The sequence below is a fragment of the Peromyscus californicus genome, unplaced genomic scaffold (genome assembly GCF_007827085.1).
Source record: "Peromyscus californicus insignis strain IS unplaced genomic scaffold, ASM782708v3 Scaffold_5__1_contigs__length_169319896, whole genome shotgun sequence".
Classification (NCBI taxonomy): Eukaryota; Metazoa; Chordata; class Mammalia; order Rodentia; family Cricetidae; genus Peromyscus; species Peromyscus californicus.
In genome coordinates, this window is record NW_026294573.1 from 129014788 (window position 1) to 129065617 (window position 50830).

The window sequence follows — 50830 nt, forward strand, 5'->3', positions numbered from 1 at the left end:
AGCCATTATGGGGCTAGGGAGAAACCTGGTGCTAGGGAAATTCCCAGGAATCCACAAGGATGGCCCCAGCTAAGACCCATAGCAACAGTGGAGAGGGTGCTTGAACTGGCCTTCCTCTGTAATCAGATTAGTGACTACCCTAATTGTCATCATAGAACCTACATCCAGTAACTGATGGAAACAGATGCAGAGACCCACCCACAGCCAAGCACTGGGCTAAGCTCCTGGAAGTATTTAAAAGGAAGTTGAAATGTTTCTAAATGAAAGTTGGTGGACAGGCCACATTTGTTAATAGAGGAAATCACCTGCAAAGGAACTTCTAAGCGTACAGAGGGTAAGAACTCAATGTTTGACTCAGGTCTTAAGGGTTCAAACACATCCATCACACAGAACCAAAGTGAAATGAGCAAGGCCAAGTCAGCTTGTACACAGATGCTTTATTTGGATGTTAATAGATTTCAACATTGTCTGCAAGATTCTCTTACAATGCAAAGTTTTCTCATATATTAAAAAACTCAATTTGGTCAGTGTAATTGCTGTATTGATGTGAAAACCTTACAACAAAATGCAGTATCATATGTGTGTACTCAGTTTCCATGCATGTATGGCTGCTACCTGTATGCCTGGCACCTTCAGAAAACTGAAGAATTCAAATGAACAGTAAAAAAGATGACGAGATGCCTGACATGTTTGATTACAAATCTTGCAGAAGAAAATAGCAACAAAGCAGTTAACTTGAGGATTCAACCAACACCAACCCAAATATGTACTACGTTCCATAAGCCCAGGATTATATACAATATATTAACATTTGTGTTAACTTAATGCTCAAGAAAAATTATGTTTTAAAATATGTAGCGTGTTTGAGATATTTTACTTTGGCAACTGGAGACTATTGTATCCAATGCAGCTAAAGGCTACATTTTTAAAAGGAATTATGTGCTATTATTACCCCCAAAGTAACTGAAATGATATGATTTTTTTCCACAATCATTGGTTTTACAAAGCAACATTTCTGTGAGAAGTTCATTAATTAGAAAAAAAATCAACATATTTAACATGCTAAGAAGATTCAAATTGTTTTACCTATTTGTTATCAAGAAGGCATAATCTTAGTACCACCACACATATTCTTTACTTCTCACTAACATATAGTATGCAAAAACTAGCAATTGGATTTAAAGCTTAAAACCCTTTTAGGTCTACTGTTGAAGAACTAGGCATTAAAATATTCAGTAGTCCCATTTCTACTAACAGATAAGTAGATTTTTAAAATCTTAAGCTGTTTGGTTTGGTTTGGTTTTGAGGCATAGTAGTGTTTTGGTCTTTGTAAGAATCTGCTTGGTAATAGTTGAATCCATTAAGTTAACTTGAGAACTTGCCATCATTTGCTTATCTTTTCACACAGTGCAAGTGGTGGTCGCTCTTTCCATCTCTCATAGCAGCAAGCCGATTCTGCTACTTTCTATAGCAGCATACTTCAGGAGTGGAGAGGGAGAGAGTGTGTCAATTATAAATAATTCAAACTACAGTGTACAATTCTATTTGCCTGTCAGTGTTTAGGTTGACAGCACACCATTATATGTCTCAAAAATTACATAAAATCTCTACCACATAAGCAAAGACATTCTTTCAAAAAGAAATAAAATAAGTGCAAACACCTAAACAGGCAACTGAAGCAACTGTTGTAACCTGGAAACACAAAACATTTATAAAAGGACAAAATATTTGTATAAATAAAAGATAATATTTTCTAATTCTGAAATATTGAGTAAATACAATAAACTTTCTAAGTGCAGACTGTTTTAGGGAGTAAGGTACCATATTGTTTTTTAAACAAAATGAAAATTTCAAACACATACACAAATCACCAGATTAATTTATATGACCTCCAATATAATTTAAAAAGAAAATATTAAATTATTATTTAGTACATTTTAGAACTACTTTATAACCAACATGATTTAAAGGATATAGTGCAATATTTAGGTAGATGTGACATACAGTATAGATATTGTATTCTTTGCAGCTATAACTTAACTATTTCATACGTGAAAGTCAAAGTTATTCTTTACTAGGTTAACTGTGATGACAAGAAACAACAATGGCTTCTAGACACCCTGTATATATATAATTATCTACATTTAAGCTTTAAAAATGAAAATAAATTATAAAAACAGACATCTTTCTAATTTACACAGTTTTCCTGCTCCTACATACTGTACAATACATTCAACAGAGTTCTCAGCTCTTCTGAGATTTATGAAGAAATACTGACTCTTTACTAGTAAGAAAAAGCCCGCTTTCAATGCTTTTATAGTACTATGCTCAAATAAATATGCTTAACACTGTAGTTAATTTCATTGTTTCTGAAAAATACCAAAAATTAGTAGTGCAACTTTCTAGCTTCCTTGAGACTCTTTCCCACTGTGTTTCTTTATAAATGGTAATCTAAATAAATCAGCACACATGCAGAAGTACTTCATAAAGCCCCTGTGCTTCCTAAATAGAGACTTTCAGAGATCACACATAACTTGTTCATAACAGACCACATACAGCGTTGAGAAAGTAGAGACATATATCCGATAAAGAAGTCATCTGAAAATTTACTTTGGAATATCTATGAACATCCTTATTTTCCCATTTTGTTCTTTAAAAACAAATTTTAAAACTCTCATTTTTTAAAATTAAGTAATGAATTTGCCTACCCCTTACTTTAAGTGGCGTTTTTGCCTGTCCAATATAGAAAAAAAATGCAAACTATTTTAGGAATGTATTAAAACCTTTAAAAGAATTGAGACAAACTTCATTGCAACCTAATTTGGCATAAAATACAGTAAGGCGGCAGGCCATTTTATCAGCTTTCGTAACAATTAGAGTATGAGAGCTCTTGAAGTGCTGCTGGCAGCTGTGTAAGTACTCAGATATCTTCTCGCTTGTTCAGTCATGATGAGCTGGTCTTCTGTCTTCCCATATACCACCGTTTCCCATTCACAATTTGACTGTGAAGGAAGTATCAATAGTGATGTAAAAATTAGTAAAGTTAACTACCCAAACCACTTCATAATTAGAGTGTGTTTGTGCTTATGTGTATGTGTGTGTGCATGCATGCGTGTGTGTAACATGCCACACAATGTACGTAGAAGTCAAAGGACAAATTTCTACCATGTGGACCGCAGAACCAAACTTAGATCATAAGGATTGGTAGTAAGCACCTTTATCCACTGAGCCATATTGCCAGTCCACATAACTAGACTTTTAAAAATCAATTATTTTGACTAGGAATTTTATAAGTAATTGTTATAAAATGTTTTGATAACAATATCATATCTTTTAAAATGAGATGCTATATTTTTAAACACATATTAAAATATATATGATCAATTTTGTGTAATTATTATAATTGTGTATATTGTTCACTTGCCTATGGTGACAGTATAATAGTTTTGCTCCCAACAACTCCCCACAAATCAAATGAATCATAAAAGGACAAGAAATATTAACCGCTTTTGTACCCAAATTTTGCAACAGTTCTAAAGAGAGGAGCTGGAGATGTAGCTCACTGGTAGAGTATTTATCTAGCATGTGGGAGGCTTGGGTTTGGTCCCCAGTATCAAGAAAAAAGAAAAGACTTAGAAGGAAGATGTAATATCAAAAAGTAAACCACAGGCACACCCTCTTTGCTTTCTTCCCTATCAAAGGATAAAGATTTCTATTATATGTAAGAGTTACCACATAATGAACTCTCCTAAGAATCTCTATGTTAATTAAACACTGGGAATGCAAAGCATTTTACATCAATTAAGGGAATGCATTATGTCACTCTCTGAAAGCCATGGCTCAAGTCAGACAGGTAGCTATATCTGATTGCCAAACATATTTTCAAAGAATCCTTGAACGTCAGGGAAACTATTCTGCAGTCAGTGTAGCATGAAGAAGAAATCTTCCTCTCCAACAATTCATATTCTTTGGGCAAACTCTTAAGATACCAAGCGAAGAATTTCACCAGCCTTCATTTGCATCTACTTACTGGACACAGAGGAATAGGGGAAAATTATTTGTTTGATAGCTTCTGATCCACAGAGTTTATTGGGAGCTATTATATCAATAAAATCATGCTGAAAATGCTTCCAACTACTTACCATTTCAGGACAACAAATGTGGCTATTCATTTTTATTTTACTGGTGAAGAAGTGCCAGAAGTGGATTTAAATATATGCACATACTGATTAAGGAATCATGAAAGGGCTGGGCATGATGGCACAAGTCTGTATCCCGGGATTTAGGAAGCGGAAGCTGCAGGACTATGATTTCAAGGTCAGCTACAAAGTGAGGTGAGATACTATCTCAAAACAACAAAACCCTAAAAATCTTTGGCTACGACTTCAATTGTATAGATGGTATGTGCACTGATGAATGAGTCTCTCTCAAACCCAAACCTGCTTTCAGTGACAAAATAATAATTTTTTATTATACTTATCAATTTAAACTTTAAAAGAAAAACTATTAACTTATGATCAGTAAGTTTAAAGTGATCATTGACTAAACAACAACAAAAATCACTAAAGAAACTTATAAATCCATACCTGAAGATTCTTTTCCAATTTGACAACTTTAGAAGTGTTAGGGTTTGGTTTCTTTTTAGTAAGTGTATATGTTTTGTTGGCTGAATTTATATCTTGTTTTTCAGGAGTCAAGTTGCACCTATTGTCATGTATTTCCAATAATGGTATCATTAATAAAGATGTTGTAAGTATATTTTCTGACTAAGAGAAAAAAGAAAGAGGAAAATAACTAATTCAAAAGTAGAGACAAGAGACTACTGGGTAAGTGGTATTGGAAGCCCTGTTAACTTTCCTCTTAGGAAGCATTTGGCTCTACGGAACTATAGCTAGTGCTATAGTAATATCTTGGTAATTACACAAAATAAATTTCTATGCTATAGTAATATTTTGGTAATTAAAATTTAAAGCTTTGTGAATCACCATTTTTTGACATCATACAAAAGACTAACTTCTCTCAAAATAAAACAAGTTTAAAAAATAATATATTCTTCATAGATAACAAACTCTCTCTGAATTAGGCAAAACAATCCTAAATTTCCTATGATACTCCTTTAAATGATCTGGCCAAGCAATGAATACAAAATGAGAACCACCATGACTTAAGACAGACATTTAAAAACATGTATGAATTCTTCACAAACCTGCATGTCTGAAATGTCTTCAGTTAGTAGCTGAGTGCCTGGTTCTTCTTTGTCCCAGCTATCTAAGGCTAGTGATTTTCTGACTTTCTTCACAGATGAAGAATGCTAAGAAAAATAATACAAGGTAACATTATATCCAGTCCCTTGGACATGATAAAGACTTTCATTAACAGTAATACTGGAAGAGCTGACATGGAAAAGCACACCCACAATCACAGCTCTCAGAAAGTACAAGAAGGAGATTCACAAGTTTGAGAGCAGCCGAAGCTACATAAAGACCCTCCTCTCACTATGGAAACAAATACATAAACAATATTCAAGATTACCTCTTGCTTGCAGCTTTTGTAAGCAGGTTCATCTTCTTCTTTGAGGAATATGTCTGTTCCAGTTTCTTCTTTTAAAACTTCTCGAATGTCTTCTTCCAAGAAGGCAAGTGGCTGGGACTAAATTATTTTTTTAAAGGTTTTAAAAGGCAATTGCCAGAAATTCCTTTTTTTCTTTTTGTATATTAAACCCTGTCTTTTGGCCTGGGAAGAAAAGAAGCCTGACAACTCAAGTTCCATCCCTAGAGCCCATGGTGGAAGGAGAGAGTTAATTCCCTAAAGCTGTCCTCTAACCTCCTCAAGAACATCACGCCATGTGCATACCCACAATAATAATAAGTGGTTGGTATTTGTTATTTCTAAACTGTCTTTTATACTTTTCTAATATTAACAAAATTATCTCCTACTTGCTATATATATATAAACTAATCAGTTTACAGCAAAATTACTTAAAATATTAATAAATATTAATTAATTTTAATGAACCCATCCCTAAGATTACTAAATATAGATCAAAACTTAAATCACCATTGAAGAAAGCAAATTTAAGTCACATTTTTCTTTCTAATAAACTTATAAAATATCTGCATACATCTAGAATGTTCTGGGCTTTTCTGAGGTATTTTAAAGATAACAATATTTATGAGAACACAAGTAACTAAAACATTTCACAGGTGTGTTAATTCATGAACTATTGTTACCACAGCTACAAAAATAATAGCAGTAACAACTCACTATATTGAAACTAGAGACAAGCCCCTTTATTTGTATTGTCTCTTTTAGCTTCACAATAAAACCTGGGGTGTACTTAATAACTTGTACATAGAAAATTGAATTTCAAAAAGGTTCTCTGACCCATTAGTTTGCTAAGCAGCATTAAGTGAGTAGCTTTTTCAAAATATTAATTCTGCTTCAGTGAAACTACTAAATATATGTTTTAACATTAATAAAAAAGCATGCCACTAACAACTGTTTTCTTCTACTTAACATGAGGACATACAAATTTAAAATGAGCCAGACAAAGGGTTATTTACAGGCCAAGGAAGATTAACACAAATTTACATTCATAAATTAAGAGATAAAATTTTGTTTCAGTTTCAATGAACACTTTTAAATGCTAAAAAATTCAAAATGGTAAAAACAAGTTTCTCTTTAACTAAAACTAGGAAAGTGCTTGAGAATAAAGAGTATTCATACCACAATTTTAAGAGGTCCATATTTCTTTTCCTGAGCAGCAAGTGCATTCTTAAATGGAGTAGGAGTTCTTGGTGTGGTACCCAATATAGATCTTCTAATAGTAGGTGTTCTAAACCTAGTCAATCATTCAGATATTTGTATTATTGTCATGATATGAGTTCATATACGTTAAGGAAGGCAAAGCCATACAAAAATCATAAACCACATTTTTATATAGACATATGTTTTTAAAGCATTACAGAGATATTTAAAATACAGTTGCCTAAAATAATTTATACTCTGATAATTTTTAAAAGGAAAAAACGACTTAGAAAAAGTATTAAGAATATTTTGCTTGAAATAAAAATTATATGCTACATTTAGCCAGTTTTCAGTATTCTACAGGAACAAAACAGAAGACTGTGACTTTAAAAACAATAACAACAAACTTCTAAGTCCTATAGACATAGAGATTATGTGATATGCCATTCACTTGAATAAAATGCTAACATACCCTTGACATTAAGCTTCCTGCTTTCCCTAACATAATTATTCAATACAGACTTACCCTACATTTTCTTTTTGATCTTTGGGAGTTGCTTCCTTCTGAAGAGGAGTTGTAATGAGAACTTTTTGCCCACAAATTGGAGTTGATGTAAACGAAGGGTTTTCTATATTAAGTTGTTCATTTCCAGGACATGTGTTAAAAAACTAAAAGGGGAAGAGAATTCACAGACAATATTTTAGAACATCAAAATTCCTATATAAATATCAAACTGATAAGACTTCTCTATTGTTTTAGGAAGAGATTTTCAACAATATTACATATACTTTCTACTTCATGGAAATTAAGCTCCATAAAGGCAACGCGTTTGTTTTGTTCACTGCTGCCTCCCAGCACCTTAACCACTTTGAACAGGTTAGCATATAAAGAACATTTAAGAAACAGTTGTCTTAAAAATGGTCAAGTTTTTATAACAGCACAAAAAAATTAAAACAAAACAGTATTCTATCAAATATAGACCTACAGAAACCATACATAGTTGTTGCAATAAATCTCCCAGTTTTGTACAAGAGTATAACTGAGAAAGTTAACTGTGAGCTGTTACTCATAAATAATGTTAAGTGTACTTTTTTTTCTTTGAGAATATCTTGAACTCAGACTAGAATAATAGAGTGGGCATGGTGTGTGCACCTGGAGTTCCAACTACTCAGGAAGAACAAGCCTTGGGAAGGGACAAATCTACCTGCCTAGAAGACAGCACAGATACTTTAAGCAGACAAAACACTTTCTAAATTACACAGCGTACTAACTGAGATTTAACTTATATACTATTATGAAACCCTAATTTACTTTTGTCGATGGCAGACTAGAAGTGGTAATATGAAAATCGACTCTCTACCACTCCTGTCTCCTAATGCTTGAATCATCAAACTCTTTCAAAGGATAAAATCCAAATGGCATGGGATATAAGCACCTTCCACTTGTATAGAATTTACTTCAGTGAAAGTTACTAATGTATAAAGCTCTGGAAATGGAAAACTTCATCTTCCTTGGAATAATTTTGAATTTTGAGAGCTAGAGGGAGAATATACTATTCACGTTGTAGTACGTATAAATTATAATACCTCAAACATTTTCAAGTCACAGTAGCTGTGTATTACCATATCCTACTCATCTTCTCAACTTAAAACACACCTCCAATAATATTCCAGCATTATTCTCCATATTTATTTGACCATTAAGCTCCCTACTTCTCTCATAAAACTTTCTAACATGTGTGATGATTAGTGCTGTCAACTTGACAAAATCTAGAATCACCTGGGAAATGGGCCTCTGCATGCTTGTAAGGGAATTAACTTAACTGGGTTAAACGAGGTGGGAAAACCCAGTCTAAATGTGAAGAGGCCATTCTCTGTGTAGCAGAAACTGAGCTAAGCAGCAGCAACATGGACTCACAGCTCTCTTCCAGCTGTGGATGTTAATGCAACCAGCTCTCTCAATTCCTACCACTGTGACTCCTCTGTACTGTCACCTTGAACTTCAGCTAAAATAAATTCTACCCTTCCTTCCTTAAGTTGCTTGTTAGGATATTTTATCACAGCAACAGAAAAAAAATTAAGATAATCAAAACACTTTCAGCAAACAGCAGCTGCTGAACTTCAAAACTGTATTCCCATTGGCTTCCACTGTCTTTAGAAAAATTAACTGATATGCTGTAAAAAAAAGTGACATAAGCCTGGAATATAACAAAATTTTTTATATTAATAAAAAATAATCCTAATGTATACATCTGCTGCTAGGAACATTACTAAAAAGTTAAGCAGATAGTCTCGAATATCCAAACATGAGATTCTTAGAATAAACTGTTGTCTAGATTTCTTCCAAAGAATGTTAAAAAGGAGCCAGGCAGTGGTGGCACACACCATTAATCCCAGCACTCAGGAGGCAGAAACAGGCGGATCTCTGTGAGTTTGAGGCCAGCTGGGCTACAGAGTGAGTTCCAGGAAAGGCTCACAAAGCTACACAGAGAAACCCTGTCTCAAAAAACAAAAACAAAAAACAAACAAAAAAAATGTCAAAAAGGAAAACTTAACATGTAAATAAAAATGTAAATTGCTATATGTAGAAAAGGTCTGTTTATGGCATGTCAGGTATATATGCTGAATAGTCAAGGATCAAAGAGTCATACTGTATCTTAGTCTCAGCTCTGCATTAGATACCAATGGGCAAATAAATCACTTTACTTTTAGGGGTCAGTTTCCTGAAGAGTCTTATAAAGAAATAGGACTATATGACAAAGAAAACTTCCCTTTGAGCTCCTGAAAGTCTAGGGTGCTACAATGAAGATACTACCCTTTGTGAGGCACTTCCTGAGTTCACCATTCTCATGGATACATTTAAACATATCTGTATTTGTGTTAACAAACCCACCAACTGCCAGGCAGTGGTGGCGCACGCCTTTAATCCCAGCACTCGGGAGGCAGAGCCAGGTGGATCTCTGTGAGTTCGAGGCCAGCCTGGGCTACAGAGCAAGTTCCAGGACAGGCACCAAAACTACACAGAGAAGCCCTGTCTCAAAAAACCAATAAAGAAAAAAGAAAAAAAAAAGCCACCAACTGCTATTAAAGACACTAAAGGTCCAGTTCAATTCATCTACATTTACGAACATAAAAACATCAGTACCTGTGAAGGAGAAAATGGTAGTGTTTTCACTGGTGTGTGTTTTAATGCTGTGGTACTGCCTTCATTGAACGAGCCATCCCCGAGCTCATTGCCTAAAGACTGACCCACTCGTATTCTTTTCTTCTTTCTGAGGATGGTGGGTGGAGTGCTAAACTTGACCACATTTGGGGATGTTAGAGGAATAGCTTCACTGTCTCCACCATTACAACTGTTCTTTTTCCCTTCAAGTACAAGACTGACATTAAATTGACATTCCATGGCTCCTTCATTATGTTGAATCCGCATTAGTTTAACTGGAGTAGACTTGACAGGAGAAGCAGCAGCATCAGAAAGATCGAAACTGGTAACATCACTCCATGCTACAGGATCCTACAAAAAATTGAATTCTTAACTCGTTAAGCTGTAACCTAGTTAAATATTATCTGAACACAGAATGATAATTTCTAACAAGTTATTTACTTATTTTTACCAGCAAAAACAAACTTTGTCTAAACATCTTTGTTTAACTAAGTGGGACCACCTTAGAAGAAAATATTACAATTTTTTATAATACCAATTTGGAATATTCCAAGATAATGGTTCATCTAATGCAGTAGCTGAAATTTTCTGTCAGAATATTTTACATAAAAATAAAATATTATTTTAGGCTATTATTAAAAAGAATTAATTCATCATAAAATCATCCTATTAAACAGGAAAATACTATGAAATTCTACATAACGATTTGGTAATTTCTATGGAAAACATACTTTGATTTAGAAATTCAGTATAGTCAAGTATATAATTGTCATGATTCGACAACAAAGCCTTCTATAAATACTACTTTTTATTGGTGATACTGAAAATCTAGAGGCCCTCTAAATGCACGGTAACAGCAATGCATTCAGTAAATAAACTGTCTTATAGTCATATGATGGAATACTACAAAGCCTCAAAATTCAAGTTTAAAAAATATATTTAAGATCCAGGCATGGTGACACACGCCTTTAATCCCAGCATTCAGGAGACAAGAGGTAGAAAGATCTCTGCAAGTTTAAGGCCAACCTGGTCTACATATGGAGTTCCAGGTCAGCCAAGGATATATAGTGAGACCTTGTTCAAAAATTATATATATGTTAAGAAACCAAAGACAAGCTCATAATATAAGAAGAAGACAAAAATATAACATTACATGAAATGATCAAATCTAAATATACAGATTTAAATTTTCCTCTTTATAGCTTCTCTAGTTTCCAACATTCTAATGTACTTAAGTAATTCATCTAATAAATAACTAAGTTTTTAATTCTAAAACATCTTTTTAAGATACATACTTGAAGAGGACTTAAACCTTTAATTTTTTTTTCTAGAAATCTCTACAAAAGAGATCAAAACTAGGCAATGCTTAATATTTAAGTTGGTATTTTAAGTATTAAATGTTAAGTATTAAACTAAGCTTCTAAACATGCAATTATTTCATAATTTCAAACTTACAGATTCAATAAGTTCTAGAGTCTCTGCAAATTCTGGGATGGTCTGTAGAGAAGACAGTACAGCATTTGCTTCTACAGCTAGAAACTTTGTGGGTGAATTCTGCTGAGCAGAAACAGTCTGATTTTCATCCATGCTATAAAACTCAGTTGTCTGTTCCTCAAGGTTATTCAGTGTGTTAGACATGCTATCATCCATGAGGAAACTGCCAGACCAGCTAGAAAAGCTTCCAGGTTGCTAAAAGTACAAAAGAAATTTGAATATTATTTGCAATTCTCAATATAGGTATGAATTTAATTTTAAATAAAAATTTCAGTAACATACTTTATCTCATTTTAGCTAAAAAGCTAAAAAGTACCCAATACAGCTTTTCTTCAATATCAGTATACAATTTGTTTCCACAGTCTCATTCCTTGACCAGATTTCCTCTTGCTAAATAGATTTTAACTATAAAGTCACTGTCGATAAAATTAGCACTTACATATAACAAAGACCTAAAACTTGACCTCATTTTCTTTTCAAACTTCATTCCACAATTCCATTCACAACCCTCCTTCAAGAATACCAAGCTTTAGTACTTTTAACTCTCTAAGAATGATATTCTTTCACTCTGGAGAGTAAAACAATAGTTTTACATACTATTGTTCTCTTTATCTAGAACATTCCCTAACCCACAATCCACACAAAGTGTTAGTCTTGATTTAAGAGATAGTTTAAATATTAAGAAGTATGCCATGTGCCTGATAATATACTTTCATTTGTTCTATTTACAATATTGCCCTAATTCATCTATCTTGCTGCTATATATAATATATAATCATCCTGGGTTTCAAGACTGAATTCAGGGCTGGAGAGATAGCTCGATGGTTAAGATCACTAGCTGCTCTTCCAGAGGACCTGGGTTTAATTCTCAGCACCCATATGGCAGCTCAAAACTGTGATGTATATTTTACTTGCTCAAACATAAAACAAAAAAATCATCTTTGGTTGACTTGTGTACAATGCACAATCTATACTTGTATTAATGTAGATATGTATGTTACCTTAAAAGTTTATGTATTTTCAGAGCAAGGGGACCAGATACCAATAAAAACAGATGGCCCAGGTGATCCAGCATTCAAAACAGCTTCAAGGCTGCTGGCTGAGATGATCCAGCCTCACAAAATACTCCAGTCAAGACTGAACAATTATCCTGATTTTCTCAAGGTTCCCCCAAAGATACCAGCACCCACCAACAACAGGAAGTAGTCTAGAGAATGACGCCCACATTCCCAAGAGATGGGGTATGGGTGGCCTTTGGTTATTCAATGGATTATAAATGTTTGTCATTGTTTAGGAAGGTTGGTTACAAGTTGTTATTGGTCATAGCCAGAAAAAAAGCTAAACAAAAGAGTCAAATTCAAAGATCTCTTTCTAAAGGAAAAAAGGGGGATATGATATAGGAATGACAGGAAAAAGGGGTAGATTATTTAATCTACTTTAATCCAAAACAACAACTATTAATCCCAAAATATTTTACATTGGTATGGATTTTGGTATAAATTTATAAATTTGATATAAATTTAAAGTTATTTTTGTTGTCTGTATGTTTCAACTCGTTTGGGGTATTGTATTTATGAAGCTCATTAAAAAAATATAATGTATAATTAAGAAATACAGATTAGTAGTCATCTATAATAGTCAAACTTACAGTCAGGTTAGGTATGCTTTCAAGGTCATACAGAGATATATTTAGATAGATAGTCTTCAAACACTTCAAAGACCTAGAGAATATGACATTTAACATGTTTAATAACCTAAGGCTTTTCATGACAGTGAGCCACATCTGCTCCTGACAGCACCAATCTACTTCATAAAAGGATGATGGGCATCAAAGAACCTCCATATGGAGTTTGCTTTCTTTATGGCAAAAGCTAGCCACTGGGCAAAGAAACTGCCCTTGCCTCAATTGCTGACAGTATACTGTCCAAACTGGACCAGCAAGATGCAAAAAAAAAGTGACTGCCAAACTTTGTCAAGACAAGGTAGGATAGTCTTTCAAAATTCCCTACTTCTCAAAAATGTCTGTCATATATACTAGGCCTGTAGGCCAACACTGTATGCTCCCAACATTACAGAAGAACTCTGGGTGACTGTCCAGACAGCCAGATGTCCCTGTCATCAGGTAACATTATACCCTTCTGGAATCTTTGATGGAGTTAAAAACTAAATAATTGGACTTAAAAGTTTTCCTTAGTTATAATAAAAAGGTAAATTAGGTATAAAACTTTAGACTCACAAGGATAAAAGAAATAGAACATTTTCTCTAAATTTGCCAAATACAAATGGATTGGATATTATAACTGTAATTCTTACTTGATAACTGTTGTTGTTGTATATGTTTACTACGTTAAAGTTAAAACTTTCCTTTTTTATTTAGACAAAAAATGCTGTGGAATAATCCTTCTGTACACTGTGAAAGTATGTTGTTCTCATTGTTAATAAAAGGTTGGTTGGCCAAGAGCTAGGTAGGATTTTCGGGGCAGAGAGAATGCTGGGAAGAAGAAGGGCAGAGTCTAAGGAGTTGTGAGCCAGATGCAGAAAAAGCAACATGGGAAGTTCATAGATGAGGTAAACAAGCCTCAGGGCAGTATATAGATTAATAGAAATGGGTTAATTTAAGTTGTAAGAGTAGGCTGGAACCAAGCCTAAGCTATCAGCCAAGCATTTATAATTAAGAATAAGTCTCTGAGTGGTTATTTGGAAGTGGCTACCAGGACACTGAGAAATTCTTCCTACACAGAGGCCTCTGGTTCAGTTCATAGCAGCCACATGTGGGCTCCAACCACCTATAACTCCATTTTCAGAGGATCTCACACGCCCTTCTGACCTCTACAATTTACCTAGCTGAGCAAAGCATAATGGAATTCAGTAAACTAGTAGTCACTATTATCACACAATTGTTTAAAAAAACAAATAAATGTGTATGAAGTCTTATCAAGTGTACAAAGTTTTAAAAAGTCAGTAATTTTCTCTCTTTTAATATAAAATGTGAATTACTTTAGCTAGCATATTTTTCTTATTAAATGAGACAGGTATGCTATAAGGTACTGTTATTATTAGTTTAAAAATATGTATTCTTCAACATTTCCACCCACAATTCCCCTCTCAATCCCCCCACACCTTCCCAACATTCCTCCAACACTATTTTTTTTAAAAAACCAAAAATTGAACTGGAGTGATGGCCCAGCAGTTAAAAGCACTGGCTCAAAGGACCTGGGTTTGATTCCTAGCACCCACATGGCAGGTCATAATCATTTGTAACTCCGTTCTAGAGAATCTGACACTTTATTCAGGCCTCCTAAGGGCTCATGTATGTGGTACACAGATATACATGCATGTAAAACACCCACACACATATAATAAAATGGAAAAATTAAAAATTTTTAAATCTAAAAGTACTTGAAATTTTTTGTAATTGTTTTGTTTTAGTTTTAGTTTGAAGCGCTGGGGACAAAGCCCAAGGCCTCAAACATAGGAAAACGCTCCTGCCACTAAGCTACATCCCATTCCAAAAATTTCCAGAATAGCTTAAACATCACATAATCATCTATAAATAAGGACTCTCTAAATGTAACTATTTTGTCACTTCTTTAGCAAAATTAAAATTAACATTAAAACAAGCACATTTCCAATCTTCCTATTTACTGATGGTTTATAGTTTCAAAACAAAAACTGCCTTTCCTATAGTAAAAATCTTACCTGCAATAATTAACATGTCATTTTAATAACCTTTTAAATAATGTAAGACAATATCACTTATTTCATGATACCAGCTGAATATTTCAGTTTATTCTATCAGAGTGATGCTGAGTTCCCAGTAACTCAACATGTTATTTGCCCCTCATTCACTCTGAAATCAGTGCTGAGACTGAACCCAAGATTCTAGTAGAATTTATATCATTTTTCTTAATTTAATACTCCTAGTTATTCTGACTAACCAAATCGAAGACATACATATCAATCTTTTTCTTTTGAAAGAGTTATTTAGAGAATATAAAATCTAAATGTTCCCGTCTGCTGCTATTATTATTATTATTATTATTATTATTATTATTATTATTATTATTATTTTGGTTTGGTTTTTCAAGACAGGGTTTCTCTGTGGAGCTCTGGCTGTCCTGGAACTTGTTTTGTAGATCAGGCTGGCCTCAAACTCACTGAGATCCACCTGCCTCTGCCTCCCTGAGTGCTGGGATTAAAGGCATGCACCACCACTGCCAAGCTTATCCTTCCTTTTTCCAATTTATTGAATTCATATCCTAAATAGACTAAAATAGAATTTTTCAAAGAAAATAAAAGTAAGTTTAGAGCTTATACTCTCTCTACATTTCTCATTTTATAAGCTTTTTCAATTTAATCCATCATCCATCATTACATGGAATGTCAAGTTTTTAAAATACACACAAAAAAATACAAATCAAAGTTTTTATTCTAAGTCTAATATTTATGATTTAATAAGAATTTTTAAAGTATCCTAATACAGAACACAAGACATAAGTCATAATCAAACCTCAAAACTGCAAATTAAAATGAGAAAAAAAGTGTACTAAAATGTGAAGTTACATTGAGAACACTCTATAGCTAAGAAAAAGCATAAAAGCATTCATATGAAGGACTCTTATAAACATAGATATATAAGCTCATTTCTTACAGATGGAAGCCTCTTTCTTCTAACTTCATTCTCAGCTGACATAAGAAGCAACTCAAGTTCCTTTATTTTTTTTTCCTTATCAGGATCTTCATCAACAAAGGGTTGCTAAAATAAGTTAAATAAGAGAGAAAAACAGGCACCATCACAACTGCTCTAAAATAGGGTTTCCCTTTTTGTTTCCTTCTGTGTAACCTATAATAAAGCTTAATGCCACTAAATCCAAATGCTACTAACATTTTAATGCTACGAAATCAATGTATCACAATATCTCTGGAATCTAAAAAGGTACTTCGTAAATATTTTCAACTTTGTAAAATAAATTGGGGGAAAAATAAAGACATTATTTCAGGCATGGTAGTGATTCCCCCACTCTGGAAACAGAAAGAAAGGAGAGTTTCAAGTTTAAAGCTATCGTGGGCTACATGGTAACACCCTATATCAACAAAGCAGAAAGAAAAGACAAGAAACAGGGGTAATGATATAGTTCAATTAGTAATTTGCCTACTGTGAGGAAGCCCTGGGCTCTATCTCCAGCACCACCTAAAACCATTCATGGTGGCCACATCTGTAATCCCAGCACTAGAAAGGTACAGATATGAAGACTACAAGTTCAAAGGCATTCTTGGGTACTTATCAAGTTCAAGGTCAGTCTGGACTACATGACAGTGTTACAAAAACAAATGAACAACAGCAAAAAAAAAAAAACAACTCCAAAACTAAAAAACATATTGCATTAACTATGTATTAAAAATATATGCCTGGAATATTTTAGATAACTACATTGTAATGTATTTTATACAATCCAGCAACTGTTTGAAAGATTTAAGCTGCAAGACTGAACAAATTACCACACTGGTGCTGCTGATCACCTCATACTGTTATGGTTTTTATTTTTCAAATTCATTTATACATTTTCCTTTAGTTTTATAATACTCAAAGTAAAAAAACAAAACAAAAACCCAACGCTTTTTATCCTACTTTAATAGGTAAGGAACTGAATACTAAACTTCTAAAACTATTTCAAAAGCTTTTTCTTTCTTTTGTTTTTTTTTGGTGGGGGGTGGGCACAGAGTCTTGCCTCAAATTCACATCTTCCTGCCCCTAACTTCCCAAGTGCTGGGATCACAGATCTTCACAGATATATCACAGAACATAGCATCAGGCTTCCTCTATTTTTGATTTCTGTTTTCATTTGTTTGATTTTTGTTGTTCTTGCTTTTAGAGACAGGTTTTATTCTGTAGCCCTGACTGACCTGAAACTTGCTATGTAGCGCTGCTTGTCTTGCACTGTGGCAGTCCTTCCTGCCTCAGCTAAAGAACTGGTATTACAGGTAAGCAATGTATAATGACTGCCTTCCTTTGTATTTTTGTTACAAATAAAACTTACCTGAATAAAGGCAGATGTCTGAACATGTTCAACACAATTGCCATCAGGTGATACATACTGATAACCAGGGATCTAAAAAATAAGTAAAGCATTGCTATTATAGGTTATACAATTTTTAAAAATTTGATGCCAAGAAAGCTTGTGATAAAAAGTAGAACACTGAGCAGGGTGGCACATGTCTTTAATGCCAGCACCCAGGAGGCAGAGGCAGACAGATCTGTGTAAGATCTCAGGACTAGATGGTAAGATCCTGTCTCAAAATAAACAACAACAAATAAATAAATAAATAAATAATAAATAGAGATTGGATATTTATTAATAACTTTGAAAATTCAAAACTACAATAGTTTTTACTTAATAATTATATCACCTGTCACCAGAGTATACTGATAAAACTGTAAGTGTAGGAAAAGAAATCTGTATTTTAGGTTTGTGTTTTTGTCTTTTGGTTTTGTTGAGTCACGGTTTTGTTATGTAGCCCAAGCATCTTGGAGTTAACTATGTAGCTGAGGCTGGTCTCAAACTTCTGATCCTCCTGCCTCAGCCTCCCCAGAGCTGAAATTACAGGTGTATATCACCACACCTGGCTTCCAAGCCTAGTTGTATCAGCCAATCAGTCCGTTTCCTACCTACCATATATTCTAAAATGTCAGCTTCTGAGGGTTGCCCTATTGCCTACAGAAGATAATAAGTTGTGTTCCTACTCCTATAAGCACCTCATGTCAGTCAATCTCTAAGTTAAAAAAAAAAACAAAAAACAAAAAAACAGGGCTTTTTCTGTTACTCATTTAAAAAACAATCAGAATCACTCATGTATTCTTTTTTTTTTTTTGGTAACTCCAATAAATTAGAAACTTATTTTTCTCAAAGTTTGCAATGAAAATATGCCACAGTATTTCAAACCAATGTATTTTTTCTTATTATATGGAAAACAACTCTTAAAATATTAAAATATATCCTTATCTTTCCAACATATTTTGGTTGAGATTATCAAACACTCCCTTAGCAATAATTAATTTTAAAATTATGTTCATATAAGTCAAAAAAACTTTAGATGGAATTTTTTCTAAGACAGAAGCAAAACCTTGTAGTTTATGTTATTGAAATCTAGGACTCAGAAAAAAATATTTAAAAAAACAAAACATTAAAATCCTTAAGGTCAAGTGTCAGCAAATAACTACACTATTGTCCCATCTTTTCCTACTAAGATCTCACTATTTTAAGTGGTTCTTTTAAAAGCATGTTTAAAAAAACTTAGTGATGCTCATAAAAAGTAAAATGATATAAAACCCAAGGCTCAGAAAACAGACTTTGTGTGTGTGTGTGTGTGTGTGTGTGTGTGTGTGTGTGTGTGTAGTTTTTGGTGCCTGTCCTGGATCTCGCTCTGCAGACCAGGCCGGCCTCGAACTCACAGAGATCCGCTTGGCTTTGCCTCTTGAGCGCTGGGATTAAAGGTGTGGAAACAGACTTTTTAATACTGGGCCTAATTTTATCTTTTGTTAGCTACTACCTGGTCCTAACAGTCTTTACATTTTATGTGAAAAGAACTAAGAATTGCTCATCACAAACTTGTAAAAAACAGACAATCGGGAAAAGAAAAAGTAAGTCTTATGAAGAGTCCTAAACAAATTTCTTACAGGTAGGTAAATGCATATTGTAAGGGACAAGACAGAGCTTGTCAGTTTGAACTTAGGTAACCTCTAATGAGTCTGTCTAAATGAAGGCTGCAATCACTCAAGTAAAGAGCAAAGGGGAACAAGATTAAATATCAACTATTTACTGTTCCCCAAAGGAATGTTTAAGTGATGTCTTACTGTTTCTCCTTTAAATGGTTCTATACACACCTGTGAGACAGGCAATGTTACAGTTACACAGAACCACATTTGAGGAGAAGCTACAGGAGTGTGAAAGCACATCTTTATGTCCACTGGAACATAAAACTACAAAGAATTAAAGAGTAGTGCTGTATGCACATACTACATTTCTTACATTACATACTACATTTCTTAATGTCAAAATCACATGTAAAAGGAAACTTTTAAATAAAATTTGTACTGAAATATTTGTCAAATTTATGGCTTACTTTTTCAATTTGGAAATTTAAATGTCTGTGTCACTGCCCAATACAAATTTTACTTATCCTAAAAAACCAAGAACCTTTCCCATATAGCAACTAAAGAAACTGTTTCTAAATAATAAAAATATTAAAAAATATGTGCCTGAACAGGTATGTAAAACTGATTCTGGGTTTGCAAATGGTCCATAGTCGCACAAGGTTTGTGCTGGAGTTTTGATGACGAGCGCTCTGATTTTATTCCATCTTGTAAGTAGCCCTCCTGCTCCACTTTTCTTCGCATCGTAGAATTCCAATGATTTTTGATAGAATTATCAGTCCTACGAAATGAAAGTGTATCGTTTTAAAAGGAAAAGGGAGTCCACAAATTTTAGCACTATTTATAATACACATTTTTACAGCTGGTGAAATTATGTACTTAAAAGGTCCCTGCTATCATAGTTTAAATTCTTACTGAAAGCACAGCAACAGGAAAGACAAAGAAATAACTAAAATAGGTCGAGAAGTGAGTAAGTGGGGTAGTTTTGGTTAGGGACCCAGGAAAAAGCTCTGGTGAGCTGACAGTGAAGCCGAGGTCTGAAAGTCGAGAATGAACTAGAAGAACAGGAAAACGTCAGGCACAGGGTCATCTGAAGCCTGTAGTCTCAGCACTTGGGAGACTGAGGAGCAGGATGGGAACTCAAGGCTAGCCTGGACAACACAGCAAGAACCTGTTCAAAAATAAAAACAGAAGAAAGCCTTCTGGATAAAAGGCATACCATGTGCAAAAGCCTTACATCAGGAAAAGGAAAAAAGAACAACAAAAAACTATCAAAAAAAAAGGTAGAGCTAGAGACACAGCTCAGGAGTGAAGTGCTTGCCTAGATGTCTATCATAAATGAGGTCCTGGGTTCAATCCTCAATTCCATTTTTTTTAAAGTAAAGAAAAATACAAATTACAGATTGCAAGTATTCTTTACCATTTCTTAGAATATTTTATTTATAGAAAATGAGTTCATCAGTTCCCTTTTTATAAAGATAAATTCCATTCTGCATAAAATAGACACTTATTAGAAACCTACTTTGCTAAGGCACTAAGCTAGGTTCTACACAAAGAAAAAGGTGCATAAAATACTGAATATATCAGAAGTTCGCAAGCCAAGATTAGTAACTTGGATTAAAGAAAATATAACACTGTGTCTTAATTTCCTATGAAACAAAGATATTGTTTCCTTTCATATATTTCCAAAGTATACAAAATTAAGAAGGAATACATATGAAAGCATAGTAAGTTACTATGAAGTACGACATAGACAATTATAAAGCATGAGGATGTATATTCTGAGTGAGATATGAAGTCTGCTGTGCTAGCGACTGCCAGAAAGTATCTGAACAGTACAATGAAGAGTGTACTTAGCACATCACAGTCTTTGAGGAAGATGTTATACTTCAGCTACATGGACTGAAGTACTGCTTTCACAGCTTAAAGTATACCATAACTAAGAACTGAATTTCCTTAATATACTTTCACAATAATTTATTTCAATCAGTGTATTTGCAATCCCCTAGCCTGGTGCACAGTACCTAATGTGAAAGAGATCTCTAATTTAGATTTCACCTCACCAGCTCGTACAAGGCTATGCCTGACTGGCAATAATACGAAAACATGACTTGTGGAGTAGATGTTGGTTACATAATTTAAAGGTCTGAATGTTTTATTGCACAAATTAATCATATTCCTTACCACAGAATTTATTATAAATGGCCCCAAATGGCTGCTTGTATATGTAGTCTGAATTATAAATAAAAGAAAGGGGTACTTGCAAATATAGTTAATAGTAAGGTAGCAAAGAACATGTTGAAGATCAGAAAAACAATGTACATTCATTTTTATAAGCACCTTCCAGGAAGTAATTTAGCAATTTCCGCCCAACGGTTTCCCAGCCGCTTATGTGCTTCATATATGATCCTGTCTTCTTCTTCTGTCCAAGAAGATTTCTTTACTTCAGGATTCAAGTGATTATGCCATCTTTCTCTACACTGCTTGCCTATTCTTCCTTTTAAATGTTTTGCAATTAAAGACCACCTTTTTGGTCCATATTTCTGAACTAATTCAATAACCTAGAAAGCAAAAACAAAGATTGAAAAGCCATTACCATGACAGAATTTTAAAATGTTTTGTTTTTTGTTTTTCGAGACAAGGTTTCTCTGTGTAGCTTTGCACCTTTCCTGGAACTCACTCTGTACACCAGACTGGCCTCGAACTCACAAAGATCCTCCTGGCTCTGCCTCCCGAGTGCTGGGATTAAAGGTGTGCACCACCACCACCTGGCAGAATTTTAAAATGTAACTCAAGCATGTCAAGGCTGGGGTAGCCACACAGAGTTTGCTGAGTGTGCACAAGGTCCTAGGTTTGATCTGAAACACCTCAACAACAACAAAAAGGGAAACAACTCCAAATTAAGAATTCCACTCAAAATAAATACATTAAATTTCAGCTATAACTGTAATTCACAAAAAGTAATTTTACTAATAGCTAATCCTCCAGCATATAGCAAGTTCAAAATCAATTCCCAATGTCAAAAAATTCAAGGGGCTAATTAAAGTAACTCATAAGCTAAACTATTTTCATATAAAATTAATTCAAAATAACTATAAATTTTCAGATTTGTCTTTTCTATTCTGACACCTTCAAAAAAACAAGAGAAAATAAGCTTCAACACAAAGTCAAATAAGTTCATTAGGAAGCAGGAAAGATCTTTAATTACTGGCTTTTCATTTCCTCCTTTACCAATCTGAAAAAATGCAGTATGTACATTTTTCCCTACATTTTAAACTTGGTTTTAGTTTACCTAAAATTAGAGTAACAGTTTATCTCCTCAGCAGCCTTCACTGCTATTCTGACCCACTGTCAAATATCATAATCATTCTACATTGGTGGATTATTTAAATTTAACATCTATCAATGTTTTTGTGATATGTGTCTACTTGTCATATTTTGAAAATAAGGTTTAAAGATTAAATGTGCAGCTCTAGTTATTGTTTCTGTGCTTGTTTTCCCAGTACTAGGTATGTTTAACAAGTGCTCTACCACTGAACTATATTCCCTTTTCTAACTTTCTACTTTGAGACAGGGTCTCAGTAAGTTGCCCAGGTATGCCTTGAACTTGCAATGCCCTATTTAGACCTACTGAGTAACTAGAATTATAGGCAACGCCACCAGGCCTAGCTATTAAATATCTTTTTAAAATATCTTTTAAAAGTTCCCACATCGTATTTTATTTATTATTATTATTTGCATCTTTATGTTTTGTAAGTATGAGTATAAGCATATACAAACCATGGTGACTGTCAGGAGGCAGTTCTCTCCTCCCACTGTGAATTCGGGGATTGCACCGAGGTTGTCAAGTTCATACAGCAAACCACAAGAGCTTGTACCAGTTGAGCCATTTCACCAGCCCCAGATCACACATTTCAAAACTTATCATTGGCCATAAAGAAAAATCAGACCAGTCCTGAGCCTAGTGATACTTTGTTTCTTTGCTCCTATGGGTACTAAGAATGCTCTAATTCCCCAAGTACATTAGCAATAGGCAAGCTTTAAAGGGCTTGAGTTAAAGAGCAATTCCTAGTATAAGGCAGATGCTTCTGTTCTTCAACAGGTTTTATTGCACAAATAATTGGGTTTTGTATCACAAACCCTCTGGAAACATGGAAACACAATGTTCTGACATTTATTTAGTCCTGGGTTCATTTAAGATCAAGAGGAAAAATTACAAATGATTTCTTTACATATCAAATTATTGTGTGAAAATAAAATTAAAATTCACTCTTAATATTAATTAAACTATGCCTTAAATGTTGCTAAACCAAACTTTAAAGCATTCTTCCTTTTTTAAAGCCCTCAGAAAGGACTGTATTCATTATATGTGGTTTCACTCATTTTTGCCACCCCCCCCCAAGGGGGCGGAGGGAGGGATGGGCAGGGGGTGGAAGGGAAGCTACATTTCAAGACATTTAACAGTCAATTCTTACGCACATAGCCCTCAAAGAATAGTACCAAGTACTTAAAGTATGAACTGGGAAAATACTCAAGTTATAAAAGTGCTTTCCTTGCAAGCATGAAGACCTGAGATCCATCCCCAGAAACTACATTTTAAAAAAGCCAGGCATACTAGCATGCACTCGCAATCTCAGGAGCAGGGAAGCAGAGGGCAGGTCCGTGATGCTCACAGGCCCACCAACTACCCCTACCTGGCAAGCCTAAGGCCAATGAGAGACCTTTTCATAAAAAATGTTGGATGACACTGTCTTGTGGAACACCACCACCAATGGTAGTCCTCGGGCCTCCACATGTACGCACACAACACATGTATGCCCACCTCCAACCCTAGCATGCATACATACACACACACACACACACACAAAAAAAAAAAAAAAAAAAAAAAAAACACACTTTATGTGTTACAACATGTCAATAAGAAAATAAATCTAGCTGGGCAGTGGTAGTGCACACCTTTAATCCTAGCACTCAGAAGGCAGAGCCTGGTGTACAGAGTGAGCTCCAGAATAGCCAGGGCTACACAGAGAAACTCTGTCTTGAAAAACAAACAAACAACAAATATATAAAAATAAAATAAAACAAAACTAATAAATAGTAAATAGTTGAATTAATCTAGTCTACCTACACAGTGACATAAAGAATATGAACTTGGGGCAAGTGAACGGCTCAACGGCACTCGTCCTTAATGACCTAAGTTTGATCCCTGAGACCCAAATGGTGGGTGGAAGGAAAGAACTAGCTCCCAAAAATTATCCTTTATCTCCATATATGAACTGTGGCATGAGCATGCGTGCACATACATGTATCCAAACATATACACACAAATAAATACTTAAATTTATTTTCAAAAGAATATGAACATGTTACCCTCTGATCTTCTTCTTTAGTCCAAGGACCCTTTATCAATTCTGGATTTAAAACCTTCTGCCATCGGTGTTGGCACTGAAAATCAGAACGGTTCTGAAAGAATTTGGACATATTTATTATTGAATAAATGTCTCCCAGGAAACAAATTAGCCCAAATTTAAATATACCCATATGAACAAAATATGAATCAATAGTATATTCAATATCAAACTTTTGCATGTAATATTTATTTTACCTGCCTAAAATCCCAATTCTGTTCTTTTAATTAATCACAAGTTTAGACTACAAATTAAAAACAATACATTTGTAATTAAGTATGTACCTCTATACTATCCTTTATAAGAAAGCAAGACATAAGCCATAAAAAATTAATCCAGAATTGAGAAATAAATGACAGTAGGCAGAAAACTATATGAAGTGGATATATGACTTTAAACATAGCAGGTCAAATTCATATAGTACAACAGTTAAAAAAACAACCCTAAAGGTATCACTAGACTTTAGATGATATTAAAAGTGTATTTATAAATGATGCTCCTTCAAATTATCAATAAACATGAAACATTTTTATAAAAGATATGAATTACACTTCAGTTAAGTGGATTAAAGGTTGACACTTCAAAAAGAAAATGAACTGGGGATACAGCTCTGGGATATAGTGTTCCACTAGTATGCATAAGGCCCCAGGTTCAATCCCAGTACCAAACACACACACACACACACACAGAAAATGAAACAAAGTAATAAATAAATGAAGCCTTATTTCAATCTATTCATGACCAAGTATCTACAAAGTATTGCTCAGATAATAATAAATAATGACTAATATTTTGTTATCAATTTATAATTTGTAAAGCTATCTGTTCATATGCTAGATAATAGATAATCTAAAAATATATAAGGGATATATATATGGGATATATTTAATAGAGAAGGTATATATATATATATATATATATATATATATATATATATATACATACACATAATATAAAAGGCCTTAACATAGGTCAGCATTGATAGATGGAAGCCATAAATGCTCAGTTTCAACAAGTTAATAAAGTCTGGTGATAAAAGGCATTAATAGAGAAGATATATATTAATATAGATATAGATCAGCAGTAAAGTGCTTGCTTAAATGTACAAGGTCCTAGGTTCAATTCCCAGCATACCAAAACAAAAACATAAAAACATTTCTCACAAATATTTGTAAAGTCCTAATCAAACTTAATGCCATTTTTGTTTTATGGTAGTAGTCTTTTTAGGCTTCTGGATAAATGCTGTACAGGTTGAGTATCCTTTATCCAAAATTCTTGAGACTAAAAATGTTTCAGATTTCAGGGTTTTGAAGATTTGGAAACATTTACATATACATAATGATATATTTTGGAGATAGAACAGAAGTCTATAGATGAAACTCATTTATGCTTCATATCTACCTTATACACATAATCTAATAATTTTATATATTTTAAGCACACCTAGCATTTTTACTGTGACATATTACATGAAGTCAAGTGGAAAACATTCTACTATGGCTCTATGTCAGTATTCAAAAAAGTTGTGAATTTTGAAGCACTTCAGATTTCAGATTTTTGGATTTGAGGTACTCAACCTGTACTAGAAAATTACTTTCTAAACCATTAGCAAATAACTACAAACATACCAGAAAAAAAGTTAAGCAGCTGTTTTAAGGAATGAAGCCTAAACTACACAGACACATTTCTGAAAAAAATAGACTATGTCAATCAATGCCTTAAGTAAGACATGTTATTACAGAAATACATTTCCCATTTCACTTACTTGAAGATGACTAGCAATTAGAGCCCAATCATCAGTTCCATGTTGTTCAACCAACTTCTTTAACTTGTCATCCTATTAAGAGAGGTATAAGTTTAAGAACATGTTAGTGAATGGTTTATATTCTTAAATTTATGGATATTCTTCAGAAGAAGAATTAAAAACAATTCAAAAGACAACTACAATAACACTTAATATTAGGATTGCTGTCTGTCTTTTATTATTGTGTTAAACTGCACTGACTTTGTGAAATTCGAACTAAATTTGTCTTAAAATTTGAATGTGAGTTATCAATACTGTTTTGTGAATGAATAGAAATAAATTTAGAAACAATAAAAAAAACAGTTCAAGCTAAAAAAAAAAAAAAGAGAGAGAGGCATAAAAATAAAAATTAAAAATCTTTCCCCATCCTGTATGTAGATGACATTCTCATTCTCAAGTCATATTTGGTACTCTTTTCTTTTTGTTTTGTTTTTGTTTTTGTTTTTTTCGAGACAGGGTTTCTCTGTGTAGCTTTGGAACCTGTCCTGGAACTCACTTGGTAGCCCAGGCTGGACTTGAACTCACAGAGATCTGCCTGCCTCTGCCTCCCGAGTGCTGGGATTAAAGGCGTGTGCCATCACCACGGCCAGGCTTGGTACTCATTTTGAGAAAAACTAAAGTCACTATCACACAAATCCCCCACTTACTATACTATTTCAGTAAATCCTAAACAACCAGTTGTTCGTGTCACTGATTTGTCCTTTGTTTTGGGGGTTTTGTTATTGTTTTTCAAGACAGGCTTTCTCTATGTAACAGCTCTGCTGTCCTGGAACTCGCTCTGTAGACCAGGCTAGCCTTGAATTCAGAGATCCACCTGCCTCTGCCTCCCTGGGAATAAAGGCATATACCACCATTGCCTGGCAATGTCCTTGATTTTTTTAAAAAAGAATGTACAACTGAGTTGATAGATAATTTGTCCTCATTGTTTTTATTAAAATGCCATTAATAGCCGGGCAGTGGTGGCATACGCCTTTAATCCCAGCACTCAGGAGGCAGAGGCAGGCAGATCTCTGTGAGTTCCAGGCCAGCTTGGGCTACAGAGTGAGTTCCAGGCCAGGCTCCAAAGCTACACAGAGAAACCCTGTCTCAAAAAAAAAAAAAAAAGAAGCCATTAATAGTATTAATTGATAAATATGAGACTAGTAAATTTTGCCAGGTAACTACCTCATCTCTTGTCCATTTTACTCTGTTCCAGAGTTTTTTCAGTCCTTTTTGTTGAGGTACTTCATAATCATGATCAGCATACTGAAGGTCGTCATCCTCGTCCTCACTACAAAAGAACATAGTATGCAAGCTCAAAATTTTTATTTAAATTATTTAATTCAAGCACTGAATCTGTATATGCAGGCATGACTAAAGAAGCTACTCGGAATAAAGTAGTAAATATCAGTGTAAAGATTAATCAAAGTATAGAAAACTAAGTCCTAAAAGGGGAAGATGGGAACAATAGAGGGTGCTGGAATACATGTGACATGAAAGCAAAAGGGACTATTAGGGGAAAGGAAGGAGACCTGTGAGGAAGGGTGAGCAAAGGGAAATCAGCAAGCTACAGGTTCAGTGAGAGACACTATCTCAAAAATAAGTTGGAGAATATGGAGGAAAACAACCAAGACTGTGTGCACATGCACACATTTGTACGTATACACACACACACACACACACACACACACACACACACACACACACACATACAGAGAGGGAATAAAATTAAAAATAATAGCTGAGGACATGAGATGACCCAAGAAAATTGATACAGTAAAAAAATCAGAGCCTGAGTTTGTATGGAGTGAAAAAAAGAAAAAGGGATTTTAAAGACTGAAGCCTGGAAAGGAGGCAAGCCTCCATGATCATCTGAATTAGAAGATACTGAGTATCCAGAGGATTGAAAAAAGTAGGGAACATCTGAAAATGACACTAACATTTGTTTAAAACTCTTTAAGTACCAAAGAGTATGGCCGTCTATTAAGTTTCCCTCTAAAAATTTCACAACGGGCTGGAGAGATCCTTTAGGCGTAAAGCATACTTGCAGATCTTACAGATGGCCTGGGTTTGGTTCCCAGAACCCACATGGTGGTTCCCAGCTGCCTATTCTAGGGGACCCAACACCCTTTAATGGACTCCCCAGGCACCAGGCACATACACAGTACACATCACTCATACACACACACACACACACACACACACACACACACACACACACACACACACACACACAAAAAAAATTTTTTTTTAAAGAAATCTTGCTAAGCATGATTTAATCCCAGCACTCAGGAGGCAGAAGCAGATGGATCTCTGTTTGAAGCCAGTCTGGTCTAAATAGGGAGTTCCAGAGCAGGTGAAGCTACACAGTGAGATCTTGTCTAAAAAAATTTTAAATAAATCAGCCGGGCGGTGGTGGCGCACGCCTTTAATCCCAGCACTCGGGAGGCAGAGGCAGGAGGATCTCTGTGAGTTCGAGGCCAGCCTGGTCTACAAAGTGAGTTCCAGGAAAGGCACAAAACTACAGAGAAACCCTGTCTCGAAAAACAAAAAACAAAACAAACAAAAAAATTTAAATAAATCATTAAAAGAAAACAAACTTCACAACTATAAGAGAGGAGTTTTGCCACTATTGCCATTTCCCAGAGTTAAAAACACTTGGACTTAGAAAAGTAACTTCTTCCCAAAGTCTCACCAAATAAGGCATGGCTGAGTTCTAAAGCTCACTGTCCAACCACTTTAGTATATATAACACATTGGGAAAATGGGGAAAGCATACTAAGAAGTTACCGAAGGCAAACCTCAAGTGCCTTCTAAAATGAGAACAAGGTTCAAGTTGTAACTTTATAACCCTAAACATACTAACCTCTCAGGATTGTAAGATGACTCTAATATCACCTACCTTTAAGAAAAGATGATTTAGTATTATGTAAATAGATCATCTAACAGTATTTAAAATTATTTTTCCTTACTAAATTTAACTCCTAAAAAATCATTCTGATTTCAAATATCAAGTCTGAAGATTTGAGTATATTTAGTGCAATATATGAATAACTTCTAGTATCTAAATGTAGTATACAAATTCAATCTTACAAAATTTAAGTCAAGCTGTGGATTTTATGCACACATAATATACCCTTTGTAGGAACACCTAATTTCCTCTGACTTGTCAAATCCATTTGACCAAAATTTTCCATATTTGTGCAGACAAAACATTAAACTCCTCTAGTCTCTTAGCTATGATGTCTATATTGTAACAATAATCTGCTAGTCCTTAATATTGTCGTCAAACTATGCCTCAAACCAATACACAGGTTTAATTAAAGAAAATACCTACTAGTAGCAGCCAATATCTACTATCAGAAATATCATGGGATTAACCAAAAGCACACAATAACATGAAGATGCTTCAAGGTCCAAGAATTTCAAGTTTCTAAGTAAGCTCCTTAGCTGGACAATGCTCCATTCTGTAGTTTTTAGAGTATCTGCTCTTTCTTTATCTTAACGCTAATCACATTTGCCAACCTTCCCGACCAAACAGTAAGCTCAACAGTATAAAGACCAAGGTTACCATGTTCACCTCCCTGTCATTCACAGTACCTGTCATTCAAATATTTGTAAGATCAATGAATGCTTTTCTTATTCTTCCTTCTCCTCTGTTTTATACTACAAAATTTGCAGTATTCCATTTCAACCCATCCAAAATGTCTGCCTTGCTCAATACCAGTGTGATCTCAAAGTGGATACAAGAAAGCAATGGGGGCAGGAGGGGGAGGAGACTCTAGAACAGTGGTTCTCAACCTGAGGGTCATGACCCCTTTGGGGTAACCTATCAGTTATTTACAAGAGTAAATATTTACAACAGTAGCAAAATTATAGCTATGAAGTAGCAGTGAAATAATTTTATGGTTGGGGGAGGTCACCACTACATGAGGTTTACAACATTAGGAAGGTTGAGAACCACTGCTGTAGAAAGAGGAGGAGGACATTCTTTTTTGTTAAAATCCAAATGTAGGGCTGGAGAGATGGCTCAGAGGTTAAGAGCACCGACTGCTCTTCCAGAGGTCCTGAGTTCAATTCCCAGCAACCACATGGTGGCTCACAACCATCTGTAATGAGATCTGGTGCCCTCTTCTGGCCTGCAGACAGACATACAAGCAGGCAGAACATTGTATACTAAATAAATAAATCTTTAAAAAAAAAAAAAAAAAAATCCAAATGTACCTCCATGTGGTAGAATTTTAAGAAGCAGAACCTGCTAAACAAACTTTTAAAGGAAATTCAGCATACAAGGGGTTGGTTGAGGATATCTAAACCTAGCCTAACCTTTCCTGGAAATGCCCCAACAACATTACCACTTCCTGACACCCCAAAAAAACTGTCAGGCATGCTTGTCACAAGTTCTCTCCGTCCTCATTCCTCTCTGGTCTCAAGAGCTTCCATCACAACATATTCAAAACTAATTTTTAACTAGGTTATCTCTATGCTAAAACATTTTAATTTAGAAATATGCCTGTATAGATCTTTAATAACCACAAAAATACCTATATAACATCTTATCTGTACAAAATCCACCTTAAAGTTCTTATCAATTTATTTAAAGGATATGAGTTGCAAAAGTGTTACTTTGGTCAAAAAGACTAGTCACCAAGGAGTAATTTTCCTAAAACCTTGTTCACTTTAAAACTCTCTGTTCTTTATTTTTTGCAGGCATACCCTGTGAGAAATTTCCATTTCTTCATGAGGTTGTACTGTTTTGCACTTACCCTGGTCATCAGTTTCCGACAGTGAGCTGTATTTATAGTCCACTCAGCATTCAGGAAGCTGGGCTGAACCGGTGAGGGAAGGACAAGGGAACATACAGTAGGATTCTTAGAACCATCTACCAGTGGGACTTTCCTAGCATTTGACTAATCTACCTCTTAAGTGTAGCACCAACTTTTTGTGCACGGGCTTTTGTTTTGATTTCTGTTTTCAGAGATGAGTGTTAAACCACAGCCTTCATCTATGCTAGACAAGAATCACACCATGAAGCTACAATCCCTAGCCCCACGTTATTTCTATGCACATTTGACTGCTGGAAACATGGTACAATTTCTAGTAACATAACAAACAAGCCTAGAAATATATCAGTTTCACTAACTGTAACAAGAAAATGCCTAACTCTGCTCATAATTTACTAAGAAAAAGAAGGGCGTGATGGGGCCAGCAAGATGATTCAGAGACAGTAGTGTAGGCTTCAACCTAAGTTTATCTCCAGGACCCACATGGTGGAAGGAGAGAGCTGACTCCTGAGAACTGTTCTCCGATCGTAGCACAAGAGCATCTGCACATGCACACGTACAAACATACACATACAACTATAAAAAATAATTTTAAAGAAGGATAATATTCAAACGTAACCTTGTCAAAGTTCCACTTTCACCATTTAGCAATGAAAAGATGCTACTGCTTGACAGCAGTGGTTAGAAACTGTAGACAGATCCAATCATCTTTCAATGTTTTACAGCATTTGGGGGCATTTTTGTACTGCAGAAGTCAGTGCTGGTGATATGTACTGATTAAGTAAAACTGAGCTTTCTACCATGTAGTTAAATGAATGAATGATTTCTACTCTAGCAAGATTGACCGAGAGGACAAGAGAAGTAGATAGAATACTATTCTAGTTACAAACCAAAGGTTTACCAATCTAAGATTTGGTTTCCACAATCACTGTTATTGTTCTTATTTAAGTCAAGAAAAATTCTTTTTTTAAAGTTAGTGTTGCAAGCCTAGTTGTTATTTTCTTTTTGGTTTGGTTTGGTTTTTGTCGCAACATCTGACTATCGCAAGATAACCTTGAATTCACTACTAATCTAGGCTGGCCTTGAACTAATGATCCTCCTTCCTGTCTTCCAAGAGCTCGTATTACAGATGTGCACTGCCACAACTGACTAGAAACTGTTTGGTGGGTAAATAAAATGAGGAAGATGATTCTGAAACAGCAAAAAGAAGCATAAAAATATCTGTAACATGTTAGGCTAGGAAATGGGTACTTTTACATTGGGGTATAAGCTAATAACATACGATAGTCATGACTTTACTTGTGAATCAATACACAAAATTACACTTGTTTTTTAAGATAAAATGTTTGGGAGAAGTACAAACTAACAGACAACCTAATAAAGACGAGTTAAACAAAGGAAAGGTATAATTTACTTTTATTGAAAAAGTAACCTCTATTTTGAAATTAGCGAAATTAAAGAATTTGTTTAGTAAAACTGCTTCAACTTGATCACATTTTTAATACAAATTTCCTTAAATTTCAAATAGTTATCATAATAAAAAATAAAAAGCTGGTCATAATGGCTCATATCTGTAATTTCAACACTTGGGAGGCTGAGTCTAGAAGATTTTCATAAATTCAAGTCCAGCCCAGGTAACATAGTGAGATGGTGAACTTTAGGCTATCCAGTACTACAGAGAGAGATCCTATCTCAAAAAAAAAATCTTTGTTATACTTTTTGAGATTAGGGCAACTGTATATTTAATTCTTTTCAGTTCAACTGCACTCAAATTATGAGAATTTACCAAGTTAATTTAACAAAGTGAAACTAGGCCACCCAGTGGTTAATATGGTATACTGCATGCATGAATACTAGCTTCCACCTCCAGACAGCAAAATAGTATTATTAGAGTAAGATAAAGTTTAACTTCAGATAATCTGGACCACTAATATTACAAACACTGAAATAAATACTGAAAAGAGATCTATATAACTATCCATAAACAAAAACAATGGACAATATTTCTAATTCATTTAGAGAGTGTATATTTTTAAACAAACAAAAAAAAGGGTAACAAAAGTTATCAAAATAGCATACACATATGCCAGGCAGTGGTGGCACACACCTTTTATCCCGGCACTCGGCACTCGGGAGGCAGAGCCAGGTGGATCTCTGCGAGTTCGAGGCCAGCCTGGTCTACAGAGCGAGATCCAAGACAGGCACCAAAACTTACACAGAGAAACCCTGTCTCAAAAAAAAAAAAAAAAAAAAAAAAAAAAAAAAAAAAAAAAAACCAGCCTACACATTAAAACTATAAGCTACCTTACATACTAAAAAGTCCAAATCCCTTATATTAACAAATAAAACCTGAAATAGATTATATCTGCTTTCCCAAAATAATACTGCTAAAGACGAAGCTAACTTAAAAAAATCCTTTATCAGTTTTATATACATTCACTTCCACTCTTGTTTCTGGAAAAAAACAGCAAACTTGCTACACACATACACACAACTGCATACATACTACTAAGAAAAAACTTCCTGTGTAGAATCTAGCTTTCATCTTATCATTTTAATTTAATCATTGGTCATCTTAAGTATAAATATCTTAACCTGTACTTAGTAAGTGGCTTTGCAACATCAGAATTATTGTGAGTTTATTTTTAAGTGTTTAATTGGCCTTTAAAAACTAGACTGGGGCAGTAAAAGATTGCTCGGCAAGTGTTTGCTGCCAAGTCTGTCAACCTGAGTTTGATTCTCAGGATACACACAGGACAAGGAGTGAACTAATTCCAGATAACTGCCCTTCACCTTGCACACACTGGCACAAACGCACACATGCATCCATGCACACACACGGGGAAAAAAAAAAGATAAAAATTGTAAGTACTAAAATAAAAATACACTTATTTTTACATAAAAATGCTTAAAAATCAAATGCATGTTGTTAACAGATATCCCAATAAAAGAATGAACTGCAAATTACATCATTAAAACCCCCATTGGGTTCTAAAATTATTTTAAGTCACAATACTACATGACCTTTTTCTATATGCAAATCTCAGTAACAGACTCTGCAGCTATTAAAAAAAAGAACCAATATCTTTCAGTTATTTCATATTTAGGTTAAACATTTTCTGTTCTTAGCTAGTTTGCTTTGTTTTTCAGATCACATAGAAAGAGTCTACTATAGAATTTAAGCCTATATCCTTATGAAAATTTCCATTCACATTAATAAGTGTTCGTATGCTGGAGATCTCAAAGTACTGAACGACTTTGTTTCTCTGTTATAAATTGAACTCATCTATACTAAGATTCTTAGGCAAAAAAAAAGTAGAGTCTCTAATGAAAAATATTTTACCCTCAAATATTTCACGTTATTATCCTCTAATATACATGAGTCATATTCAGATATACAAGGAATTTAACAGCCCATAGAACTCACTAAAGAAAACCCAAAGAAGCACACCAGAGATGATTTCTCACCACACCCTCTATCCATACACCCCAGAGAAGTGCAGTTTCACTGCAGCACAATTACTCCAGACTTATAACTCTTTGCACCGTTCTATATTGATTCAATTAATTTGAACTAACTGGCAAGAAATAAAAACCAACAGTACAACTAATGTGTAGAGGTCAAACTCACAGTACTGTTAATAAAATAATTTACAAGAAGAAGTTGTTAAATCATTTCTCTTTAGCCTACTATTAGGAAGCAAGATCAACTGTGACATGAAAATGCAAAAAACTGAGAGAAAAATGTGACATTCATATATCAGTATTTAACAGTAACTTTTAACTAAATGACGACAGAATTAGCCAAGATACTGTTTCAAGTAAGATTAACAATGATTCTAAGTAGATAATGGCACACAGTAGATATACACAAGTTCTCTTATTGGCTTGATACATTCACTTGTCACTTTACAGCATTTCCAAAACACTGTTAGACTTCAAAATTCAAAAAGCCTAAAGCAGTTACCCAGCAATCTTAATTATTTCTAAATTTGCATGTTTTCTGAAGATGGGAGTGTTACGTCCTTAAAGTTGTAGACCAGCAGTTCTTACCTGCATGCTCCTGTTTCATTTCCCAAAAGATAAGTGGCACGATCCGTAGTCATTTTTGGTTGTCCAGACTGGGGGGAAAAGGGCTACTGTCTTCTACTGAGTAGAGGTAAGGATGCTGCTAAAAATCCTACAACTATCTAACACAAAATTATAACAGTGACAAGGTGGTGTGCCTGTCGGTTGTATGCACATTTGTTCCACTTCAATGTTCAATCTATTCTGTAGCTGCTACACATAAAGTAATTATGTCTAAATTAAATTAATGTTGATACCTGCAGAACCATCTTACATGCAGCAGATGCTTAATAAATGAACAAAGCAAAGTATTTTATGTGTAGTTATTTTAAAGCTAAATCTTCAATGAATGGCTCCCAGTACTAAATTTCAACTCAGGAAATACAACTCTAAAGATTTTGAGGCTACGGATCTAGGTAAATGGAAGTATTTGTAAAAATCTGCCAAATACTTTTCAGGTTTCTTTAATACTGAAAATCGAGACACTAGGTTTTTGTCACCTGATTATTCCACACAATTTAGGAGTAGCTTTACATATATTGTTACATATATTGTATAAAATAAAAGTTAGGTTCATAAAGACATTCTAGCACATCTTTCAACAACAATAACAAATTTGTGTCCTGCTTGTTATAACACAGATACAGTCAGAATCAAACACGAACACTCGGAATGCTCAGTAACTACGACACATTGTTTTAGTATCAAGTTTACCCGAAGTTAACAACCTAACAATCTTCTCAGAAGATACTGAGAAAAAAAGCTCAGAACAGCAGTATGCGGATGACAGAAGAGATTAAGCAGGTCCCCTTCTTAAAAGATTTCCCAGAACGGTGCCCGCCCGGGTTTGTCACGGAGATCCTGTTTTGACTGGCACCGTAAGTCGGAGGAGAGAACCCCAGTTTCAAGTCTGGATCCAGGCAAACACAACCACTTCTGGAGTGTCCTATCCCCCGAAAGGACACAAACTTACCTGGCAAGAAACCTCCCCGGACGTGGCTGTGAGCTGTGGGAGAATCCAAGCAAAGGAGCAACCTGAGCCATTTGTGAGCGTCCCCCCACGCAGCGGTCCTGCCTCTCCTCTGGGGATGGCTGCGCTCCGGCCAGCGCGGCCGAAGCCGGTGTGGGGCAGCGGCAAGGAAAACCTACGGCCAGGCCCGAGAGGGCCTGAGTGGGGGACCGGCGGCAAAGGACCGCTAGGCCCGGCCCGGGGGGGATGTCACCCACCTGCGCGACCTCTTCGCCATCCTTCAAGTACCGCATAGGCGCGGGCTGGGCGGGGACGCGGGTCAGCCTCCTCCAGCCTCAGGGCGAATGCTCGCTCTCGGAGACCCTCCCGCCGCTTCTCCCCGGCTCCTTCCCTCAGGAGGCCGAGAGAGGAACGCAGGCCCGGTCAGGTCAGGGCCAGGCGGGACTGAGGGACAACAAGGGTGGACCGAGACCCGCTGCTCCTAGCCGCGGCCCGGCCCGGCCAGGGATGCCCTCAACATGTCCAGGAGGCGTGCTCCCGCCCTCCGCCCGCCCCTCCCGCCGCCTCCGCCTCCGCCTCGGAGCTGCCGGCCCGGCGCGGGCTCCGTCACGGGCGCCGACCCCCGCGCCTCTCCCCGCAGCGAGCAGCTCTGCAGCACTCGCAGCCTCCTGGCAGGGTTTTGTCCGCACCGCCGAATCTCGCGCCTAGCCTCCCTCCAGAGCCGCCGTTTGAATCTGCGCACGCGGCCCCGAACCTCATTGGCTGGCGCGGCTGCGCGCGGGGGGGGGGGCGGGGCGCGGGGGGCGGGGGCGCGGGGGGCGGGGCGGGGCGCTCGCGCGCGCGCGCGGCGAAGGGGCGGGGCCGGCCGGGGCTGGACCCGACTGGAACTCGCGGGGAGTCCGCGGGGGAGGGGGTTGGGGAGCGCCGCCGCGGAGCCTGAGGCAGGCGCGGGGGAGGCCCGGGTCGCGAGCCGAGCTGACAGGACCCGGAACGCTGTCTGAGCCGCACGGCGGTGGGGGGCGCCGCGGAGGTTGCTGGGAAGGCGAGTTCGCGGCCCGGAAGCGGCGCCGGGACCGATCCCGCCACGGCCGCCTCCTCCGGAGCGGTGCGGAGCGTGGTCCCCGGGGCGGGGACGCTCGGGGTCCTGGTTCGCGCGCTGTGAGCCTCGCCACTTAGGGGGCGCGGTCTTCCGCTTCACCTTCTGGCCAGAAATTTGGCGCGGCCGTTATTTTTTAAGCTTGCGTGAACTAGTTCTGCTCAGAAATGACAGGGAAAGTGGCCAAGACCCTGGGATAGCAGCATCACTTGTTTTCCCCAAAAATGAATAAAAGTACGACAAGGGGAAGACGATGTTATCTGGAGACTTGCGTGGAATGGGAAAGGGTTGGTGCTCAAGAAGCAGAACTACGACTTCATCTGCAAAGGGGGCGGGATGCGATGCGCGCTGGACGGGTGGAGGAGCCCGGAGCCCGGAGCCCGGAGCCCGGGAACTGCCCCGGAAAGCCGCAGGAACCTGGGAATCTTGCATAAGGAAAGGAACTTCTTGCAGTTTCAACTTCTCTAATAATTATGAATTACGGGGTTAAAGAAGCATACCGGGAGATTATTAACTATAGTAACCATTAGACACGGTGAAGAGCCCAAATTTGCAAGGCATCATGCTCTACTGCATAGAGTGCTGACCCACAGGTTAATATTGTAACAAACTGACATTTTTGCTATTTTGAAACTGTACGCTTCGTCTTTTGCAAATCAGAGATACAGGTGCAAATACAAATCAAGATGAGCTTGCAATTCGATACCATCAGGTAGATAACACTCGCTTTTAAAAAAAGCAAACTTCCTTTTTCTCAAGATACAGATTCTGGGAAAGGAAAGCACTTTTAAAATATTGTTTTCTGGGTTACTTAGTAACTTCTAAAGAGAGAGACTAATTTAGAAACTAATATTTTTTGAGGTAAGGTGTTGTTATGTACCCCAGGCTGACATCGAACTCACTGTGGAGCCCAGCTCGGCTTCATAATCTTCCTGTCTCAGCTTCCTCAGGGTTAGACTGTGGAGTGCAGTGGCAAGCTCCTCCTCTTAGTCTTCAAATGTCATTTGGAATCAGTGCTTTCTTATTTACTCTTGGGTCATACATTATTCCATTTATATTCTAACAGGAAGCAAAACTGCTATGTTTAAGTTATGATCAGTTTTTAGAACTTGAAGGCAAGTGTTTCCAATTTTGAAGTAAAATTTATTCCCATCGTTTTATATAGGGAAAAGTTCTCCAAAAGATAGTATTGACTTTGTATGCTATTATAAAATTTATTTTTAAGAAATCTAAAGAAATACAAAATCACTTAAATCTTATAAAACGATATGAAGTATGAAATTAAAATAGTTCACAGCCATCGGTATATACTAGCTCAAATGAATCAAACAGATTTGAGGGGTTTCTTAAAAATTAAACATTTATGACTGGGGAGACGGCTCAGAGGATAAAGCACTTGCCATGCAAGTGTGAGGATCCGAGTTCAGATCTCTAGAAATTTCCTAAGTCAGGATCAAAAAGCATGTCTCTCTGTAATCCAGAGCTCCCATAGCAAGATTGGAAGCAGATACCGGAGAATACTTGCACGTTCTCAGCCAGCTAGACTGTTTTTATGTAGTGGTGAACAAGACTGTCACAAATAAAGAGGAAGGCAAGGATCAACACCTAATGTTGCTATCCTCTGACCTCCACATTCGCAATGTGGTACATACACAAGCTTACATGCACTCACACACATTTTAAAAATAAACATTCAACACACGCCTTTCCCCGGGCGACCTGCCCTGGGCAGCAAGGCCAAAGGATTACCCTGCCCAGCGCCTGTCCTTGTGGCGCCAGAAGTTGGGCACTATTATGGTGAGGAAATACATGGTGGAGTATGGGAGAGAGAGAGAGAGGGTGGTTCATGTCCTGTGGAGAGAGGCAGATCTGAAGAGGTGAAGGCAGTGAGGAGCGGGCTGAGGTGGGTGGCCTACTTGCCACCCGGGGTCATGGTGATGTCTGGGCCTGAGCTGCTACCAAGGGCCATGCCTGGGTCCGTGGCCCTGCCGCAGCCATGGTCTGTGTTGCTGTCCATGGCTCCTGTTCCACCGAAGGTCAAGGGGACAGGGCTGCGCAGGGCTGGCCCCGCCCCTCTCAGGCTGCAGGCAGCACTAGGGAGAACTGGCCCCGCCCCTCTCAGGCTGCAGGCAGCACTAGGGAGAACTGGCCCCGCCCCTCACACCTGCAGCACTCCGGAGAGCGAGTCCTACACTTCTGAGCGGCACCGTAGAGCTGACCCTGTCCGCAGTGGCCTGGGTGAGACGGCCCTGAGGGCGTGAGAGTGAGAGAGCTGAGCCTGCCCCCCTCATCTGCCATGTGGTGGCGTGGGCGAGGGAAAGACGCCTCCCCCGCCCATCGCAACCTGCAGCAAGCAGGGACCCAAACCCTCACCAACTGCAGCACTCGGGTGAATGGGGCCCCGCAACTCGCCTGGGCAGCACAGTAACGCTGACCCTGTCAGCGAGGGGCATGGGGACAGGCAAGGATGAGCTGGCCCTGAAAACGTGAGCACGGGGGATCTGGCCATGCAGCGGTGTGGGCAAGGGAGAGATGCCCTCTCACCTCCCCCCCTCACCACCTATGGTAGGTAGGAGAACTGGCCCTGAGGTCATGAGAACAGGAGAGCTGTCCGTGCCAGTCACCGGCTACAGTCCTCGGCCGAGTGGTTCCTGCGCCTTGCCTGGGCAACACAGTGGGTCTGGCCCTGGTGGTGTAGGTGTGGGTGAGTCAGCCTGAGGGCATGAAAGCAGAACGGGCCCCGCCCCCACCCCCTTGCTCTTTGCTTCCTAGGGTGAACTAGCTGGAGCAATGCTGGAGAGCTCACCCTGGTGGTGAGGAGAGGGGACAGCTGGCGGGCTGACCCTACAACCACCCACCCCAAAATCCACCCCATCTATGATCTGCTGGAGCACATGAAAGACCCAAAGCTGCAGGATCTCCATGACAAGGGCAACAACAAGATAGCCAAGAGGAGTTTTAGCGAGGGCCCAGCATCGACAGTGTAGCAGAAATCAGAGGCCTTGAACCAGACCATGACTCTGCAATGAACACTCACAAGTAAAGACATGTGAACTAAAGGGGTTACTGTGTGACTCCCTGGGCCACACTACAGCGTCCACAGCAAGATTTCTCTCTCTCTCTCTCTCTCTCTCTCTCTCTCTCTCTCTCTCTCTCTCTCTCTCTCTCTCTCTCTCTCTTTCTCTCTCTCTCTTTCTCTCTCTCTCTCTCTCTCTCTCTCTCTCTCTCTTCTTCTCTTTTTTCTTTTCTCTTAAATTTTATTTTATTTTATTGAAGGGAGGAGGTTGCAAGGGCAGAGAGAGGATACACAGGGACAGGGAGACGAATGGGATTGAGATGCATGATGTGAAAGACACAAAGAATAAATTCAAAGTTTAAATAAATAAATAACATTCAGAGGTTTTATACTATTAAAGAACTCTCAAAATTCAGTGAGAGGAATAAAAGCAAAATCCACCAAAAAAAAATGACTAGGTTAATTTGCCAAAAAAAGATATAAAAATGAGCTGAGTGTGGTAGTTTACACTTGTGATTCAGCAGCTGGAAAGCAGAGGCAGGTGGACTGGGAGTTCAGGGCCAGCCTGAGCTAAAAGAAACTATCTCAAGAAGAAAGAGAAAAAAATGAAAGAAAAAGAAAAGGGAGAGAGAGAGAAAAAAGTGACAAGCACATGACAATATGTCTCGCTTCACTAAATCATTACAAAACTGCAGAGTTCAACCACAGAGAAGCCAGAAGTGTAACTCCCAAACTAAAAAGGCCGAGGCAAAAGGATTGTGAGTTCTAAGCCAGCCTGAGTTACACAATGAGACCTCATCTAACAATATATAATAAAAATACGATCACAATGAGATACTACTACCGAAAAAGGAAGCAAAGTGCTGGGTGAAGATGGAAATGGTCCAACAAACACAAGCCCCTGCTCGGCCCCGTAGGAATGCAGGTGGTTCAAGCACTTTGGGAGGCCTTCATAATGTCTTCATTATAATTTTTACAAACTGGGGCTGAGAGATGATGGCTCAGTGGTTAAGAGCACTTGCTCCTCTTCCAGAGGACCTGGTTTCAGTACCCAGCCGGTATGAGCAGCTCACAACGGTTTGTAGCTCCAGGTCTAGGGAATCTGGTGCCCTCTTCTGGCCTCCCTTGACACTGCAGTACAGGGACGTGTACTGTGTGTGTGTGTGTGTGTGTGTGTGTGTGTGTGTGTGTGTGTGTGATCAAAAATGGAAAATAAGTCAAGCATGGTGGCACATGCTGATGATCCCAGCTGAGACACAGGATTGCTGTGAGTTCAAGGCCAGCTGAAACTACATAATGAATTCTAAACCAGCCTGAGCTACAGAGTGAGACTATCTTAAATAAATAAATAAATAAATAAATAAATAAATAAATAAATAAACAAACAAACAACAACACCAACAAAATAAAAAATAAAAACACAAGAAGGGATCGCTTTCTTACTTTCTACTCAACAACCAAGAATGGTTTGGACAGACAGCTAAGCTTTTCCAGTGAAAATTCCTTCAACGTTTTTTTTTTTTTTTTTTTTTTTTTTGGTTTTTTGAGACAGGGTTTCTCTGTGTAGCTTTGCACCTTTCCTGGAGCTCACTTGGTAGCCCAGGCTGGCCTCGAACTCACAGAGATCCACCTGGCTCTGCCTCCCGAGTGCTGGGATTAAAGGCATGTGCCACCAACGCCCGGCAATTCCTTCAACTTTATATTCACATTCCTTGATAAATTTATTTTGTTGTTCATGTTGTCTGGGATTTGTTGTTGTTGTTGTTGTTGTAATGCTGGCTTTTTGAGACAGAGAACTCATAACTTGGGCTGGCCTCCTACTGCCTCAGCCTTCATTACTGGGATTTCAGACATGTTCTCCCATACCTGGCAGACATTTTGATTATGAAAATAATGTTTAAAATGCTTTACCAGGGCTCAGGATGTAGTTCACTTATAGAGCAACTGCTTAGAATATGTCAGCAACTTTGTTCCATCACTACACATACACACACACATACACACACACACACACACACACACACACACACACACACACACACACACAGTACAAGCTTTACTAATTCCCTTTCTCCTAGTAGTTAAGTAAAGTCCTCCCCCATAGAGATGCACCAGGAATTTGGGTACACCTTCTTCCCATCTTCTGTGATCAAAGACCAAATTCACCCAAGATTTGCTGGTTTGAAAAGTTTTGGTTAATGGTACGAGGCTAGACTGTTAATAGAAGTGTGTGCACAACCATTTCCATGAGGAGATCTTTGTGTTTTATTTACAGCTAGCTTTCCAGTCTTTAAAACAGGAACACACCCAGCTATAAATTAATGAAATCTCTGTAGAATAAATGAAGACAAGGGCAAGTGATAGTCAAGCATTTGAATATGTATGCACACAAGAATGTGATAAAATATAAAGTATATTTGAAATGCCATGTCACAGCTATTGCAGTCCAAATTGTCCCTAAGTTCTGAGAACAATATTTAAGTAATTCCCTGATACTGGCATTGAAAACTGATGTACTTTTTGTAGAAAGCAATAATGAGCAAAATCCATAAATCATGCACAGCCTTCGACAGACATTCTAACTGAAGGGCATAATTCAGTAGAGGAAAAAGAAAAAGATGTGTCTGAATATCTATAGTAGTGTATTTCATTATAACCCCAAGTGAGGAACATTCACACTTAGAGACTGGCTTAAACAGTTGTTCAGCCAATAAAAGTCAGGTACAATTGAGATCCTATTAAATGGCTATTCCCCCGTCTAAGGCCTTTTCTGTGATTCACGTGCATTTGTCTTGGATAATATTCATAATTTCTTTAATCATAAAACTCTAAAAACTGTATGTATTATTATTTTCATCTGTTTTATAAATCTGGAAAATTGGACACCCAAAGGTTTATTTGTCCAAGGGCATACAGTGGCAGATGTGAATGAGAGCCAAGCTTCCACTCTTAATACTTGAGCGTCTATGGGTGCACAGCTATAAATACAGTGCACGTGAGGTATAGAGATAGCAAGGAGACGTGCAAAGAGATAGAAATGGGGCTTACAATAAGTATGACATCATTTACATAAATAAGCACTCGTGATGTCTATCATGCGAGAAAGGTTGGCCCGTGAACTACATAAACTGTTAACAATATTTAACTATGGAGAAAAAAAATCAAATGAAGCAAAAGAGGCTTTATAGTTTTTACTGTAAGTTTTTGTATTACTTGACTCTTAACATTAATTCATATGTTGGGTTTTTATTTTTTTTAAATGATATTAAATGCTAGAAGTAACTGAAAACCCTAGAAAGAAGTAGCACAGGTGTGATGCCTGCTCTGTGGCTTTCTAATGTCCCCAAGAGCCCATGTGTGAAAGGTTTGGTGCTCAGAGCAACACTGTTGGCAGGTGGGAGAGCCACTGAGAGGTGGTTATTGGGAGTGTGTACCCTGGGAGACTGTGGGGCTCCGGCCCCTTCCTTCTCTTCTCCTTCTGGCGAGCTCCTGGTGCTCTCCTGCTATGATGTTCTTCTTCACCTTACCCCCAAACAACAAGGCCAACCCACCATGGACTGGAACCTCCAAACTCTAAGTCCTCCTCTTTGGTATTTCATTACTGCAGCAAAAAGCTGATAACAAGATATATATGCTTGTTCCTGCTTCACTAATGCTTAAAAAAAAATTTAAAAATTTTTAAAAAAGCTATTCTCTGGCAGAAATGATGAGACTCTACACCTTATGTATTTCATCTGAAAACAAAACTCCAGCTGAGAACTGGGTCTCGGATACAGAAACGTTTGCTCCAACCTGACTCCCCCCACCAATATTTTTACTAATCTCTACATTTAGAGTACTATTTAAAATTCCGTGGAGATTATTAATAGAAGTCACACTATCTAACATAAGCAGCTATACGATTCTTAGTTCACCTTTTAAGTTTAAAAATAAAAACAGTTGAACTGCAAAAAAAAAAAAAAAAAAAAGTTGAAAGAGAGAAACGCATCAACCCATGCGTTTGTTTTTTGGGGTAGACATGATCCCCAGAACCTGTGAATATGTTACGTTATGTGGCGAGAAGGATTTTGCAGAAATGATTCCACGGACGGACGATCTTTTGTTTTGTTTTGGTTTGGTTTTGGTTTTTCGAGACAGGGTTTCTCTGTGTAGCTTTGCACCTTTCCTGGAACTCATTCTGTAGACCAGGCCGGCCTCGAACTCACAGAGCTCTGCCTGCCCATGCCTCCCAAGTGCTGAGATTAAAGGCGTGCGCCGCCGCCGCCGCCGCCGCCGCCGCCGCCGCCGCCGCCGCCGCCGCCGCCACCACCGCCACCACCACCACCCGGCTCCACGGGACGATCTTGATGTGGAGACTTCTTCGTCTGGGTTAACCCTGCAGGCACTAATCAGGAGGAACTTAAAGACTACAGCAGCAGCAGCAGGTTACACTACTGTAGAAGCACAGGAAAAGGCCATGAAGCAAGGGATTCAGGCCACTTCTAGGGACCAGAAAAACAAGAAAACAAATTCCCTCCCAGAACTTAAGAAAGGAACGCAGCCCTACTAATGTCTTGCTTTTAGCTAGTGAGATCCATTTCTCACTCCTGGCCTTCAGAGCCTTACGATAAGAAACCTGTATTGTTTGAGTCACACATTTGTAGTAACTGGCTATTGCACCAATAGGAAATGAGTTCACATTCTCTGAAATTTTCAACACTCCGGCCTGTAGTAATAAAAATCATGCCTTCCCTTCAAAAAGTGTTCTTTCACGGTGTTTCTATGTTGGCCTTTACTTCCAACAACTAATCCTACTACCCAGTATTTGAAAGTGGAGGGCAGAAACTCCAGGCCAGGAGAGAGGATTTCAACATTCAAAGCAGAAATAACTTGCCAACCTATACCACCCCCTCTCCTCAAAGCAAGGTTTCTATCATTCACTCATGAAAAACATTTCGTCCACTAACACGCGAGCGTCTGTGCTGCTTCTGTTCAGTGCTGGACTCCACTCCTACTTTATCAGAGGCAATAACAGATCTTAGCTTTTTTCAGTTTTGTTTTCTCTATGGAGGGCAATTCTAGGCATTTCCACAGGGAACAGTGAATTTTACAAATTTTAGGGGAAATCGTGACTAATGAAGGTAATTACTGGCATTTAATTGTACTGGGAGTAGGAACATGTGACTCTTGTAAAGTTTAAGACAATACTACAGAAAGAAGAAGTATTCTGTGCTCCATTTAATTTTCAACCAGTCATGTAAATGAGAAACCAATTTTAATTCTTTAAGCCAAGATCCTGACTTCTTTTCACACATGAACACAAGTTCATGACTGGTTCTTACACTGTCTAAAAACACATTGGAACAGACTAGCTAGATAACTCACCAGCTAAGGGTGCTTGCTTCCAAGCTTGATGAACTAAGTTTGATCCTGGTACCCATGTGGTAGAAGAGAACCAACCCCCACAAGTTGACCTCTGACCTCCACAAACGCATGGGTCATGGCATACCCACGCACATGCACACAGACAGACACACAGACAGAAAAATAAGTAGATAAGTGGCTTTTTAAAAATACATTGAAGGGGTTGGGAACTGGCTCAGGGGTTGGAAACTGGCTCAGTAAAGTGTTCCCTGTGTAAGCCTTAGGACCTGAGTTTGGATTCCAGCACTCAAGTGAAATGCCAAGCATGGTGGTGAAGACCTGTAATCCCCGTGTAGATAAACTAATGAGTTCCATGTTCAGCGAGAGATCTTCTGTTTCTCCTCTAAATTGTGAGTAAAACACTGCATTAGCCCTATCTTCTGTTACCAAGATGAAATACCTACGGTTTGTTTTGCTCAAGGTTCTGGAAGTTCAGAATCCAAGATTAAGCTGGAGAAGCACTGCATTGGTTTGGCCCACAGCATCAGCCTAACTGTAGACAGTCAAATGACTATCACATCAAAAACAGAAATCCAGAAGACAAGCAGAAGTATTTCTGAAGACGTGGCACAGTGATCTAAAGACTTCTACGGGGCCTCATCTTCTAGTGCAGCCGCTCTAAGGACCAAACCTCAGTGAATGAATCCTTGAGGCACACACCAAGCATATCCACACCAAAGCAAGAAATAAAGTGCTTTAAAAAGTGGTAAGTAGCCTACGATCTTAGCCAATCTTGTCTTTGCAACCCCCTTCTCTTTTCAGTCAAATTCCTGCAGAGTGTCTAGACCTCGATCCCCATCAACCTCCCACCCTCTAGCATGCTGACCTTAGCAACACCACCATACTGTGACAACTGCGGCCCAAATCCCATCACTTTGGACGTTTGGAGAAAATGAATTTCTCTTCATTTTACTTGAAGTTTGAATAGCATTCAATTTCATTTATACTCTATTAGACGTTTATACTCTATTTCAATTTCATTTATACTCTATTAGAAATTATACTGTATTTCAATTTCATGTATACTCTATTTATACTTATCCCTTGATTTCTGTGATACCCTGTCTGTAGTTTGCATCCCTCAGGCTCTTTTGCAAAGTTTGTTCTGCTGACTCCTCAGAATTCGACATTTTATTTTTAGCTCTTCGTAGTCTACACTTTCTTGCTAGACAACAGTCTCATCCATGCTCATGATTTCAGTTGTATCCTGTGGTTAATGGTCAATTTCTTTTAGTCCCAAACCCATACTTGAACTCTGTATTTCTCCTTTTGGAACCACTGAACACACCAAGTTGCCATGCCCAAAGCAGAACTCACTTCCAACTGTAGTTACTTCTGTGTCCTATCTAAACTAACAGCACTTCCAGCCAGCCTCTCAGATAAGGGCCTATAGTGTATTCCTGTTGAACTCCAGGCCTTGTTCCAGAGAGTAGCACCTAGCCCTAACCCTTCCTTTATTTAACCATCTCGTTTGTTTTTCTTACCTTTTGTTTCTCTTATCACGTGAGTCTTGTTTGAGAGTCAAGAATCAGAGAGTCTCTCAGGGATCAAAGGCCTATGAAAAACTTGGTCCAGGAAACCCGGAAAACCTCTTGGTACCTGAGAAATCAAGTAATTTGCACTTGGCATTTGGTCTCTGGAGCTCCTTTTAGGTTGCTTTGAAGGTATGGAAATTAACTGGCTAAGCTGTAATTACAGAGAAATAAAAATGCCCCAGGTGAAGGAATAGGGCTTCAGTCCTTCTAGGCTGGACCCCACCCTCACCCCCACCCCTGCAAGCCATGAAAGGCTATATTCATTCTTAAGATGCCTCTGAGTCTTCATTCCATGAATCTGCGTGAACCCACACACCTGTGTCATGACACACAGTGACAATTGGTGCCCAATGTGGGGCTTAAAGAAGGACAAAGGGGCCGGGCGGTGGTGGCGCACGCCTTTAATCCCAGCACTCGGGAGGCAGAGCCAGGCGGATCTCTGTGAGTTCGAGGCCAGCCTGGTCTCCAAAGCGAGTACCAGGAAAGGCGCAAAGCTACACAGAGAAACCCTGTCTCGAAAAACCAAAAAAAAAAAAAAAAAAAAAAAAAGAAGGACAAAGGATCTGGAGAAGGATAGAGGAGCTGGCCATCTTAAGAACTGGAGGGAAGCGCTCTCAGGGTAAGTGGACTCCAGGATTGGCAGGGTCATGGGGAACTTAAACTCCACATCTCAGGAGCAACAAAATATACAGTTGCTAAAATGCTTGTCAAAATAAAAAGTGGTAACCTCACAATTTTTAAAGATAGAAATACAATGGCTCCTGAGACAGGAAATAAATAAAGAAAAAAAAGACCTTTCTCAATAGAGAGAAGGGAAAGAAAAAAAAATAAAAAAGGAAATCTTCCCAATAGAGAAGAGGGAAGGAAAAAATTTTTTTAAAAATTTCCCGATAAAAAAGAAAAAAAAATTTAATTTAAAAAAAAAAAAAAGGATTTCCCCCTGGTAAAAAGGGGAAAAATATTAACACTAGGCCTAAAGATTATAGGCCCCGTAAAAAAAAAAAAAAAAAAAAAAAAAAGGAAAAAAAAACCTCTTCCCAATAATAATAGAGAAAGAAAAGGCTCTTTCTGATATAAAAATTTCAGGATAGCTAAAACTCTAAGCTCTTTCTGCTTGCAAGCACAGAGTGGCAGTATCTGAATTACAAAGAATCAACAGATGGGCCTCACTGCTGCTGGCTGAACAAGCAAGCAAGCCCCGAGCTTAGAATTTTGTTGTCTGGTTGCTTAACTTTGGTTTAAGTGTTTTTTATTTTTCCCTCAGAAATAACTCAATATTAAAGATCCCTTCGTGGGAAATGTTTTCTATTTTTCCCTAATGGTGGGAATAACCCATTATTAGTAATTCCTTCATGGGAGAAAGAAGAAGTTCAAATGGGCCCAACTTCTGATGAAAAATAGTTGCAGTCGGGATGTGGAATGCTAAGTGGATGCTGTTTAAATTCCCAGAGATGTTAATCATTCAGTGTATAGAGGAAGTTCTCCTCTTTTGATTGTCTAATAAATGTTTGGATGAATGTTTGATTTTCATGATAGATAAACTAAAGGAACAGGATTCACAATTTTAAACTATATATTACGTATGCTCTTGTCTGTTGATCATTACTGAGAATTTGGCTCTGCTCTTTAAATTGCTTTTTAGAAATTCTTGGTTAAATTCTATAGAAATGCAACACCTGAAACAAATTGGATTGCTAGCTTATTAAATAATATGATTGCTAAGATAAAAACCCATAAAAATAATGTCTTACTGATAAAGAGGTTACAAAATTATTTTTCCACTAAATAAAATACAGATAAATTGTTTGATCCATATTGTTAATAATTGGCGATTTACATTAATGTGTTACTTGGGATCTATAAAAAGTGATCCTCTTTTTAAGATTTTATAAAAATACTCCAAAATATTGCCTAAAGTTACCTCTTAAAATCCTATAAAGATTGTATTTAATGCTTTTATAGATGGCATATGTAAAAAGGACCATGATAGAATTGCTCAGTTGTTATTACTCCCATACTTAAAAGGCAAAGCAGCTCCAATGCGCAGGACAGGTTTTGAAAGTATTGGAAAAAAGATATTTTGGCAAACAGTCATCAATAATAAACAGCCTAAATTAAAAAATAAAATTAAGTGCTCGCTTCAGCAGCACGTAGACTAAAATTGGAACGATAGAGAAGATTAGCATGGCCCCTGCGCAAGGATGACACACAAATTCGTGAAGTGTTCCATATTTTGAGAAAATTTAATAAAATAAAAAAATAAATAAAATTAAATGCGATTGAGATTGAAGGATTATTAGATTCTGATGCTAAATATATCTATAATTTCACAAGAATCCTGGGATCCCAACTGGCCTTTACAAGAAGTCTCCACTCAATTTGTAGGCATTTAAACCTTATCTCAAATGAGACAAAATGTAAAATGGATTAAATATATAGGCCTGGAAGGACAGGTAGGAATGTTAAAGTCTTATATGGCCATAAATTTATGAAAAAGAGATTTGTTACAACAATGGGAAGCTCAAATTAATATTCCTACATTTCAAAAACAGCTCATAAATTGATATTTAAACTGGGATATATTCCTAAAAAAGAGCATCAAAAAAATTATAAGGAAAGGTCACAGGCTATTCAAGTTGTGCAAAGACAAGATAGGACAGGATTTGGCTATCTGAATTTAGAATAGGGGCCACTGCTAGTAGCCCAACATTATGTCAATATTTTATAAATCAGCCACTGGAAGCAATACATAAACAATTTCCTCAATCTATTATTTATCATTATATGGATGATATTTTACTGGCTACTTCCGATACAGATATCTTAGGAAAAAATGTGTAATGTAATACAAAAAAATTTACCCTGTTGGAGATTACAAATATCTCCTAAAAAAGTACAAAGAGGAGATTCTCTTAACTATTTAGGCTATAAACTAAATAAACTGAGAATTCAGCCATGGAAAGTACAGATTAAGAGAAATAGACTGCCTACTCTTAATGACTTTCAAAAATTATTGGATAGTATTAACTGGTTATGGCCTACAATTGGATTGTCTACTCAAAAAATAACTAACTTGTTTTAAATTCTACAAGATGACTCTAATCCTCCCACCTGGGGCAGCTTAGGAGTTTGTGTGACAAAGGAGAGATGATACTTCACATGACTCACAAGCCTCTGACAGCTACAAACTTATTTCTTGCCATGCTTTCCATGGTAACGGTGCAGGTAAAAGGGATGGATCATAATTATTGGGCTTTTATCCCCAATCCTCCAATTAACATAGCAGTAAGTTGGGGAGACAGGAATACTCCTGTAATGGTTTATGAATCTTCTTGGCTACCTGGTCCTTATGACAACCCGAGGTCCCGCTCAGTCAATATAGGAGGGTAAAGTGATTGACAATTACACCGTGGGAGTACAAGGAATTCCTATTTACATGGGAAATGGAATTCAATGCCTAAAAATAACCTCTCAAGTATGGCTATCCACAGTCAATACTACCCAAGATTATCATAGTAAGTTTTATATGCTTCATGCATCCGGTTTTAAATGACAAGAGATTAATGCTACTAATTCCATAAATCTACCGTTCTGTGAGATGAGGGTTACCAACAAGGAACCTGACTGGATACATTGGCAACAGTGTAGGAGTGAGAAACCTCGAATGCTAATTACTATCTCCCAAGGAGACGTCATTGATTGGAGCCCTTAC

The 50830-nt window shown here is 37.4% G+C and overlaps 1 protein-coding gene and 1 non-coding gene across 3 annotated transcripts; one reads left to right on the forward strand and one right to left on the reverse strand.

Annotated features, from left to right (window-relative positions):
• Window positions 1–417: 417 nt before the first annotated feature.
• On the reverse strand, window positions 418–36783 carry Mybl1 (MYB proto-oncogene like 1). Of its 2 annotated transcripts, XM_052717566.1 has the most exons (16): window positions 36326–36782; window positions 27432–27537; window positions 26229–26300; window positions 24426–24518; window positions 21396–21616; window positions 19662–19836; window positions 17443–17514; window positions 16056–16160; window positions 11366–11599; window positions 9893–10261; window positions 7274–7416; window positions 6727–6841; window positions 5533–5649; window positions 5207–5311; window positions 4587–4766; window positions 418–3002 (listed from the first exon to the last, which is right to left on the reverse strand). In XM_052717566.1, the coding sequence occupies exons 1-16, from the start codon at window positions 36343–36345 to the stop codon at window positions 2874–2876; spliced, it is 2256 nt and encodes a 751-aa protein (XP_052573526.1). In that variant the 5' UTR covers window positions 36346–36782; the 3' UTR covers window positions 418–2873. The 2 variants fall into 2 exon arrangements, with proteins under 2 accessions (XP_052573526.1, XP_052573527.1); XM_052717567.1 differs by lacking the exon at window positions 16056–16160 and having other exon boundaries at window positions 36326–36783.
• A 12466-nt stretch (window positions 36784–49249) lies between these two features.
• LOC128097989 (U6 spliceosomal RNA) lies at window positions 49250–49354 on the forward strand. Its single transcript, XR_008214041.1, has one exon. It is a non-coding gene; the product is annotated as a U6 spliceosomal RNA (small nuclear RNA).
• Window positions 49355–50830: the final 1476 nt, after the last annotated feature.

Bases quoted from the DNA above. Each gene is read 5' to 3' on its own strand.
- Mybl1 (XM_052717566.1), bottom strand. From the start codon at position 36,345: ATGGCGAAGAGGTCGCGCAG. The intron at 21,617-24,425 runs GTAACATGTTCA...TTTGCTTTCTAG, and splicing joins CTAAAGAAGAAGATCAGAGG to GTTATTGAATTAGTTCAGAA. The intron at 5,312-5,532 runs GTAATCTTGAAT...TATTTTTCTTAG, and splicing joins ACAAAAGCTGCAAGCAAGAG to CATTCTTCATCTGTGAAGAA.